The sequence below is a fragment of the Chenopodium album genome, chromosome 4 (assembly GCF_948465745.1).
Source record: "Chenopodium album chromosome 4, dcCheAlbu1.1, whole genome shotgun sequence".
Classification (NCBI taxonomy): Eukaryota; Viridiplantae; Streptophyta; class Magnoliopsida; order Caryophyllales; family Amaranthaceae; genus Chenopodium; species Chenopodium album.
In genome coordinates this window covers 26,727,107-26,799,195 of record NC_137837.1, presented here as the reverse complement: position 1 = coordinate 26,799,195, position 72,089 = coordinate 26,727,107, and the positions used below count along the sequence as shown (strand labels likewise).

At 34.7% G+C, this 72,089-nt stretch overlaps 2 protein-coding genes and 1 pseudogene across 4 annotated transcripts; 2 read left to right on the top strand and 1 right to left on the bottom strand.

Moving 5' to 3' along the window:
• Positions 1–11,010: 11,010 nt before the first annotated feature.
• On the top strand, positions 11,011–13,548 carry LOC145629070 (uncharacterized). Its single transcript, XM_081681546.1, has 4 exons — positions 11,011–11,572; positions 11,923–12,134; positions 12,452–12,719; positions 13,157–13,548. The coding sequence occupies exons 1-4, from the start codon at positions 11,309–11,311 to the stop codon at positions 13,448–13,450; spliced, it is 1,038 nt and encodes a 345-aa protein (XP_081537672.1). The 5' UTR covers positions 11,011–11,308; the 3' UTR covers positions 13,451–13,548.
• A 24,765-nt stretch (positions 13,549–38,313) lies between these two features.
• Positions 38,314–45,483, top strand: LOC145629069 (uncharacterized; annotated as a pseudogene). Its single transcript, XR_014111541.1, has 5 exons — positions 38,314–38,555; positions 39,270–39,535; positions 42,779–42,990; positions 44,297–44,561; positions 45,016–45,483. The product of XR_014111541.1 is annotated as an uncharacterized LOC145629069 (transcript).
• A 958-nt stretch (positions 45,484–46,441) lies between these two features.
• Positions 46,442–63,524, bottom strand: LOC145626882 (uncharacterized). Of its 2 annotated transcripts, XM_081679346.1 has the most exons (13): positions 63,178–63,524; positions 61,982–62,098; positions 60,482–60,549; positions 60,173–60,278; positions 57,029–57,100; positions 56,427–56,486; positions 56,211–56,340; positions 55,932–56,122; positions 55,583–55,767; positions 55,378–55,505; positions 50,499–50,764; positions 48,130–48,370; positions 46,442–47,300 (listed from the first exon to the last, which is right to left on the bottom strand). In XM_081679346.1, the coding sequence occupies exons 1-13, from the start codon at positions 63,442–63,444 to the stop codon at positions 46,627–46,629; spliced, it is 2,505 nt and encodes an 834-aa protein (XP_081535472.1). In that variant the 5' UTR covers positions 63,445–63,524; the 3' UTR covers positions 46,442–46,626. The 2 variants fall into 2 exon arrangements, with proteins under 2 accessions (XP_081535472.1, XP_081535473.1); XM_081679347.1 differs by lacking the exon at positions 63,178–63,524 and having other exon boundaries at positions 46,447–47,300; positions 60,173–60,315; positions 61,982–62,041.
• Between the last annotated feature and the right edge of the window lie 8,565 nt (positions 63,525–72,089).

Here is a 72,089-nt window from a genome sequence, read left to right as displayed (position 1 = left end):
TGGCACATGTTCCCAAATAATATAACAAGATCAACTCAATTCAAAAACATCTCAACTCTTAAGGAAATAATACTGGCACCCAAAAATAATTAACTCACAACCCAAAAATAATACTCTGTATTAGTAACCCTAAACCTCAAAATATAACAATACTCCTTATAGCAATAACATGAAAAACCCTAGAAATAATTGTACAATTAATTATCTACAACAAGAATAATATGATATTAAAATCAAATCAAATCATATAATGATAATATAAAATTATACAAACAAAAGTAAATCTGTGTGATTACCTTTCCGATCGATACCCAAACAATTGAAAAACTATTAAGAGTCGGACCATGAAATTACCATGCGTGCTAATGCTTCAAGTATAATTGAGCGTGAAATATTGATTGCGAATGACGATCGATCAACTAAATTAATATGACAATACATGTAGAGCTGTTAGGTGAAACTCTCGGCTACATCATAGAAGAATAAATTAAAGTAAAACAAAAGTAGTAAAAATAATAATGGGTATTAATCATCAAAACTTAGGCCAGGGCTGTAGGTTTATTAGTGGAGGTGTATTTATATCCTCACACGAAAAGAGATTAAGTTTCCAAAATTAATAAAGTTTTATAATTTTATCATATAAGAAAATATACACTTTAAAATATACGAAAGTCTAATCTTTATATTTTCAAAGGTAACAAAATATTCGAGTATTACAGTAACCTAACCTATCTGAAGCATTAAAAAAAAAATTACTATCTAGAAAAGGATTAATTTATATGATGACATGACATGATATGATTATAAAATTATAAATTTTTTTGGCCTTCTATTTATTTCCATGGTTTGGTTTTCTTAAAAACAATACAAAGTATAAACATAATTTTAAAATCTAATAAATAAAAGTGTTTTGTGGACCACTATGATAGATCATGAGATTTTATAAACTCAGCTATTGTGATTAAAAAAGAAGAATAGTGGTCCGCTGATCATAATAAGTAAATGAACAAATCATAATAACTTAAACTATGCATAACATCGCATGGACTTACGTCTAGTTACTTGTGTGAAAGTTTAAAAGTTTATTCGGTGGAGGTGTTCTGAAAAGAGCTGATAGTATTTGGTATGTGGGCTTTTCTTGCAAGTATGCGGCTGTGTCTCCTCTAGCTACTGAGCTCTATGCTTTAAATGATAAATTATCTATTGCGGATAATCTAAGGATGAAGAAGGTGGAGATAGAGACTGACGCAGAATCCATGAGGACTATGCTTCTTACAACAGGCCCTAATCCACATTATGAGTTGGCTGCTGCTGTATGTGATGTGGCAGCTATTCTACAACATTTTGAGGTTGCTATATCTCCCATGTACCTATGGAGAAGAATATTTTAGCTCACAAGTTGGATATCTATAGGAAGGAAATGGCAGTTTGTTACAAGACACACTACTTAGTCCTAGAATGTGTGCGTGCCATATATGAAACTGACCTTGTTCAAGTTAATGCTGGTGCTGCTGCTGCTGCAAGTTCTGTTGCTGCTAATGAGGTCACTGCTGCTATGTCTATGTAGCTTGTTCTCTGTTTTTCTTTGGATGGTATTAGCTTTTGGGGAATATCGGTTTAATAGGGATGTTTTACTAGGGGTTATGTACAGCGGTTTAGTAGTTTTAGCCTTGGTATTAGGCATTGGTTAGAATCCATTTTCCTTGTACAAATAATGTGGTGTTTGTTGTAATTAAAACTATGGCTTTAGCCTGTTAATATAATATCTTCAGCTTGTGTTAAAAAAAAAAAAAAAGTTTAAAAGTTTAAAAGTTTATCAAACATAAAATTTCAAAATAATTTTTGTATCCTAAAAATCTATTTAATATTGCTTAAATTACATGACTTGTAACATTTCATGTTTATGCTTAATTGTCGCCTATATGACGTGCAATGGCAGAGCTAGGATTTTAATAATTGCTTATGTGACCGAGGCATCGACTACTACTAATTGTGATATGAAATAACCAAGAAAACTCAAGAAAAAAGGGAAGAGAAATCAAGTAACAACAAGTTCAATCAACAAATAAGGATAAATCTATCTCAAAATCACAAAGATAAATGAAATAGGGGTCTTAATCAAAGCCAACACCAAGTAAAGCTAGGATTAGGTGTAACCACACATATTACAAGGTAGCAATCACAAAGAAAGCAAGATAATCACAAAGATTATGGTAGAGAGAGAAAGTCTCTTTGATTACAAAATCAAGCATAGTTCAACATTAAAAAATCATGCAAAACTTCTTAAAAACAACTTAAATAGTGCGCATAGACTGAAGAAAAAAACGGGAAAAGGTTCGGCCAAACTTAAGGTAAGTTCGGTCGAAATTGTGGGTAGGTTCGGTCGAACTTTTAGAGTTCAGCCACTCCTGCAAAGATGCAAAAAGCAGGTCTGAAACTGCCTGGAAGTTCGGGCGAACCGGCTTTGGTTCGGTCGAACTCCCCTGCTCCTGGACTTCTCAACTTCTAACGTTCATAACTTCTTCATTTCTTGCTCAAATTTGGCATGTGACCAGTCCTTGGAAATCTCTTGAACTCTACTTTCACCTCCAACTTGAATCACCTAAAAATTCCTTGTAACAAAGGAGATGTTGCTGAATGAAGTAGTTGCATCATATATTGATAAGCTTCTTGTCTTCAAGTGTGATGATGGTTAGCCCCGAAAGGTGACCTCCAAGGAGCTTGGCCCGACTTCGTGTCACGACACGTGGCACGTATTCCACTTCTTCCACTAAGTTCCATGCACCCGCGTCAAACCCCTCCTCTTCAAAAGGAATTGCCCTTAATTTCGGATCATCATCACCAATATCATCTTCAAAGAGAAAAGGAGCAAGATCACCAACATTAAAGGTAGCATGAACACCAAAGTCTCCCGGTAGTTTGAGCTTGTTCTTTCTCTTAGCAAGGAATCTTTCCTTCCGAAGATGGAGCCACACAAGATCACCTACATTGAATTCCCTTGGCTTCTTGAATTTGTTTGCCCTTGCCTTGTAACTCTCATTCGCCTTCTCAATTCTCTTCTTGACATCTTCATAAAGCTTTTTCATCATTTCAACTCTATCTTTTGCCTCAAAGCTCAACTCCTCTTGAGGGATACTAGGCAACAAGTCAAGTGGTAGGCGGGGATTGAAACCATACACTACTTTAAATGGTGTTTTCCCGATAGCTATGCAATGAGAGCGGTTGTAAGCAAATTTAACTTGAGGTATCTTAAGATCCGATTCTTTCATGTGTTTGCTAATGATAGCTCGGAGAACGGTGGACATGGTACAATTAGTCACCTCGGTTTGGCCATCGGTTTGAGGGTGACTAGAGGTACTAAACAAGAGCTTGGTTCCCACTAACTTCCACAAAGTCTTCCAAAAGTAGCTCAAGAACTTAGAATCACGGTCCGACACAATACTTTTTGGAATGCCATGAAGCTTCATCACTTCTCTAAAGAACAAGGTAGCCACATGAGAAGCGACATCGGTCTTGTGGCAAGGAATGAAGTGAGCCATCTTGCTAAAATGATCTACCACAACAAACACGGAATCATTTTGCCTTTGAGTGCGAGAGAGAGCAACCACAAAATCCATACTAAGATCATCCCAAGGGTGACTAGGGACCGGAAGAGGAGAGTAGAGTCCTTCACGGAATTGACTCTTAGCCTTGTGACAAGCCCCACAACGAGCTATCACATCTTGCACATCACCAATTATCTTGGGCCAATAAAAGTGCTCTCGAAGAATGTCATATGTTTTTGCAACCCCAAAGTGTCCGGCTAGTCCTCCTTGATGAGCTTCCTTAACAAGCAACCGTCGATGAGAGCATTTCGGAACACAAAGCTTGTTTCCCTTGAAAAGGAAACCCTCTTGCTCCATGAAAGAGCCATCGACCCCTTCCTCACACTTCTTCATCAACCCACCAAAATCCTCATCATCGCGATACAACTCTTTTAGAAACTCAAACCCTAAAAAATTTGCATCAAGAATAGTGATCATATAATGCCTCCTAGAAAGAGCATCGGCAACAACATTGCTCTTCCCTTCCTTGTACTTAGAAGAGAAAGTGAATGATTGGAGGAATTCAACCCATTTGGCATGCTTTGCATTGAGTTTATGAGAACCATTGATGTACTTGAGAGATTTATGATCGGAGTGTAGAACAAATGGTCTAGGCCTCAAGTAATGTGACCAATGATCAAGAGACCTCACCATAGCATAGAACTCCTTGTCATAGGTACTATACCTCATTCTTGATCCACCAAGATTCTCACTAAAATAGGCAACCGGACTCCCTCCTTGCACAAGAACCGCTCCAACTCCAACCCCACTAGCATCACATTCAACTTCAAATGGTTTATCAAAATTCGGAAGATCTAAGATTGGGGCCTCACATAATTTATTCTTGAGGGTCTCAAAAGCCCTTTGAGCCGATGGTGTCCACTCAAAAGTACCCTTATTCATGCATTCGGTCACCGGGGCCAAAATAGTGCTAAAATTCTTCACAAACCTTCGATAGAAGGAAGCTAGTCCATAGAAACTCCTAACCTGAGTGAGAGTAGTAGGAGTAGGCCAATATTGAATGGCCTCCACTTTACTAGGGTCCATTGAGATCCCTACATTCGAAATCACATAGCCAAGAAAAACAATACTATCCACCATAAAAGTACACTTTTCCAACTTGGCAAAAAGCCGCCTACTTCTCAATATTTCAAATAATTGCCTCAAATGTTTACCATGATCAAGTTCACATTTTCTATAAATAAGTATGTCATCAAAATAAATAACAACAAATTTACCAATGAAGGGGTGAAGTACCTCATTTATGAGCCTCATGAAAGTGCTAGGAGCATTAGAGAGCCCAAATGGCATAACTAGCCACTCATACAAGCCTTTCTTGGTTTTGAAAGCGGTCTTCCACTCATCTCCTTCACGCATGCGAATTTGATGGTACCCCATCCTCAAGTCAATCTTCGAAAACACCTTGGAACCATACAACTCATCAAGCATATCATCAAGTCGGGGAATAGGGAAGCGATACTTGATGGTGATGTTATTGATGGCCCTACTATCCACACACATCCTCCATGTACCATCCTTTTTAGGAACCAAAAGAGCCGGAACCGAACAAGGGCTAAGGGATTCCCTCACAAATCCTCTTTCAATCAACTCACCAAATTGTCTTTGAAGCTCTCTTGCTTCATCGGGGGTACACCTATAAGCCGGTCTATTAGGGAGTTGTGATCCGAGAATAAGATCGATTTGATGCTTAATTCCCCTAATAGGTGGCAAACCGGGGGGAGATCATCGGGAAAAACATCATGGTACTCAACCAATACTTCCTTGACAAGGGGGTGGATTGGGTTCTCTCGCTCACTCTCTTGTGCTTCCCTAAGAAGACAAATAAAGACAAGGTGTCCTTGATTTATCTCCTTTCCCATCTCATTTTCCCCAATGAGAAGGTTCTCTTTGATTGTGTTTCCCGTATCCAAGGGTTCTTTGTGTTTGATGGTGGGGGACAAGGGCTTGAGTACAATCTTCTTCTTATCCATCATGAATGAATAAGTGTTCTTTCTTCCATCATGCATTACATCTCTATCAAATTGCCAAGGTCTACCAAGCAATACATGACAAGCATCCATAGGCAATACTTCATAAAGTACCTCATCCTTATATAGTTTGCCAATTGAGAAAGAAAGAAGAGTTTGTTTCGTTACCTTCTCCTCATTGTGATTGTTAAGCCATTGAAGCTTGTAGGGAGTAGGATGATTGGTAGTTTCAAGATTGAGCTTGCTCACCAATGTTGTTGAAGCCACATTAGTGCAAGAGCCACTATCAATGATAAGGTTGCAAACTCGATCCTTGATGGTGCAACGAGTTTGGAAGATGTTTTCCCTTTGCTCTTCCGCCAAAGGGGTAGAAATGGAGTGAAGTGCCCTCCTCACAACAAGGATTTGACCCTAATCGGCTTTAACTAGAATCTCATCCTCTTCATCATATGTAGGGTCTCCGAAATCCCTCTTCTCATCTTCGTAATCATCATCATCCATTTCACGAATCATCATAGCTCTACTATTTGGACACTCATTAGAAAAATGTCCATAACCCCTACACTTATAGCAAGTCTTCCGATTGCTCATCTTGTTGTGATCATCTTTGCTAGAAGAGAGCATGGGAGCCTTGCCTTTGTCATCCTTGGCAATGGGCTTGCTTGTCTCCCCCTTTGGAGCAAAAGAACTCTTAAAGGTAGGCTTAGTATACCCACTAGCACTACTCACCTTGTCATACTTCTCAAACTTCAAAGCTTTTTACACCACTTGATCAAAACTTCCATGGGCATGCACATCAACCTTTTGCCCGAGCTTTCTTTCAAGACCACCAATATACCTAGCAATCTTATGCTCCGGTGCTTCTTCAATTCCACTCATGATAGAAAGTTTCTCAAACTCCCTTGTATACTTCTCTACTGACATAGTTCCTTGCTTAAGAAAGTTTAATTTAAGATAAGCATCTTGCAAATAATCTTTAGGCACAAAGGCCTTGTTCATATGTTTCTTCAATTTCTCCCAAGAATTGATTTTTTATTTTCCATCTTTCTTCCTACGATTCTTTAAGTTCTCATACCACAAAGAAGCATGTTTTTTGAGTTTAAGGATGGCCAATTTGAAACGTTTTTCATCATTATAACCCTTATATTCAAACACATTCTCCATACTCCTAACCCAATCAAGAAATTCATTAGGATCAAGATTACCTTCAAAGTCCGGAAATTCCAACTTGATGTCTCGGTCACGGTTGTCCTCATGGTGTCATTGGCGGTATTCCCTTCTCCGGCGAGGAGAGTGAGAGTCATCTTCTTCACTAGGGATCCTCCTCCTTCTAGGACTCCTTCTATTCTCCAAGACCTAAAGAAGTCTATCAAACTTCCTTTCTAGAGCATCCAATCTAGAGTTTTCATTTTAACCTTCATCATCTTCATAATAGTATCTATCATCCATATTTCAAGAAAGAAAGCTTGTATTTTTTAGAGAAATTTCAAATTTTTGTGGGAAAAGATGAGATCGTTTGAGAGGGGGAAAGAGAAATTCAAAAAGGTAGGATCTTTCTAGGCTAATAACCTAGGCTCTTGATACCAAATGATATGAAATAACCAAGAAAACTCAAGAAAAAGGGAGGAGAAATCAAGTAACAACAAGTTCAATCAACAAATAAGGATAAACTATCTCAAAATCACAAAGATAAATGAAATAGGGGTCTTAATTAATTAAAGCCAACACCAAGTAAAGCTAGGATTAAGGTGTAACCACAAAGATTACAAGGTAGAAATCACAAAGAAAGCAAGATAATCACAAAGATTATGGTAGAGAGAGAAAGTCTCTTTGATTACAAAATCAAGCAAAGTTCAACATTAAAAAATCTTGCAAAACGTCTTAAAAACAACTTAAATAGTGCGCATAAACTGAAAAAAAACGGGAAAAGGTTCGGCCAAACTTAGGGTAAGTTTGGTCGAACTTGTGGGTAGGTTCGGTCGAAATTTTGGAGTTCGGCCACTCCTGCAAAGATGCAAAAATCAGGTCTGAAACTGCCTGGAAGTTCGGGCGAACCAGCTTTGGTTCGGTCGAACTCCCCTGCTCCTGGACTGCTCAACTTCAAACGTTCATAACTTCTTCGTTTCTTGCTCAAATTTGGCATGTGACCAGTCGTTGGAAAGCTCTTGATTTCTAATTTCACCTCCAGCTTGAATCACCTAAAAATTTCTTGTAACGAAGGAGATATGGCTGAATGAAGTAGTTGCATCATATATTGATAAGCTTCTTGTCTTCAAGTGTGATGATGGTTAGCCCCGAAAGGTGACCTCCAAGGAGCTTGGCCCGACTTTGTGTCACGACACGTGGCACGTATTCCACTTCTTCCACTAAGTTCCATGCATCCGCGTCAAATTGAATCCAATATAATCACACATTATATAATGTAAAAAAAATAAAAAGGATAACCAATTTACATAGACTACCATTACATAAGAAATCTCATTGATCTATTAATTAACTGTAATAGAACAAAATATGAACCACCTAACCACTATTAAAAAGAACCAGAAGTGAGCACAAAATTAACAAGTAACAATACGGGGGAAATTTAAAGTTATCAACACTATCATTATTACTTTATATTGTTACAATCAAACCCTTGCCTTCTATCAAGGCCTTAAAATCTTTTACAAAAAACAAATAAGACATATTTACATGTAGCATAGCAATTGTGAAAAAAAGTTCTTAACATCAAGATTCAGAATAACTTAGCAATTCTATTTGTTAACTCTTTATTATTCAAAAATACATCAAATATCTACTCAAGGCTTTAAGCAATGACCCCGTAAATGTTTTTAAAAAATTTATAATAGATTCGGAATCACTTGAAAGATAATTCATATCAAATAGCATCATTTAAAATACCAATTATAAGGATTTATAACTAAACTATTCAAGTGTACTCATACATGTAAGAGGGAATATTACAATTAAACTTGACAACTCTTCAAGTTTTAGTAGCATATTATTGCATCATCAATTTTATTATCTTAAATAGAAGAGTCATTTTTTTCACAAACAAAAAAAAATAAAAAAAATAAAAAAATAAAAAAAAAATAGAGAAGAAGAAGAAGGTAAACTTGCTCGATGAGGTCTTTCATGATAAGTAAAAGTATTATTTGGGATAATGGATAAATATCACATTTAGCGAAAAAAAAAAGGGGGGGGGGGGAGGCATTAAAGAAGAATAAACATAGAGATAAATTTTATTTCAAAAAAAAAAAAAAAAAAAAAAAAAAAAAAAAAAAAAAAAAACCAAAGAGATAAATTAAAAAATGAATGTTGGACAAGAGATTATAACCCATGAACTTTGATAGATTATCAAAAAAGGTAATATTAATGCACTTTGTATCCTATTTAAACAAATTTTAACTATTTTTTTTCCTGGTATGGACCATGGCACGTGCTCTACCAAGACACAAGGTGGTTCCGCTACTAATAAACATGATTATAGATTATGTAGGAATATAAGATTAGCAATTGAAAAGGGTAAACAGACAATCAAATGCATATAAAGCTGAAGGCATAAGATTAATCACAATACTCATCCACAAATACATCTAAAGTTTACTCGTGAGTATATGGACTAAGATGGAAAATACTAGACCTGCTATCAAATTAGAGTTGTTAATTGCGTGTAGATCTTGTTAGGAATTATTTTTTAATTAAATTAAAAACACTGGTAGGGCGCACATGCCTTACCGCCTCATCAGGTCCCTTCGCCTCATTAGGTCCCTTCTCCCTTCTCCCCTCTGATGGCATGAGAATTGACATTAAATTAGAATGTCAAGTGTCGCTGTCTTGTGGTCGTTGTGAGATTTGACTTTATATATCAATGATATAATATGAAGTGTAAATGGAGTATGAGTGGAGACCTTGTGAGAAGAGAAATATAATTTTTTTTTAAAAAAAAAAAAGTAAATTGAAGAGTATTTCCATTTAAGAAAGTCTTGTAATTTAAAAATAAAGTTAAGAAGGTAAATGTTGTAATTTAAAATTAAAAAAAAAAAAAAAAAAAAAAAAAAAAAAAAAAAAAAAAAACATTCTAATAAAGTTGTAAGATTTTTTTATAGGCCGTGTTTGGTGAATAGCTTAAAGCTGAAGTTAATTTTGACTAGCTGATTGTATTAATTGATTTGACTAACTTATTTTATTAGCTTATTGTATAAAAGTGTTTTGTAAATAGCTGATAGTTTAAAGTTGTTTGAGTATGTGAAATGACCAATAAGCTAATTGTGGGATGAGTATAGTTTAGGTATGATTTTAAATTAAATGGGGATATAAGTGTCCTTTCACCATATATTAATGAATAAGCTAATTGAAAAAACATCTAAAAGGAGCTTTTTAAAAAAGCTTATTTAGTGGAAATTTAGGGTTGTCAAACGGGTCGTGTCGTGTCGATATTAAACGAGTTGAAAAATCCTTGACCAAAACCTAACCCGTTTATTAAACGGGTTACCCGTGTAACTTTTTACCCACATATTGTAATAAATTAATTAATATTCAACTCAAAAATAAAAAAGTTTGACATCATTAATTCATTAAAGATACTACAACAATTTAAAGCTAGTGTTTCAAAAAAAGATACCACAAGGGTTTAAAACTTTTTGCCAAATTATCTGCCAAAAAATTACCAAAATGTATAAATGGAGTCAACATAATTTACAAAATAATAAGTTTTAAATAAGAAAATTCAGCTTATTTTTTTTACTAATTAATTAATAGATTAAGCATGTCGGGTTCTGATTGACGAGTTGTCGTTCAACCCATTTATATAATCGGGTTATGCGTGTCAGTTTCGGGTTAAAAATTTCAACCTAAACCTAACCCGTATAATTTCGTGTCGTGTTAGTGTCGACCCAACTATGTAAACGGGTCGAGAATTTTTGACCCAAACCCCCTTATTTCGTGTCGGGTTATTGTGTCGTGTTAGTTTTTTATAGGCTGAAGTGGAATAAACCAAACACCTTGAATTAATTTATTTAATAGTCAATAAGCTAATGTTGGTAAAATAAGCTAATTTTCCTCAAATAGATGTTTACCAAAAACAACCTTAATCACCCCTCACCAGGGTAATAGATAATTAAATATTATCTCCGTTCCTTAATTAAATTCCTACTTCTCTCTATTACGTAAAGAATAAATGTTAGAAATAGGAATCTAATAAAAGAATAGAGAAATCTAATTATACATCAGACAAGTCACATGTAACTCCAAAAGTATTTAGAAAAGAATGTATCCGGATCCGTCGTTACATGTGAGCACGTAAGATACTGGTGCAGTGGTACACCCACCCCACGAGGCCTTCATCTATAAATTTGAAGTTTGGTGTTGACTTTCTTTCTTTCTCATATACCTCTATTTGCTCTATTCTACTATCTATCACAACAAATTTACAATCAAGTTCCAAGTCCTCGTTTAAATTTTTTATCTTTGAAGCTTTAAATATACATAAGGTAATCTTCTTTTTTTTCTTATCTACGAAGTTTTTTAATTAATGCTATAGTTAATCATTTTTCCATCCATTTTTTTGGGGCCAATCTAAGCTTATACTTATATTTGGCATTATATGATCCTGTGGTCATAAAGATGAACAAATTTTGTGTATAATGCTAAAATATTTATAATATGGCCGAACGTGTTTAACTAGAGACCAAGTGTGTGTCCAAACTTATTATTCGAAACGTTTTCTAAGGCATGTTGAAGAGTGTTGGAGTGATCCTAGTGATCTCCATTGCAGTGACATTTATATGTCAGTCAACCCTGCCTCCACCACCGCGAATATGTGGGCAACCTGGTGGACCACCCGTAACAGCACCAAGGGTGAAGCTGAGGGATGGTAGACATTTGGCCTACAAAGAGTTTGGTGTACCAAAGGAGAATGCCAAGTTTAAGATTGTATATGTTCATGGTTTTGCCAATTCTAGACATGATGTCATTATTGCATCTAATCTTCCTCAGGTAATTCTATAGTTTCCATTCTTATTAAGGATGCAATTGTATTTTGCTATTTCTATAGTTATTTGATTCTACTCAGAGCTAAAATTCAGGCTTTTGTGGATGGTGAGCTCAAATCTATCGGCTCTTGCAACTCAAGACATATCATATTCTGTTTTTCCTGCATATAAATTTCAGTATGATATCTAGTGAACATTAATAAACACGTATTAGTTACACTTTCGTAGACTAAGTTTTAGAAATTAACAATAAAATGTCCCTTATACAATTAGAGGAACAATGTTATATCCTTTTTGTGGTCTGAAATAAAAATTAACTATAAGCTTCATTTTAATTTTGTCCCCTTATCACAGGAAGTCGTCCAAGAGTTGGGATTGTATATAGTGTCATTTGATAGGGCAGGCTATGGAGAGAGTGATCCTGATCCGAAGAGAACAATTAAAAGCATGGCTTTGGATATTGAAGAGCTCGCTGACCAGTTAAAGCTCGGGGATAAAATTTATTTGGTTGGATTTTCCATGGGCGGCCAATCAGTCTGGGGTTCCCTCGAGTTCATTCCCCACAGGTACTGCCAGTTACTTTATATTAACATCAGCCACACAGTATGGTTCTTCTTATGAACAGACTTTTTATTACCATTTTTTAGAAGAATGAATAATAATAAAATGATTATAAGGTAAATGAAAATAGGTAAGGATGATGCATGCAATCTATGCATACAGAAAGACTATAACCCACATGATAATCACATAATTTTTATTCAATGAGCAAACAATTTGTTATATATACTAGTATAATGAAATATATACATAATGATGTAAGTTCATACGGAATATTGAAGGTAAAAATTTCATGGAATTCTTCATGGGCATGTTGTTGCAGGCTTGCAGGAGCAGCACTGATAGCACCAGTTGTAAATTACTGGTGGAGTGGATTCCCTAAGAGCTTATCTCATGAAGCCTTTCGACAGCAGCTGCCACAGGACCAATGGACTGTAAGGGTTGTTCACTACTTTCCTTGGCTTACTTACTGGTGGAACACACAAAAGCTCTTTCCTGCTTCTAGTGTTGCTGCTGGGAAAATTGTATTCAGTCGACAGGATTATGAAATCTTTTCAAAGATCACATTCTCTGACGGTACTAATCACAAGGTTAGTTATCTTAATCTATTAGTTTTGTTCTAACATTGTAAATCTTATGTTTTTACTGGATTCTATACATAATATGGCCCGACAATTCTCCAATCTGCCATTGCTAATAAACCTATAATATCTAAATCAGTCTCAACTATGATATTTTTCTTGGGACTTCTGTAGATAGGGAAAGCTATAAACTAAATACTATTCAAACTAGTTCATAGGCCAACTTATCTTTTTGTTCAAATCATAATTGTGTCATTCATGGTCAAGAATAATGAGCTTATATTTTCAAAGTCTATTTTGAAAGAGTAACAAGTAGTAATTTCCTAAATTTGTTAAAGAAAACTCTTAAAAGATGAAAATAAATACTGATGCATGTATTAAATATTTTTTGTCTGAATTTCAGGGATACTAATTGATATTCCATGGATGTGTGGATTTTTTTACAGGAACAAACGAAACAACAAGGAGAATTCGAGTCACTTCATCGAGACATGATGATTGGATTTGGAAACTGGGAATTTAGTCCAATGAACCTCACGAACCCCTCTGAAAGCAAGCGAGGATTGGTGCATCTATGGCAGGGTGACGAGGATACCCTTGTACCGGTCACATTGCAAAGATATATTGCCCAAAGACTTCCATGGATCAAGTACCATGAGTTGGCAGGGGCAGGGCATGTGTTTCCCTTAGCAGAAGGGAAGGCTGAAGCTATTCTTAGAGCATTGCTGTTGGGTGATTAGTAGATTGATCACTCCTTTGACACCAAGATTGGTTTTGTGCATTCTGGAAATTGAGCAATCCAGTTAACATCGTTATGAAAAAAATATAGTTAGTAAGATTATGGGCATTAGTATGTCTAGAACATCATTGAATATTTGAAATTATGTAATTGGAAACTACTGTCCTGTATTAAAATATCATTCAAAAGGCATTGCATAGGTACTGATGTGTTTCTTACATTACTGAGGTATTGCATAGAATTAGATAGACGGTATTTTAGCAGTCATACGCCTCTTATTTCAAATCTGTTGCTGACTAGTGACTAGCATCTAATTGGCATGCTAACCATGTTAATGACGAATTTTTCTATGACTCTTATGGCGGTCTACCCTATCCCTGCATAGAATTTATATTTATTCGTTTTAATTAGATTGTTTCCAAGCACCATCAATATTAGCCGCCAGGCAGGAATACCTTTGCTATCCTGTCTGAGGCAACCTGATTGCGGTTACTTGTTGGTGGAATGCTCCTGTGTTGGGAGCACGTTAAGCTATAATTCACCAATTCCTGGCTGATACAAATCCACACTTGCACCTAAGAGACGAAATTGTTAGTCTCAGGGTCTTCCCCTTGAGAAATCACATTGTTTTTATGTTTCCAAATTACCTACAATCCTGCAAATAACACAATAGTAAGTTGACAGAGAGTCTTGTCATCCTTTGAGAGAAGGTTGATCTAAGATTTGTTCCAATGATCAATTTGAATGGGATATTTTGGCCGAGAATTAATCCCCAACGACAATGCCAGCCACACTTTTAAAGGCCATTCAAAGTTCCTGAAAAGATGTTTTCAAGACTAGAGGGCTTGGCCACAGAGAACACACACAAGGCCAAAAATTAGTTTTCGACTGCTCTAAACAAAGCTTCCAAGGAAAGTTTTTCAAATCCCATTAGATTGGAATTTGTTATACATGGAAAGGTGTTCTCAAGTATTGTTGTGCATGCTGATTTACCAGTGTAGTAATCCGAAAAGATGCAGTTCTAGAAGATTTGTTCATCCTTTTGGTTGCTCCTTCTTATACAGGCTCCAAAATATCTATAGTGTCACACCTTTTGAAAATTTTCCAAATGATTTGAGTTTTCATGAGGTAGTATGACTATTAATGAGACTCGCGAGTCCAGCGAGTGTCTTTCCTTCATGGTGACCGAAAACTTAAGCTCAAATGTTCAAATGATAAGGGAGGAAGCTTGAAGCTCCTCTAATGGCGAAAAAATGGATTTAGTGAGAGAAATTAGAGAGAGAATTTGAGGAAGAAGCGAGTTTGTTATAAATTGCATAACTAACTCACAATTATTACATGACTCTTATAGTGGATTACACGTCATCATTCCACTAACCAACCAACACTCAACTAATAATAGCTAAAATTAACTAAAAATTCCCGCCAAAACAATTAACAAAACAATTAGCTAAAGTTTCCACATCATAGCTTTCCCCCTTTAAAAGACTTGTCCTCAAGTCTAAGCAATTACAAAGTCAGGAAACATCTTCTCATAATGTTCAGCAGGCTCCCAAGTAGCTTTAAAGCAGGAAAACCTTCCCATTGAACCAAATAGTGTACCTAAGCTTGATTATGAAACTTCACCATTTTCCTGTCCAAACTTGCAGCACGCTGAAATCTATCAGTCCCAATTTCAAACCCTTGAAACACAGGAGGGATATAAGAGACCAAAGGCAATTCCTTGAAAAATCTTGAGTTGAGATACATGAAACACATCATGTATCTTGGTTGATGCTGGCAAGTTTAGCTTGTAAGCCATTTTACCAATCACAACAGCTACCTGAAATGGCCCATAGAACTGATAAGATGGCTCCTGATTACTCCTATGTATTGAATGCTACCTATAGGATTGGAATTTTAACCAAACCCAATCACCTACTTGAAATGACCTTTCAGAACTATGCTTGTCAGCCTGACTCTTCATCCTGCTTTGAGCTCTCTCTAAATGGAACTTCAAATCTGCAATCATCCTTTCCCTTCTTTGCAAGCTCCTATCCAGCTCATCATTCTTAACCTCACCAGCCAAATATGGCAAGAGTAAAGGTGGGGGTTGGTTGTAAAAAACCTCATAGGGAGTCAATTGTATAGTAGTGTGAAAATGGGTATTGTACCACCACTCTGTTAGAGACAACCATTTATGACATTCCTGGGGTTGATCTCCTGTCATGCACCAGAGGTATGCTTCCAAGCACCTATTTACCACCTCTATCTGACCATTAGTCTGAGGATGATAGGCAGTACACAAAAGTAGCTTAATCCCATGTAGAGTGAATAACCCCTTCCAGAATTGACTCAAGAACACAGAGTCCCTATCACTGACTATGGACCTTGGCCACCCATGTAACTTAAAGACATTATCCAAGTAACATTGAGCTACTTGCAATGCTGTAAAAGGGTGAGATAATGCCATGAAATGAGCATATTTGCTCAACCTGTCCACCACCACAAATATCACCTCTTTCCCAACTGATTTAGGAAGCCCTGTGATAAAATCCACAGAATTGTCAAGCCAATCTCCTCATGAATAGGGAGAGGCTGTAAATGACCACGATATGCTAAAGTATCATACTTAGCAGCCTGACACACTATGCACTTCCTCACAAATGCACTGACTTCTCTTGTGAGTCCCCTCTAGTAGAACAACCTCTTAACCCTTCTCAAGGTTAACTCCCTTCCACCATGACCACTCTCTGGAGATTCATGATGCTAAGAAAAAATTTTATTCCCCGGTTGGTCATCAGGACCCACTACAATTTTGCCCTTTCTTCTTAAGAGAGTGTCATCCTACTGGAATCCTGCAACCAAGTTTCCAGATTGCAAAGCTTGTATGATTGCAGAATAATTGTCATCTAACTGGTAATTAGCAGCAATTAAGGTTCCCAAATTGGAATCCAATACTGTAACTTCCATACATAGAATCTCATAACCTTGACGCCTAGATAAGGCATCTGCTGCCACATTTTCCCTCCCACATTTGTACTGTATCTCATGGTCAAAGCCCATTAGCTTTGATAACCAAAACTGGTGAAATGGAGTAGAAATCTTCTGCGGCAATAGCCATTTTAAACTTTTCTAATCAGTCTTGATAACAAAATGCCCCTCTACCAGATATTGTTCCCATTTCTAGACAGCAAAGACTATAGCCAACAACTCCTTATTATACACAGAAAGCTTCTGCCACTTTGGACCCAATGCCCTGCTGATATATGCTAATGGATGCCCTTCCTGCATTAATACAAGCCCTATACCAGTCTTAGATGCATCAGTCTCCAAGATAAACTGCTTGCCAAAATCTGGAATGGCCGAAACTGGTGTTGAAATAAAGGCAGACTTAAGTAATTCAAAGGCTTGTTATGCTTCATCATTCTAATTATAACCATTCTTCTTCAGCTGGTGTGTCAAAGGTTTACTTATCACTACATATCCCTTCACAAACTTCCTAAAATAACCTGTCAAGCCCAGGAAGCTTCTATGTTCTTTCACATTAGATGGGACTGGACAACTACTGACTGCAGCAACCGTCTTGGGATCAGTCTCCACACCAAACTCAGTAATATAGTGACCCAAATACTCCACCTTATTTGTTGCAAAAATAAATTTGTTTTCCTTCACAAACATGCAGTTATCTTTCATCAGAGCAAACACCTCAGCTAGATGTTGCCAGTGATCCTTCAAGGATCTGCTGTAAACTAGTATGTCATAAAAAAATACTAACACACACTTCCTTAAAAGTGGCCTAAACACATGGTTCATCCACCCTTGAAAAGAAGCAGGGGCATTAGTCAGACCAAAAGGCATGACTAAGAACTCATAGTGTGAGTCTTGAATGTTGTTTTGAACACATCATTAGCATTTACTCTTATTTGATGGTATCAAGCCCTCTAATCCAACTTGCTGAAAACCTTAGCTCAAGCTAACTCATTAATTAATTCATCTATCATTGGAATTGGAAAATTATTTTTAACAGTCCTATTATTCAACTCCCTATAGTCCACACACAACCTCCAAGTACCATCCTTCTTCCCTACAAGAACCACAGGTGATACAAAAGGGCTAGAGCTATTTTTTATAATTCCTCTATCCAACATCTCCTGTACCAACTGCTCAATAACATCCCTTTGTTTCAGATGGTATCTATATGGCCTGATATTCACTGGAGTACTACCAGGAAGTAGGGGTATAGAGTGGTCAAAGACTCCTCTCTCAGGGGGTAAACCAGTTGGTTCCTCAAATACCATGTTGAATTGCTGCTTAAGAACATCTAATTCTGCGAAATGAGGCGGACTATGGTTGTCCTATTCCAAGGCACAGCTGTAGGGAATATTTCAAGCATTACCCCAAACTTGAACCCCACTGTGATCATACACTTAAGCATGGTGGGGTCCAAAGGGAAAGAAGCTAGAGCAAAAGAGTCGCCAACAAGTTTTAGGAACTTATAAACCGTTCACATGGTGAAGGTTACACCCCTTAACGATCCAGGAGATCGTTAAATCCAATAGGTCTTGAACCAAAACTGGAAGTTCGGGGATGAAGGTACAAATCCAATCTAAAAGAGAAAGAACCTGCCCTAATAATACGCCGCTACTTTATTCTTCTCGTATTCATGTGCGCTTTCTGACTAACATACAATCAATAGGTTTACCCTAAACCTGTTTAATCTATGTTGGTTGAATATTAATGCACAAATAAATCTATTATTGGCGATAACTTGAATTATAATCATATTACCCTAAACAAGATTATTAATTATCTTATTAAGCGTCATTTCAAGTGTCAATTCCCTTTAAACATGCATAAAAGGTGTGATCAGGCAATAACAATAAATAATATCAAGCAATATAATAATAAATAATAATCATAATAAAAATAATCATTATCACAATAATTATAACAATTATAATCATAAATCATAAAAATAATCATAATCATGTTAAAGCATAATAATAGCAAGATCCTAAGCATGATACTAACAAGATTAATAACAAACTCTAGCATGTTACTAAACATAAAAAGCAAGTCTTTAACCCTAACATGATATTAACATGCTATTAGGAAAGAAAATAAGAAGTATTCTTTTAATCATACTTGATATTAGAAATTTTAGTTAACCCTAAACATGATACTACGAAGCAATAAAACATTCTAACATGATACTAGGAATCAATAAAATAATCTAAGCATGATTTCTATACCAAAATATTAATAAAGTAATTAAATTACTTACTTGAATGTCTCGTATCTCTTGCTAATAACAAAATACACACGTTAGTAACTTCAAGGAAAATATAAAAACAAACAATTAAATTAAATAATTGAAATAGAGATTTGGGACCAAACCCTCAGAAATATCAAACCTTTCACGTCTAGGGCGAAGGCAACTTCGAACTTGGCTAGGTGTGTCTAGATCTTGTGAATGCGGAATTTTGTTTGTAAAAAGGGATGGTTTAGAAAGAGAGAGAAAATATCAAGAAATTCTTGATGAGAGTTGATGATTGAAAAAAAGGAGATATGACCTCTATTTATAGGAAAAAAGAGAGTCGAAAAATAAAGAAAAGAATCTGAATTCGAATCGAAATAAAACTCGATGGACAACAGTTTTTACGGATTTTTTTTTTTATCATATCTTTTGATCTAGAAGTCCAAATAAGGCATATGATATGTTGTTGGAAATATCTTGAAGTCTACTTTCTAACCCAATTAGAATCAGATTAAAATATTTTGTAGATAAAAAGATATGGCCGAAATAGTGGAAGGGTGTCAGTTTTGGATAGAGTTTCATATTCCATTCATATCTTTTTTGTTATAGCTCAAATTTAATATTATAATATATCATTGGAAAGATAATTTCAATACCTATCCAACCATATAAAATTTGGATAAAGATTATGAGGCACGAAAATAATATCTGACTGTCTTTGAACATCTTTAAATTCGAATAGAATTAGGATTTAAAAAAGGGAAAGTTTTTATAAAAGGAAAGTTTTCATTTAACTCAAATTCTTTAATCTTATCTTTTCAAAAAGGATAATTAAGATCTTTTAGAAACTTATAGAAGCTCCTAATTAATCCTAATTAGTTTAGGAATAGGATTAGACCTTTGGACCCTCCACATTATCATTGGGCCGTAGGTAAAAACCGATTTGGGCCCAGTTAGTATTTTGGCCATAACTTCCTCATATTCATCGGAATTGGGCTTATAATGTATCGTTGGAACGGTCTTTTCAAGCCCCATCCAACTGCACTATTATTAGACCCATATCATGGACCAAACTAAACTAGAATGCATGTTTTTCATAAATAGGGTAAGAAAAGAAATATTTTCAAAAACAGAAAGAAGAGATACTTTAATAAAAACATCCTCATCACTAGACTTTTCACACTTTCGCCTCGTTCGATAATCAAATGAAATGAAAGGTATTCATCACTGGTTTTGTTTTAGGAGACACATTTGGGTGTCTACAACAGCTCATTTCCAACACTTGCAAAAGGCATAACTGAACTGCTAAATCAAAAACTTTGTCTATAGGATTACCCTCCACCACTGAAAGCTTCTTAGAGGGAATACCCCTCAAAACAAACTTTTTACCCCCAAGGTTGAATTCCATATTCAACTTTTGAAAATCCCAATATATAGGACCTAATAGCCTTAACCATTGAATTCCTAGAACCATATCACAACTCCCCAAAGGAATTAACAAAACATCGGCATTAAATTGATGTCCCTGCATTTCCCAAGCAAAACCCGTACACATGGACTAACAAGGGATATGATTCCCATCAGCAACTGAAACAGCTTGAAAGTTAATTTGGTCCAACTTACACCCTAGCTTGGTTGCTATATTGACATCCACAAAATTATGGGAGCTACCAGAATCAATAAGGATATGAAATCCTTACCATTCACTACCCCTTTCACTCTCATAGTCTGGAAAGACTGACTCCGTGCCAGAGCATTGACAGAAATCTGAGGTTTAGATTGAACTTCCAATTTTGACACCATGTCATCCTTTTCTCCTGTATCACACTCACTAGGAATCTCAACTGAGAAAAGTTGTGGCTTCTTAAATTGACACCTATGTTCTCTATTATAAGGCAGATCACAATAATAACACAGGCCTTTGGCAGTCTTATCAACTCTAACATCTGCTGGAATGTGTTTGTAGTTTTAAGAGGTGTGAGAATATTGAGGTAAAGAAAAAGATGGTTTCATTTGTGGTGTGGGCAGCAAAGGTGGTAAAAAACTGGCAGGCAAAGATTGAGAAGTGAATTTTGAAGATTTATTGCTCAGAGCAACAAAAGTCAATGACTCCTCTTGTAGTCTAGCATATTCCAGAGCTTGAGCAATAGTTGAAGGCTTGAAAGCTTTAACAAAAGGCTTAACAACTAGTTTCAATCCCCCTACAAAGCTCTTTAATATGTATGCGGTAGAACATGATTATTCATTAACATGATATGCCTCAAATTTTCAAAAGCATCAATATATTCTTCAATTGAACCAAGCTGTTGAAGTCTATAAATTGTTCTACAACATCAATTCCAGAACTATCCTTAAACTGAGCATACAAATCAACAACAAAATCATTCCAATCTACAATCACAGTCTTCCTAACAGACAAATAATTCATCATCTAACTCTCAGCTTTATCAGTCATATTCAGAGAAGCCAAATCAACTTTCTGATCATCAGCAATTTTGCATAAACTGAAGTATTTGCAACAATTCTTGACCCAAATTCGTGGATTACTACCATTAAATTAAGGAAACTCCAATTTAGGGTTCATACCTAAGGTCCTCGGGGAATTGGACCTATTCAAACTTCCAGACGAAGTTGAGGTTGGGGACGAAGGCTTAGAAGGTGTAGACGAAGTAATCGAAACCTTCTCAACTTGAATCGCCTACAACTCTTCAACATTTCATCAAATTGAGAATCACTTACTAATAAAGAAAAGTAAGCAAATGGCTTTGATACCAATGATAAGGGAGGAAGCTTGAAGCTCCTCTAATGGCAGAAAAATGGGTTTAGTGAGAGAAATTAGAGAGAGAAAGATCAGAGAGAATTTGAGGAAGAAGAGAGATTGTTATTAATTGCATAAATAACTCACAATTATTACATGACTCTTATAGTGGATTACAAGTCATCATTCCACTAACTAACCAGCACTCAGCTAATAATAGCTAAAATTAACTAAATATCCCACCAAAACAATTAACAAAACAATTAGCTAAAGTTCCCACATCACCAACCTTTAACCATTGATCCTTTGTAGTCTTATTGTTCCTAGCATTCCCTAATCTCAAATGTAAGTGTATTACTATGAATCTGTAATCCCCCGTATTTTTAAATATTTTATAAATGAAAATTTATTTTATTTATAAGATTTATTTGCTTTTTTCCGGAATTTAATTTCAAAAGTTTCAAATTACTAATTTGGGTCGTAAATTATTTTGGTACAAATTATTTTATGCACTTTCATTCTACAATTTATGTCAAAACAAACAAAGCTTCGTCCATTGTCATTCACTTAATTGGCCCATTAATTTCATGAGGCCCAATCTTCCTACTTACTCTACAACTTTCTCTCCTATAAATACCCCATACATCCCCAAAATTTTCCCTACACAAAAAGGTTAGTCTTATTTTCTTTTCTCTTTATTTTATTTTATTTATTTATTTTTCTTTTATTTTCTTTTTCCTTTTTTTTTCTTTTCTTTTTTCCTTCTTTTCTTTCTACTTCACGTGAGAATTCACCTTGCTGCCCACCATTGTAGCTGCTGCTGCCACCACGGGCTGCCAAAGTTGACGTCGGCCACCAGTCCGTCGGCGCACCACCACCGACCAGCTATGGCCCAGCCGTGCTCCCCTTTTTCTTCCTCTTTTCTTTCTTTTGCTCAATATTTAATCTAATTGTTTTAGCTTTTGGTTTTAATTGTTTGAAATTGATTAATTTAGTATGAAAAATTATATTTTGATAGTATAAAGATTATAATTTCAGATTTATAATTGTTAATTTTTCAGATTTTATGAATTTTAAAACCTAGGGTTTTAATTTATTTAAATTGAGATTCTTGGGTTCTTATGATCAAATAAATTTGGGACTTTTGTGTACTTAGTGTTTTAATTGATGATTGAGTATAAAAGTGATATGTTGATGAAGTTTTGAAGGGTTTTTAATTAATCTAAAGTGCTGGAAATAGTTTTAAGTACTACTTTTGATGTTTTATAAAGAGGGTTTAATCACCCATTAAAAAGTGAGATTATTTAGGGGTTTTCAAATAATTTTTAGATTTTTAGTAAGCTTTAAACTTGCTGTAATTTCAAGTATAAGGGTGTATTTCAAGGTTTTTATGAAGGAAAATTAAAGAACTATATATAAGTTTTTGATTTTAATTAAAGGAAAGGTTTTAAAGTGTTATTTAATTGGATTTTGGAGGTTTTAAAGTAAGTTAGTATTGCTGTAAATTTGATTGCTCGGATATTGATTGATATTTTGTTGTTTGGTTTAGGAGAAAACTTTATAGAAGGTGTTTTTAGTTGGAAAAACGGTTTACCAATTTGTTTATTATTATCAAGAACTTAGTATCATGTATAGGGATGACTGGGTTAAATTGTTTAGTTATACATTGTGAATTTTCGTTTGACGTGCACTATTCTATATTGCAAGTATTGTTTATGCTCTAATTATGCAAGGTGCGCTTAGAGGCAAAGTATGTGATGGGTGTAATGATTAATTTATTACTCATTCATGATTATGCAAACAGGATGAGTAAAGGAAGAATTTAAGTCTTATGTGACGAGGTTAAGTTTGTGGGGTGCCTTATGCACTCAAGGTGTTTATACACCGAGGTAATTAAAGGATTAAATAATAAATGTTGTTTGTCACTAATAAATCAAGAATTGAAATTGGAAACTTGCCATGTTGATTGAATTATTATTGGAATGTATTGTTATGCATATGAGTCATCACCAAGTCTAAACCTGTAAACACGTAAAGTGCAAGATGGATGAGCAATAAAACTCTGGATTGGTGCACATCTGGAGTAATGACAATCAGGGGTTGGGGTACACGAGGTATTAGCCGTGCACTTTTCTCGAGGCCGTCTGGTCTACGAGTCTCCTATTTCAAATTTTTTTTAAACTAGGAGTTAAGTGAGATCTCATACTAACTACGATCACAGAGTCGCGCCCGTGGTTGTTTGATTTTTATTGATGTTTCCGAAAGGAGGCATGGGGTTTTTCTTTTATTGTTGTTCCAAATGGAGCATGGGTTGGACAACCTTGTCTAATGCGTAATCCAATGAATAAAAATAATGATTTACCTATTATTAATTAATGGAGTCTTAGTAATATAAATAGTTGGGTCATGTGTCTAGTCTATAAACTAATGATGCGTAATGATTGATTATTAGTAACATGTTAGGGATTTCTTTTATGTTTTGCAGCTTGTATGTACTCAGCTTTACTGATTGCGTGTTTTGTGTGTCTTTCTTTGGTCATGGCCTTCGCCTTTCAATGACCTTGTGACGATTCAATTTTTACACTTGTAATATTGGGGAGCAGATTAACCACAGGTTTTACATGTTCAGAACTTGCATCAAGGTAGTGGGATTTTGAGTGGAGTGTTGATTACCATTCACAGTTTACTTTATTTCTTTCTTTTGAATTAATTTAGACTCGGTTTCATTTACCTATTACTTTTATTATTTTGGGTTTTGAATAAGGGCCTTAATGGTTCCAAGTTGTAAGATTTAATTTGGTTTTGTTTATTGGTTTTGAAACTTATTTCTAACTGAGTTAGTTTTTCCGCTGCTATTTTCTGATAAAGCCTTAACATTTGAACACGTGGCGGTAGTACGCCAGTAATTCTCTTGAATATAGTTCAGGGTCCTCACAGGTTTAAAGAGAGAATTATTGGGGTGTTGCAGAATCTATGATGGGTTTACTTTGTTTGTAATTGTAGACACCCATTTGTGTCTCCCTAAAACCAAACCCGGTGATGAGTACCTTTCATGTCGAATCATAATCGAATGAAGTGAAAGTGTGGAAAGTCTAGTGTTGCGGATAGTTTTAATTTCTTTTCTTTTATCACTGTTTTTGAAAACCTATTTTTAGAAAATAGCCAATCCAATTTGGTTGGTCCATGATATGGGTCCAATAGTAGTGTAGTTGGATGGGGCTTGAAAAGAGCTTTCCAACGATATATTATAAGCCCAATTCCGATGAATATTGAGGAAGTTATGTACCTGGTCTATGGTAGACCCTGGTCCATCTAAAATAGGTGGACCACTAGCCCAAATACCACAATCTATCATCACAAACACATTACAAATAAAGCGGCCCAACCTCTCCTTTATTTCTTTCCACTCCAACAACACTCTGACATAATAAATTCAGAACTTATAGCCATCAACACAAACAATACGAAAAATTCTCGTTTCTCTCTCCTCTGAAAATTCAAGCATAGCCATGAATGAAAAGCAAGAAAACAATGCAGAAAGGTAAATAAAATTTCTGAACTTATACTTTCTTTAAATTTCTTTGAATTTGCAATTACTCGTTCCTAATTGTTATAATTTGTTAAAATTTCATTCGTAGTTTTTGTAAATTGGGTATAATATTTGAACAATTTTCACATTTTTTAGGGACCCAAATTCTTCTGATAGTGATGAAGATCAATTGTAAGTAAATTAAAACCCTATATAATAGTTGAATTTTTAAATTAAATGATGAATTGAAACCCTGAGTTATTTGAACAGGACAATTTCTCAAATCCGAAACAAAAGGAAGAAGAAATTGGATATAACAAGTCCAATTGTTGATCCAAAGATTTTAAAAGAGATAGACAAGCAACATTCAGAAAATGGAGAAACCGGGTAAATCATAGGCTCAAATATTTCGTGTTTTTAGTTCATATAATTCGTAATTGCTGTTCAAATGATTTGTGGTTTTAGTACATATAATCTGTGATTATCGTTCAAATATTTTGTGGTTTTAGTTCATATATTTCGTTATTACTGTTCAAAAATTGATATTGTTATTTTTTAAACTAAGAAGCATTTATTTTATAAGTTCAGATGTTTTGTGTTTTTAGTTCATATAATTCGTGATTACTCTTCAAATATATTGTGGTTCTAGTTCATATAATTTGTGATCAATGTTCAAATATTTTGTGGTTTTAGTTCATATAATTTGTTATTACTGTTCAAATGTTTTATGGTTTTATTTCATATAATTTGTGATTCCTGTTCAAATTTTGATATTGTTATTTTTTAATCCAAGAAGCATTTGTTTTGTTGCAGCAACCAATCTGAACTTCACCCAAATCCACCACCCAACACCAATCCAAGAAGCTGAGAATCAAGCTCAAAAGGAGGCTGAGAATCAAGCTAAAAAGGAAAGTCAAAAGGAGACTGAAAATCAAGCTAAAAAGGAAGCTCAAAAGAAGGCTAAGAAAGAGTCTCAAAAGAAGGAAGTTCAGAAGAAGCAAGAAAATGTTAAGAAGAAGAGAGAGGAAGTTCAGAAAAGTGAAATTAAGGAGAAAAAAAGAAAAAGAAGAGATAATGTTGATGATTTCTTTAATCTAGACAATGTTGTGGATCTAAATTATGATCGAAAAAGAAGTAAAAAAATCAGATTAAATAGGGAAGAGTGATCTTATAAAGAAGGGAAAAAAAAGTTAAGATGGCAGGATTTGAAGAATAAGGTGAAGTTGTGTTTAATTAAGAGAAGAGTGTGTTTAATGCCTGGTCCACATAAGATAGGTGGACTAGGGTCTATGTAAGAATTTGTAGAAGTTATGGTCAAATTACTAAATTAGGCCCGGTTTGAATATTATATGCGGCCCAATGATCTAGGGGAGGGCCTAATATGGATTTATCATTCCTAATGCAATTAGGAAGGGTTTTAGTCTTCTGGATTCATCTAGAAGGTTCTTTTCATTCCTAATTCAATTAGCATTGATAAATTGACTTTTGTTGACTTTTTAGAGTTTTAATCAGAATAAAAGAGTGTTTTTGAGGAAAATACGATTTTATCCTCCTGTACGGTTAATTTCTATCTGATTTTAGAAAACGCGTCAAAAATTTTGTTAGCACCTAACGCCAGCATTAGCGCTTGGCGCCTGGCGCTAGCATTAGCGGCTGGCGCTAATGTCAGCGTCTGGCGCTAACTCTGATTTTTCACGTCAGAACTCTGGTTCGATTTTTTATCTTTTTGGCTGATTTCTCTATAAATAGTCTCCTAAAAACTCCGTTTTCAATCATCTACAACCATCAATTCTTATTCTCTCTAATTCTTTTCTCTCTTAAAGCTAAAGCTTCTCTCTCTCTCTTCTAAACCTACACTCTTTCTTACAAAATTCCGCATTCACAAGACCTAGATACACCTAGCATAATTCAAAGTTGCCTTCGCCCTGGACGTGAAAGGTTTTAATTTCTGAGGGTTTGGTCCCAAATCTTTATTTCAATTATTTAATTTAATTGTTTGATTTTATTATTTTCCTTGATGTTACTAACGTGTGTATTTTGTTATTAGAAAGAGGTACGAGGTATCCAAGTAAGTGCTTTAATTGTTTTATTGATATTATGATATAGAAATCATGTTTAGGTTCCTATTTTGATTCCTAGTATCATGTTAGGATGCTTTTCTTAATTTTATGTTTAGGGTGACAACAATAAGTTCCTAGTATCATGTTTAGGGTAAGGAATATAATGTCAATTATGATTTCTATGATGCCTTTTATTGTCTTTCCTAATAGTATCATGTTAGGGTTAAAGCTTTGATTTTTGATGTTTAGTGACATGCTAGGGTTTGTTATTAATCTTGTTAGTATCATGCCTAGGATCTTGCTATTATTATGCTTTAAAATGATTATTTTAATTATTATGATTTTTATTATGATTATAATTATTGTTATTATAATAATTGTTATAATTATTATGATTATTTATGATTATTATGTTGCTTTATGCTTATATATTGTTATTGTTTGATCACACCTTTTATGTATGTTTAAAGGGAATTAGTACTTGTAATCACGCTTAATAAGATAATTAATAATCTTGTTTAGGGTTAATTTGATTATAATTCAAGTGATCGCCAATAATAGTTTTATTTGTGCATTAATATTCAACCAACATAGATAAACAGGTTTAGGGTTAATCCTATTGTTTGCATGTTAGTCGGAAAGCGCACATGAATACGATCAGAATAAAGTAGAGGCCTATTATTAGGGCATGTTCAATCTCTTTTAGGTTGGATTTGTACCTTCATCCCCGAACTACCAGTCATGGTTCCAGACCTATTGGAGTTGACGATCTCTTGGATCGTTAAAGGGTGTAACCTTCACCTCGTGAACGGTTTACAAGTTCCTAAAACTTGTTGGCGACTCTTTTGCTCTATCTTCCTTCCCTTTGGACGCCACCATACTTTGGTGTATGATCACAGTGGGGTTCAAGCTAGGGGTAATGCTTGAAATGTTCCCTACAGTTTTTGGCGACTCCACTGGGGAGGATTTCTATTTTAATTCCTGAAATTAATTTTGGCAATGATTTAGAATGAGTGGATGAGACTCGAAAAGTTCTAAGTAGTTCATGTGTGTAATTTTGATTAGCATTATTTTCATATGCATAAAAAAGATCTCATTGGAAAGACCATCTGTAATGAGTTAAAACATAGGATTTTTACACATAAGAAATTTGAGGAATATCTTTCACAACTAGGATCAAAATAATGTTGCGCGAAACTGGAAAATTTTATCGAGCACAGAAGTTGCTGAGGCATGTAGGAACTAGCATCAGCGAACAAAGACTAGCGCCAACATTTTGACGTTAGCGCCAGGCGACAGCTTCTGTAGCCAGGCGCTAAAGCCAAAAGGTGGCGCTGGACTCTGTTTGCTGGCGCCAAGTTCTTCCAATACCGAGCCAGAAATATGCGTTCTAATTTTGACCACTTTTTAGCACTGTTTGCTCGATCCTACTTCCTGATTGAGTTTTTTCTCACTTTTCTGAAACTCATATGTGTTCTACATATGGACATAATCCTCTGGGAATTCATGCTCCATCTACCTGATTGAACGCTCTGTGCAACAAAGGGTACATCCGAGGATGTTGAATTCACCAAACCATGGAAGCGAGTTTTTTTTTAACTCGCGGTGTCTCATCCACTTGCGCCAACCCTTCACGGTTAGGATTCCGCACGATGCATCCGGACAATTAACCATGGACCCTCTTTGACTAACCCATATCCCAAAATTTAGAGGACTAGAGCCATGGTTAGGTTGCAAACTCATTGCATCATGTTGTGACTACTTGTGCATCTCTTACTTGTGCATACTTATTATGTGACTAAACTAACCGTTTGGTTTAACTTGTGATAAGGCCTAAATAAACTAATTAATGACTAAAGGACTTTTTTTTAATTAATTAATTAATTTGAGCTAATAAATATGTCTAAAATCGAGTCATAGTTCCTTTAAGTCAACCCGGATTTTTATTCCCGTATACTGCACAAGCGTCAACCTGTTTTGGTCATAGCCGGAGTTCTAGGAAGAACTACAAGTTGTACAGAGTATGGATATGTAGCCCCGAGTTTTATCTTTAATTTGGAGTTGGTTTCATCTTAATCAGAGTCACAGACCAAAAGTTATGACTAAAGTACCACAGCCTGTCCAGTTTAATCCATATACATGAAGTCTTAACTTAGTCTCTGCTTGAGTCTAGTCACATAGTCTAGCCACATGGTCATGACAAGAGTCTTAACATGTCACCTACACTCACTAGTCTTAGCACACATTTTGTATATGTCACCATGACCATGTCTTAGGTTCATGCATGAGTCGGTTTTTTCCGTCATTTAAATTGGGGGTACAATCTATTCTTAATTTCTTCATATCCCCCCATCTACATCATCTTTCTTCACATCACAACTTTCATTCTTCTTGCCTTCTTCCATCTATGCATGTTTAATAGATCTTGAGTCAAATAATTAATAAAGAATATCCTTAATTTCCCTTTCCACAGTACTTGGTCAAGGAAAGAAGGGCGATTAATCAAGGACAACACCTTTGTTCAAGTCTTACTTTTTGATAAACTGATTCGTCAAAAAAGGAAAGCGAAGAAGATAATGGCAAGTCAAGAAGAAGTCAATGAACTTAGGAATCAATTGACTACCGTGAATGAATCATTGAAGGCTTAACCCTCAAAATCAATGACCCTGCGAAGCAACAACAAATGGAGTTTATGCAAGAAAGCTTGAGCAAGCTATCTAGTGACTACAAGTTCCAAGGCATTAGTTCACAAGGGGTCTCGCTGGATAAGGAACTTCTTCCGCATAAGTTCAAAGCCAACGACATCCCAAAATTCAAGGCAACTGACAACCCTTATTTTCATCTAAGAGCTTTTGAAACAATAATGAGTATTAAGGGTATTGATAAGAAAGTGTTTCCCTCTATATTTTCTCTATCTCTTGAAACCGTTTGCCAACAATGGTTCTTCTCCCTTGACAAAGAGAGAACCTCTACTTGGGAGTCTATAGTGAACGCTTTCATTGATAGGTACAAGTGCAATATTCAAGTTGAAACCGATTATAGACAACTTGAGATGCTAAGACAAAAAGAGAATGAAGGCTTTACTTAGCTTCTTTCTTCAATAAGTGGAGGGAAACTTCCGCTAAGATGATTGAGGTGCCCTCCGAAAAAGAATTTGTGAGGATGTTTATCAAGAATCTCCAAGAGAAATATTCGAAGCATTTAAAATATCAACATAATTTGAATACTTTCAAAGCCGTTTATGACATCGGAATTGAAATCGAAGATGACCTCGCAAAACAAAAAGCTACTAACAATAGTAACCACAGTGGCTAGAAAGGAAAGAAGAACGACAATCCTTCTTCTTCTTAAAACGCCCACTCTAGTAATATTGTTAGCACCTTTGACCATAACGGTGTCTTAGCCATGGACAATCAAGGATATAAAAGGAAACCCAGGAGAAAACTCACACCCATTGGAATGACCTACGATGCTGCTTTCGACCGTCTTTACGATCAAGGATTAATCAAACCTATTGGCCCTATCGAGGATCCAACGCCAGAAAATCGATCTTCGAGATGGAATCCCAACTCCTACTGCAAGTACCATCAAGGAAACGGTCATACCACTGATCAATGCTACAGGTTTCAAAATCTCATTCAAGATCTCATAGAAGCAAATAAGATCCCATTGCCTCTAGATAACGAGAAGACTGGGTGATGATGAAGCAAACAACACAAGACAGAGGCGACCTTCAACGACGAGATTTCATGACCTCTTTTTTCTATTTCTTTTTTTATTTTACCCTTTCCCCCAATAAGTCTAGCATAGGCACCTTTCTTTTCCCTAAGATTAATTTTGTAGAATCTTTCTTTTTCCTTTTTAATAAAATAAGTATTTATTTCCTTGCATATGATCATTTCAATTTTCATTACATTGTATTAAAAAAAATAATAATAATAAATAAATAAAAACATTGTCAAGCTAAGCACAAGGTATACCAATGATTTGAGGCACCCCTTGCAGCCACATCATATTGCCTTTCACCTCTCTAATTTACAATCCTTTCTTCATAAACTACTTTGAGCGTCGTCTAAAGATAGACCTGTCATTTTTCAACCTATATCTACCTAACCATGGGATGGGATAGTGTGCAAATAATGCAATTTTCAATATCATAAAAAGCTTGAGTGACTTCAAAATATTAAAATAGCAAATAATAAGCAAAAAATAAATAAATAAAAGTGTACAAAAGGGCAAGTGTTCCAATGTCTTTGACATGAACATGTCTTCGATATGAACACGTCTCAGATTGCGTCTCTTATCGAGTGCTCGGTACCGTGCCTGAGAAACATCAATGCCAAGTGAGTGATAGATCGCATGATCGGGATTGCCCACACTTATAAAAAACAAAAAAAAATGCTAAAGCAAAATAGAGAAAAAAAAAGCTAAAAAAGAGTAGAAAGTCTCAAGCATAAAAATACAAAGATTCAAAAGCAAGGTTGCACACCTTGGGGGCTTATCGAGGGTCTTGAGCCTTTTATCCCCTTCTTCTATAACCTTTAGCCTAACCACGTTACAACCCTTAAAAAAGACCTTTTTGAGGTATACACACACTTGTGCGAGGTTCGGCTAGAGCTACGTTCGGCCTGATTCCTAACGGATACGTAGGCAACCTCACATCGAGGTGCGGCCGTAATAAACATGCATTCATATTCACATTCACACACCATGATCATATCAAGGGATCTCCAATGCTCATCCCTTTTAATTTAGAGCTAGACTTGGGGGCTTGATCCTTACATTATTAGCTTACCTAGGCTAAGAGTCACCACCATTTGACTCTTTTAAAAAATAATATATTTCCACACACTTAGCCCTTGCGGCCTAACTTTAGAATCACTTTCACACACCGCACAGATACATGACCAAATATACTTTCCCTTAAGAACCCTTTGTCATGAAATCTTAACACAACGATGAAGCATGCCTTGTCATATCATCATCAATCATCATTGCATTACAAAGTATAAAGTGCTTAGCCTCCGTGCCTAAGTTACCCAAATACTTTCATCATTGAGTCAACAATTGAGATAGCCTAGGATAAATTAATCCTTGCACCTTGAGAGAGAGCATCAAACAACATTTGACTAAGCTCATTGAATATGCACCCTCAAAAACTTCGATTCTTTTTCGTGTCTTTCTTTTTCGGGAGAAAGTCGGTACCCTCCACAAAAATGACGGAAATTATTTTCTTTTTTGCATTTTCGAGTCGCACAATCATAATACAATGCACACACGGGTCATGAGTCACACGTGTCATTTCACTTCGAGTCAAGTCAACCTCGAGACAATCACAGCGAGTCAAGTTTATACCTTGAGTCGTGTCAAGTCAATGAGTCAAGCGACACTAAGCCTTAGGTTAACCCTATATAATTAAAGATATGAGCAAAGTCCTATAGTCAAAGATATAAATGCAGGTGCATCCTAGCAAGCGAGGACATTCCCGGATTTTTTTCGAAAAAAAAAACCGCGAATATGACACAGGAGATTCCTCCAAGATAAGAGGAAATACATAGATCAGTAAATTAGAGATGAAGAGCTTTAATTTACAAAAGATTTGAGCGTATTTTGTTGAAAGGAAACGACCAAGCTCAAAGTTCGGAGCAAAACCAAGCAACAGCGGCAGCAAGAGCAGAATAGGGAAGACCCGACTCCAGCACCAGACGACAAGGCTGTCGTCTGGCAACAACATATGGCGTCTGGCAACAGAGTTCAGCGCCTGGCGCTAGATCCCAGCGTCTGGCCACAGAGCCAATTCTTGGCGCCAGCGATATTTCAGCAGCGATAGAGCTCGAAGCCTCTCAGAATGGTTATTTCGACCTCATACAGCAATTTCGGGTTCCTTGGTACGCCAGTTAGCCCCTATAAGCAAATTGACATGATTAGTAGTCGGCTCGATTACAATCGTAGTAAGTGATTGACCTGACAAAAAATCGTCTCACTGAGCTTAAGCGCCTAAAACACTGGCTCATTACAAGCACCAACGTATCGGTTTAAAAACAAGCACTTAAACAACAATATTTCCAAATATGGATTGTCGTGCATCTTCTTCAAAGACAACTTTTCCAAGATTGGATTGTCATGTTCCTTCTCTGTTTGGCAAGTTTTTCCAAGTTCGGATTGTCATACATTCATGGATCTTTGGCAAGTTTTCCGAGATTGGATTGTCATACACCCAGTTCCCTATGGAAAAATTTCCCAAAGGATTGTTGTAGGTAATATTCATCATCGATCATAAATTTCGGCAAAGGTTCCTCAACGTGGATTGTCATTCATTTCAATAAGTGGCAAATTTTCCCAAAGTGGATTGTCGGTCGACTCTTTTTTGCAAATGTTCCAAGATGCGGATTGTCAATTGTGGCAATATTTTCCTAAAAGGATTGTCGCATAGCGTTGGCAAATTTCCAAGGTGGATTGCTTTCAAGAGTTATATTCCAAGATGTGGATTGTCGATCGTAGCAAAATTCTTATGAAAGATTGTTACGAAGCATTGGCAACTTTTCCCAAAAATTGGATTTTGGCAAATTTTCCAAGATACGGATTTTCGCTTCATCGTAGCAACATTTCCAAGGATGGATTGTTACGAAGCATTGAAAACTTTCCCTAAATCGGATTGTCATACATCATACAAGACTTGTGTTGGCAACTATTCCCAAAGAAAAGAGGATTGTCATCACAGCAAAAGCAACGACATACTGGTTCACAAGCAGCAAAGCGCCGACCTACTGGCATAGCAACATTAAGGATCAACAAGAAGTGATCTTTTCGAAGACTATCACAGCGGATATTAAAGGCAGTTACAGGCGTAGCAGTCTTCAGGCGGCATTCTCTAGCTTGCAGGTGGTCGTCAAAAATACAGAAATACAGCAATACGGGAATAAATCGGTTACTTTCAGAGACGTGTGCTCGACGGTGCAAGATAAGTGTTTCTTAACTCTCTTATCTGTTTAACTAATGCTAGTTTTGCAGGTATCGGCGTTGCAAGAATGATTTAGGATCGCAAAACGTTCTGAATCATTCTCCATCCCTATCGATACTTTGACTTTTGTTTTCGAAACTTGCGTTTCTCCAAACTCAGTAAAAGTGGGGGCTTCTGTAGACACCCATTTGTGTCTCCCCAAAACCAAACCCGGTGATGAGTACCTTTCACGTCGAATCATAATCGAATGAAGTGAAAGTGTGGAAAGTCTAGTGTTGCAAATAGTTTTAATTTCTTTTCTTTTATCTCTGTTTTTGAAAACCTATTTTTAGAAAATATCCAATCCAGTTTGGTTGGTCCATGATACGGGTCCAATAGTAGTGTAGTTGGATGGGGCTTGAAAGGAGCTTTCCAACGATATATTATAAGCCCAATTCCGATGAATATTGAGGAAGTTTGGTCAAATTACTAAAATGGGTCCGGTTTGAATATTATATGCGGCCCAATGATCTAGGGGAGGGCCTAATATGGATTAATCATTCCTAATGCAATTAGGAATGGTTTTAGTCTTCTAGATTCATCTAGAAGGTTCTTTTCATTCCTAATTCAATTAACATTGATAAATTGACTTTTGTTGACTTTTTAGAGTTTTAATCAGAATAAAAGAGTGTTTTTGAGGAAAATACGATTTTATCCTCCTGTACGGTTAATTTCTATCTGATTTTAGAAAACGCGTCAAAAACTTGGTTAGCGCCTAACGCCAGCATTAGCGCCTGGCGCTAAGCTTGGCGCCTGGCGTTAGCATAAGCGTCTGGCGCTAACTCTGTTTTTTCACGTCAGAATTGTGGTTCGATTTTTTTATCTTTTTGGCTGATTTTCTCTATAAATAGCCTCCTAAAAACTCCGTTTTCAACCATCTACAACCATCAATTCTTATTCTCTCTAATTTTTTTCTCTCTTAAAGCTAAAGCTTCTCCCTCTCTCTTCTAAACCTACACTCTTTTTTTACAAAATTCCGCATTCACAAGACCTAGATACACCTAGCATAATTCGAAGTTGCCTTCGCCCTAGACGTGAAATGTTTTAATTTCTGAGGGTTTGGTCCTAAATCTTTATTTCAATTATTTAATTTAAGGATTTTTTGTAATTTACCACCCCAAAATGTACCATGTATTGAAAATACCACCCAAATTTTTTAAAATTAAAAATAATACAAAACATATAGGTTTTACCACCCCAACCTATACTCCGACCAGTTTTCCGATCATGGGCCCCACATAACGATTGTTTTTTGGTTTTTTATAAAAGTTGTTTCTCGTATTTCCTCCCTTGTTTCACAAACTACTCCCAAACTTAAAATTTTGCATTTTTTCCACAAATTCTACCAATTTTTACACCAAGTTTTTCAAAATAACAAGCGAATCCTTTGAAGAACGCACTTAATTTTTGTACACCAATTTGTAAAACAAAGTAATTGAAGAACGCACTTAATTTTATTTTATTTTTATTTTTTTGTTGATTTGCAATTCTTATAAAGTGAGTAGAATTCAAGTTATACGATATTTATTGTTTGGAATGTGTTTTTTAGGAATTTAATGATGTATGTAATTGTTGTTTGATTCATTCAATTTGATTTGAATAGGAGAAATTAGGGTTCTTCGTAATTAAGTTGTGGGGCCCATGCTCGAAAAACTGGCCGGAGTATAGGTTGGGTGGTAAAACCTACAGTTTTGTAAAATATGGGTGGTTATTTATAATTTCAACAAAAATGGGTGGTTATTTCAACACATGGTACATTTCGAGGTGGTAATTTACAAAAAATCCATAATTTAATTGTTTGATTTTATTATTTTCCTTGAAGTTACTAACGTGCGTATTTTGTTATTAGAAAGAGGTACGAGGCATCCAAGTAAGTGCTTTAATTGTTTTATTGATATTATGATATAGAAATCATGTTTAGGTTCCTATTTTGGTTCCTAGTATCATGTTAGGATGCTTTTCTTAATTTTATGTTTAGGGTGACAACAATAAGTTCCTAGTATCATGTTTAGGGTAAAGAATATAATGTCAATTATGATTTCTATGATGCCTTTTATTGTCTTTCCTAATAGTATCATGTTAGGGTTAAAACTTTGATTTTTTATGTTTAGTGACATGCTAGGGTTTGTTATTAATCTTGTTAGTATCATGCCTAGGATCTTGCTATTATTATGTTTTAACATGATTATTTTAATTATTATGATTGTTATTATGATTATAATTATTGTTATTATAATAATTGTTATAATTATTATGATTATTTATGATTATTATGTTGCTTGATGCTTATTTATTGTTATTGCTTGATCACATCTTTTATGTATGTTTAAAGGGAATTAGTACTTGTAATCACGCTTAATAAGATAATTAATAATCTTGTTTAGGGTTAATTTGATTATAATTCAAGTGATCGCCAATAATAGTTTTATTTCTGCATTAATATTCAACCAACATAGATAAACAGGTTTAGGGTTAATCCTATTGATTGCATGTTAGTCAGAAAGCGCACATGAATATGATCAGAATAAAGTAGAGGCCTATTATTAGGGCATGTTCAATCTCTTTTAGGTTGGATTTGTACCTTCATCCCCGAACTACCAGTCATGTTCAATCTCTTTTAGGTTGGATTTGTACCTTCATCCCCGAACTACCAGTCATGGTTCCAGACCTATTGGACTTGACGATCTCTTGGATCGTTAAGGGGTGTAACCTTCACCTCGTGAACGGTTTACAAGTTCCTAAAACTTGTTGGCGACTCTTTTGCTCTATCTTCCTTCCCTTTGGACGCCACCATACTTTAGTGTATGATCACAGTGGGGTTCAAGCTAGGGGTAATACTTGAAATATTCCCTACAGTAACATTAATAAAATTGGCAGAAGTTCAATTCGTTTAAGCTCTGTAGAAACTCTAACTATGGTACTATGCCCTTTATAACCTCTTGACCACGCCAGTGAAGTTTATTTGTCCCTATCTTCTTCGTCGGATTAAGATGTTATTTTGATTTAACTAAATTAACGAGTCACTATTTTTTAGCCATGAAAATTGATCGGGTAAGGTTTTAGAGGTTATTTTAATCCTTTATTAGGCATAAAATTAACGGAAATGCTCAGTTTTGCAACTTTTACGATAAAAAAATTACGATCTTTAACATGCAAAACTAAGACTTTTACATTAACTTTTTGCCAATTCCGAGCTTATTTTGGACCCATAAATGCCCCAAATGACCGCCAGAACCTAACTTGGAAAACATATATAGTTAAAAAAAAAACCGATATGCAAATTGAGATATTTCTCGACACATAAAACGAGGTATTTATGTTTTTTTTTTTTGCCAATTTTAAGCTTAATTTGACTTCTTAAAGATTCAAAATGACATTCAAAACCTTACTTGATCAATTCTAATGGGTAAAAAAGTAATGACTTGCTAATCGAGATATTTTTCGACACACAAAATGGGACATTTACAGTTTTTTTTTTTTTAGCTTAAAAATCAAGAAAATAACCCATAAAACTTTACCCAAACAATTTTCGTCACAAAAATCAAGAAAATTATGCCTAAATCAATGACATTATGACATGTGTCATGATTTAATCCTAATGACTAACGGAGTTAATGACCGTTAATCATTAATGGCACTCGGTGAATTTTTTAAAAACTTAGTAGCATTTGGTCAAGTTTGAAAACCTTCATTTTTTTGGTGAATTATTAAAATGTCCAGTGACATTTGGTGAAATAGCCGTAAAATATAGCCATAATATATGGAGTAATAAAAAATGGAGTACTCCCTTCGTTTTTAAATACTTGCTCTACTTTCCTTTTTCGACTGTTTTTAAATACTTGTTTTATTTTCTTATTTGGGAAGCTTTTACAATGTTTGTTTAATTTCTCTAACTAAGTAAACCCAACAATATTAATTCCATACTCTCTCTCCTTCAATTTTCTCCACTACTTTTGGTTTTTCATGAGGGTGCCCCAATTTATCATGGTCACATGGCATTTTCGTAAATAAATAATAACTTTATTCAACGGTGGAGCCCATAATAATGAAAAAGTTGTTGATTTATTCACGAAAATGCCCCCATTAGAAACAAATTTCGCTTCTCACCATGAGAAACAGGGATTTTCCTATTTTTTATAACATTTTATTCTTCCACCATCCCACTACTCTATATTTTATTACTTTCTCCAATTTCTCCTAAAATTCCGTGCATGGAGAAATGGAACAAGTATTTAAAATACGAACAAAGTGAGAATAGAAACTTCGTCTTTATGTGTCATACGTGTGGGCGTGTGCCTGGATTAGATACCGGTTCACCCACCAACAACAGCATTGAAATCCCTGCCAAATTCACTTGTTTATCTTTTTCTCCCATTTTCTGCCATATTCAAACTTCAGAGTTATACTCTTCTTGTATGATTTGTATCACTGCAATCATACCAAGTTTAGAGCAAGTCTTCAGCTGCGCTACTTTGGGTTTCAAATTGTCACCAACTTTCATCTTCCCAGCTTCTGAGAAGGTTTCTTCTTTTCTTCATCAACTCATGCAAATTTTGATTATTTTCTCATTCAATGAAAATGTACTCTTACTGTTTTTCAATTTTATGGGTATATTTTGATATTAATTGTTTGTGTGTTCATTTGGCTCCAATATTGAGTAAATTAAGTTACTACCCTGATAGCAGATTAGGAGTATTTATTGTTGAATCTCATTATTTATTGTACTTTATAAACTAAAATAAAAACATAAATAAATGCTTTTGTTAAATGAATCATGTCATCAAATTCATTCATTCATCCACCTAATGGAATAGTACTAATCTTTGTGATGTAGGCGAGATTTGATCCCGAGTCTTTGTTGTGTGTGTGTGTGTGTGTGTGTGTGTGTGTGTGTTATGTTAACTGATATTGGCAATTATATGTTTTATATACTTGAGTAGAAGAATGCAAGAGATGAAGAGAGTGTATAATTTACACCCGCGTGTAGAATGGAAATTATGTAAATAATCCTGTTGAATATGATCTTTAAATTGTATGATTCACTGAATTGCAATCTACTGATATCCTATATGATGAATATTCATGTCTTTCTTTGGTTATTGTGTAAATTGCTGATATTTGTTTACATAGTTTGTGCCATTTATCTACATTAAAAGTTGATCAATCTAATATAATATCATTAAGTAAAGATTGTTGTTCGTGTTTCCAACTTATAATTCAAAATATATTCTTAGGTATGTTGAAGAGTGTTGGAATAATCTTGCTTATTGCCTTAGTGGCAACATGTATTTATCAATCTAACCTGCCACCATCACCGAGGATCTGTGGGTTTCCTGGTGGACCGCCCATAACAGCACCAAGAGTGAAGCTGAGGGATGGTAGATATTTGGCCTACAATGAGATTGGTGTACCAAAGGAGAATGCCAAGTTTAAAATTGTATTTGTTCATGGTTTTGGCAATTCCAGGCATGATGTGGTTGTTGCAGCTAACCTTTGTAAGGTAATTGATTTTGTTTTTTTTCTACCTAAGGATGTATTCTTTTTTTCTTGCTTTTAAATTTATTGAAAACTTGTAATTGCAAAATGAAAAAAAATTCATTGAGGAATATAAGTTGGGGCTACTTACATGAATCGATATGCTCTTGTGATGTGATCTGAATTGGTGCTACATGAATAATATTTTATTTTTTTTGGCAATGGTCCTTTATCTATAACTATATACTAAAGGCGAATCAGGAATGACACGTGTCATCTCCTTATAAAATATCTTCCCGCCTTTTTTTTTTCTTTCTTTTTTTGATTTTTCTTTTGGTCAAACCTCGATAATAATAAGATATTCTTTCCATATTTAAGGTACTATATAATAGAATATTATTTTTAGCTAATGACTATATATAATCACTCTTTTTTTTTTCTCCAACTTTATTACTTTTGCCAATAAAGTCTATTTCAATTAGAGAAGAAAATAATTTGCTAACATATAAAAATATATATTCTTTACTTTTGTACTCTTCCTATTAATAATACCGTGTGTCAACATTTTGTGCAAAAATAATTTCAACTAAGAAATTTATAGTACATCAATGTAATATATGGACAATCTTAACTAATCATTTAAAAAACATATAATTTGTGGTGAATACAATTTTTCCTTCCCTACATCAACATAATAATGTTAATAATAACCTATAAAAAAAGTAATTAAACAAAATTTATTATATTAATAAAAAATTTACATATACTACTCATATGTTATGTAAAAATCCCTAACAACTCGATCAATAACTCTAAATTAAAAGAAAAACATTATTAATTATCACGAAATAAATATAAAATCAAATGATTTTGCATAAACATTAAACATTGTGTCGAACAAAGTATGTTAACAAAATTAGGACGAATGGTATATCTATGTATGTGTGTATGTATAGTTTGGGTACTAATATGAAGTTTTTATTTTTTATACGGCGTAGTATAAAACGTCATAGTCCATAAATTTATTTCATTTCATTTTATTTGTTAAGTCTTTTGCATCAATAATCTTGACATCTTTGACATGAGTATATATTAAAATTATAGCTATTTTGTTTCCTTAAGAAATATACTTGGGAATTCTTTTTTTAGTACATATATAATTTACAATAAATTTTAGTAAAACCGTGCATGGCACGGGACTTAAGCTAGTAAAAAAATAAAAATAAATAGTTTTTTCAACTGCAAGTTTGCAACATTTGGATTTCAGCAATATTCATATACTCCCTCCATCTTTGAAAGGTGTTTATTCTCGTCTTTGCACCGCGTTTTAGGTGATAAATGGTTGTCTAGTTACCGATTGTTGTTTTATTGAAAATTAGATGAGGCAAGAGTTAGTGGGGTTTCTACCAACTGAATGAAAGAGATTTCTAGGTGTAGGAAGAGAGATGATAAAATATTAGTAAATTCATTCACAAAATGAAAGTGTAGAGACTAGAGAGCATATGAGAATGAAAGTGCTAATATACTCTAGGGAGTACTATCTTTTATCTTTTTTCTTCAAACATACCTAAGAAAAACTTTTAATTAGTTTATGTTTCCAATGTATCAATATTCATTTTTTTTCCTTATAGGTAATCACAAAATTAATTGCCAAAGCTATGTATTGAAAAAGTAGAAATCAAATTGTCGCTATTAAAAACTCGAGATAGATGCAAGATTCTTTCTCCTTTTCCAAATATGATGTAATATGGGATTTCCAAAGAATATCATCTTTATACCAAAAGCATGATGTCGTCTTTTTCTCCAAAAATCCATAATGAAACAATAGAATATCATATCTTGCATCACTATTATTAGTTTCAACATGAATCATCTTTGTCATCAATACATTTTTTTTTTTTTTGTTTTTGGACAAGGTCATCAATACAGTGTTATCTTTTTCTTAAGCACACTTAATTCTTTTTTGCATTGAACGATACATTCGGGAACTGCCTATATCTTTTTGGTATGCACAACACTGTTGCAAACTAATAACATAAAATTTACTGTATGCTTTATCAAGTCTTCAGGATAATTGGAGATTCAGGGGCTTCAAGTTTGGTTGATTTTAAGGTGACGTTTAAGCCACATGTCATGTATAGTGGGAACCTTTCTAGATTAGGTAGGGTAGGTGGATGTTTAGGGGTTCAACTCTCAGGTTTGACTAGCTTAAAACATTAAAATATTACTTAGAAGATACCCTTAAAATTGCCTTAAAAGGTCTAAAAGGTGAGTTATCGGAGATCAAGGAAGAAGAGAATTAGCTGGAATTTGCTTATTTAAGTTTGAGCAACAGATGGTAAGCTCCAGAAAGCTTGGAGTGGTCTCTTAGTTGGCTTTCATAACTGTGAGCATCAGTTTGAGTAGTGTACCCAGTAGGCTAGATCAGAAGTGAGGGTTTAATTTGATTTCCATTCATAGTCTCCGTTTGTTTTGACGGAAACATTTTCAGGAACATTTTCCATTATTTGGTTTATAAAGGTGGGAACAATTTTCTCAGAGATGGAAATTATTTTTTCCAAGAGTGAAAAACAAAAAGAGAGCCTAGTCTAATCTCAGCGTAATAAAGCCAAAATAATTTATTTCCTACCTTGGTTATCAATAAATTACTTATACAAAGTAGGTCATGCTTAGAAAAAAGACTAGCTTTTGATGACACGGAATTGGAGAACTCTCTCAACTTGGTCCTTTTGTGAACATTTGTGATAAACTCTAGTCCTCTATCATTTTCTCCATTGTGCATCACTATGTGATATGATTGATAAGTTTCTAATAATTGAATTACTTCCTCCGCTTTATTTTGCTTGCTACATACCTTTTTTGGAATCCACAAGTAAAAATTAGAGAAGGTGATCGGACAGCCCAGTAAAAATATTTAAACCTTAATATCTCAACTCCAAAGTCTCTACCCTTGCCTATTATTGATGTTTTGTTAATTTCTACCTTTAATCTCTCATTTTTCTTTTTAACCATGTGACAAATAGATACTTCCTCTGAAATTTTTTAGCTGAAACTTTTTTACTATGAACACTATTCACAAGTTACTGTAACTTCTTTTTGTGATTTATTTGCATATTATGTTATTAACTTTCCTTGTCATTAATACATTCCATAAAATGCACTCTTTACATTCCATAAAGAAATGCTATTTCATTCTATTGATTGACATATTAGACATTCAGAAGCTTTATTCTTTTTTTTTTTTTTTTTTTCTTTTTTTTTTTCACAGGAAGTCATTGAACAGTTGGGATTGTATTTAGTGTCATTTGATAGGCCAGGTTATGGAGAAAGTGATCCTGATCCAAAGAGAACAGTGAAAAGCTTTGCTTTGGATATTGAAGATCTTGCCGACCAGTTAAAGCTTGGGGATAAATTTTATCTGATTGGTTTCTCCATGGGCGGCCAAACAGTTTGGGGTTCCCTCAAATACATTCCTCACAGGTATTGTCTTATATCTAGCCATTCCATACATCTTAACACAGGTAGCGAGTATGGTTCTTTCTATGACCAGGCATTCTGTATTGATCGCTTATGAATATTATAAGTTTACAAGGTTCATAATATTGACTATTGAGTGAAAATATTATAAGAATTGTTTGGTTCATTGGTGAGTTAGCAGTACTCAAAATTGGGTTTAAGATCCTTAAAAAATAATTTACTCGTAGTATTTTAGTGTGATAGCATCTTGTCAGAGTCTACAGGTTACCCATCAACAACTTTTTGAATCATTTCTGTTCCTATACATTGTGTAAAGTATTTATTATTGGTATTAGAATTTGACTTTTTTGAAGACGTTAGCAGTAGGCTTGCTCCCCTCTGGAAAATTTGAAGAGTGAGAGTGTGAGAATGACTTCCTTGAAAGTAAACAATGCAATGTACAAGACAAGAAGTCTATTCATAAAATACTTACCTCTATAAGGATCATATTTTCAATTGCACTCATAGGTATAGGTCCTTGATAAGTCTGATATTACATTCAATTATTGGCCGTATTCTGATGGATCGGACCCTCACCCACATTGAGCGAGCTTATAATGGCTTGGAAAATATTAGGTTTTTGAAATTTCCTACTATTTGACAGTGAAAATCCTGAGTTCCTAACAATATGAACGCAGGAAAATTACCTTGGGGTAATTCAACTCTACTAAGTATATTGGAATAGCTTTTCAGCATCATTATTATTATCATCATGCCTTCATAGTGGCTCACTCTGATGTAGGGCTGGCAATCCCTGACCCGACTCAATAACACGACCCAAACCGACCCGAATCAAACCCAAACAACCTAAATTCGACCCGATTTGACCCAAATTTCATATTCCATAATAATATTAAGTTTAACACTATTTTTAATAGGTTCTCTGCATAACCCGAAATCGACCCGAACCCGACCTGTTGACCCGAATTGCCACCCCTACTCTGATGTAATGGAGGGTGATGTACATTACTTAATTATGAAATGAATTAGAGGCTATTTGCAATTGACTATGGATTGACACATAAATTTCACAACATAACTTTTTTTTAAAAAAATAAATAAATAATAATAATAAGAAAGAACAACAAAACAAGGCTTTTGATGTTTGTAAGAGCTACTTTAATTTAATCCGTTGTATACTGTAAATGCCAGAGTATATTATTTTAAAGCCATTGATAATGGTTGAATGTTCATATGTTCGTTTTAGTATGTAAGATAATAATATAATTAAAAATGCTTTTTGGTTTTGTTTGCTGATATGCTGTTGAAGGTTAGCAGGAGCAGCACTATTAGCTCCAGTCGTGAATTACTGGTGGAGTGGCTTGCCTAACAACTTAGCTAATGAAGCCTTTCAGCGACAACCACCACAGGACCAATGGGCACAAAGGGTTGTCTACTACTTTCCCTGGCTTACTTACTGGTGGAACACTCAAAGACTCTTTCCTGGTTCCAGTGTCGCTGCAGGAAAAGCTCTACTAAGTAGACAGGATTATGAACTTATCCCGAAGATTATTTCACTCGGAACTGGTCATATGGTAAGTTAGCTTATTCCATCAGCTTTGACTTTATTTCATAATGCTTATCGTTCTTTTGTTTTTGGGTACACAATGTAGCTCAAATTTTAATATGGAACTGCTGCATGATTTTTCATCAGTCTTAACCAAGTAGCATTTGTCTTCCTTAGAACTTTTGCAGGAAGAGAAATTATAGACTATATGCTAATTTGCTACATCTGTTTCAAACTGGTAAGCCAACTTACGTATCTGATCAACTGAATCTGACAATTGTATTTTGACATCATAGCTTAATTTGAGGGACTAGTAGCTATTTTCCGAGTTAGATGAAATGTTGTTTGTAAGAAGGTCAAGTAATTGATGGCTTGATGTGTAAATAGATTTTTTTATTTTTTTATTTTTAATTTGGATTTCAGAGCAACTGCTTGAAATAGTAGGATAATTATTCTAATAAAGAAAATTTGTGGCTTTTCAGGGACAGGTGAAGCAACAAGGAGAATTCGAGTCAATATACCGGGACATGATGATTGGATTTGGGAGCTGGGATTTTAGTCCGCTGAATCTGACAAACCCCTTTGAATCCAAGCAAGGATCAGTGCATCTATGGCAGGGTAATGAAGATACACTTGTACCTGTCACGTTGCAGAGATACATTGCTCAAAGACATCCATGGATTCAGTACCATGAGGTGTCCGGGCAGGGCATTTGTTTCCCTTTGCAGACGGGATGAATGAAGCTATTCTCAAAGCACTACTTCTTGGCGAGAACTCCTAAGACACCAGTTTAGGTTTCATGCAACCTTAAAAATGGTCATATTCCGAGTGCATCAATATTAGTGGCAATGTTTGTGCATGTTTGGTAGTTTATAAAAATATTTCTGTACAATAATACGATGTTACAAGTTCTGATTTACAGCTGAATACAGTGCCAATTTTACACTAAACTTGGACAAAGCAGTGTGCTACTAATTTCACAGCCTGCAGAAAGCTAGATGACGGTCAATGGAGCTCGCAGTGAATCAGTCAAATGGTCTTATGCTATAGTAAATTAATTAATTTATGAAATAACTTTTATAGGTTCTTAATTTTGCAAACCAATTATTATTTTGTTATAGTTTATGGAAATCAATCACTAAGATAATTAAGAAATTGCTTACCCACAATCCAGAGTGAACCAGAGAACCTACCTGGCTACCTCCACCTAGTTCGTCAGACTCCCAAATCTATCTCTATCCACTTGATAGGTTTGCAAGTACAAAAGATGGAAGTGCAAAGCACAAGAGGCTTTGGGTTTCAGATATAAGAATCATGTCTAGAACAAGCGAGTGCAAATGGAAGTGTTAACTAAGAAACGACGTGTAAAGTTGCACGTCATAGGCTGCCATGGCGTAGGAACGCCTCAAAAGATGAAACTAACGTAGGTCAATTCCAATCTAAACAACTATGGGCATTACCTATTACACTTATGGTGAATTACCTTACATGATAGACACAATACTTATGGTAAAAAGCTCAAACGTAGCTTACAAACATTTGATTAATTTACAATCAAATAATCCTATACTTGATTGTAAAATAATCCTATATTGGGTCATAACTTTATTTAACATTTACAATCCTATACATGCCAAATTCCAGGTTTGATTGTGTGAAAGCAGAAAACAAGCACAAATGTTACCTCCTCTGTTTAACTAAAATAACAATAGGTAAAGTATATTTTAAGAAGAATACAAGTTAATCTTTATGATTGACAAATTTTGTCAATAAAGTTTTGTCAATATTGAAAATAAATGATAATCCCAAGCATCACCTGGGCCTAAAATCTAGAAGAAGGGTTGTAATTATCAGTTGAATCAACCATAAACACATTATATTATGACTTGTATTGTTCAATTAAAAAATATATGTGTTAATCTAGATCGATCTAGTAAAGGAATATTCAAGACTAAATAAAATAGGGCCTTAAAACAAATAAAGGTACATGCATACATCTAATTGTTCTCACCAAAAATATATATTTCTATTTTTTCAAAAAATTCATTGAGTGTTCTACAAGGAAAATGAGTTTCATAGTTACTAAGAATTTTCTACTCATAATCTGAATCTGAATCTGGATCTGCATCAATGATATCTGGAAATGAATCAGATAAATCATCATCCTTCTCTATCATTGGCATCTCTATCATTGGCATCTTCAATTTGTTATCCGGAGCAGCAGCAACTACATATTCTACTTCTGTTGTAGAAGTTATAGTAACATGAGAACTGCTCACTGGTAAGACAACAGGGTTGTTATCACAGATAGATGCTAGAGATGATTTATTACTCTCTTCACGATGTTGCACATCTACCATTTTTCTGTCAAAAGAAAATTTTACTTTACTGGCAAGGTTTGCTGGTTTTGAACCGTCATCTCTCTCCATTGGCATCACGTTATCAGGTAAACCAATAACAACATTGGACTCTTCATGATTCTGATATCTGGTAACATCTAGTGAATTCTCATCGAATTGCATATCTTTGTGAACTCCACGAGCAGGAACGCCTGATTCAAGATTTTCTTCCTTGTACATTTCATACAGAAAGTTTTGAGGTTGCTTGTCTGTAGGAACACCAAAATCTGTCCTCCCAAAAGAATAGCTACTGCCATTTGACAATGGCACATCTATTAGAGGAAGTGCCCTAGGATGTATAAGCACTTCTAAGGCAACAAGAGCTTGAGAACAAAATTCAGCAACCTTGGTTCCAGAATTTTGCTTACCTGTTGAAACAAATTACAACCAAAAAACAATTACATGTATTTAAATTTATGACATTCAGACCCTTGCTCATGTTGGCTATGCAGGCAAATCCAAAACATGTTAGACTAGTGATGAAATTTACAGAAATAAAGAATTTTAAGAGCAAAATATTGAGACGGACACCAGACATGGAAGAGTACTGCACATTAAAGGCAAACATACAGAAGATGGAGATCAATGTTTAAAGACAATAGATACTACTTCCTCCGTTAATTGTTAATTGCAATAAAGGGGTGTGCACGGAACCCAACGTAAAATTTCTTAATCATGATTATTGAAAAGTAAGGGCATGTACTTGATATTAATCCACAAAAACAACCACCACAATTGATCCACCACCCACGCAAACCACCACCACGAACCACCAACCCACAAAACCACCTCTGATCCCAAGAAGCACTTGCACACCCCCCCCCCCCACAACCCAGATCTGAAATTGAATAATTAAAAGGTCGTCTTCTTCTACAATTGATGCGAATGGTTGAAGGAGGAGAGAAATATAATAAGGAAATGAGAGAGAAAGATAATGGGGAATGGGGATGAATCTGATTTTAATTATGTTAAATTAGGATTATAATGATTCGTAATTATGTATAGTATTATGTGTTAATAATTTTTAAGTGAGGATATTTTGGTCATTTCGATAAAGAAAACTTGCCAAAAAATGAAAGAATTTTTTTTGTTGCAATTAAAGCTTAGCATTCAAATATAGTAATTGTTGCAATTAACAATTAACGGAGGAAGTATCCTGAGATATATGCACAAGACATGCACACCTACATGAATTACCTTTATGGAATATCTCAAGACCCTTAGATAGATACGGTGGTCGATAACCGGCAGGGGAAAGAATAGAAGCCAAAAGTGCATGCAATGCCACAAGCTGGAAATCCTCCCAGACTGCCCTTGTTTCCTTACAATGGAAAGGCTTTTCATCATGGATCCATCCCCCTTTACAAGCATTTGTCGCAACTTCTATCATAAGATCATCAATTCTCCTGCGCCAGCTATCACAACTCAAAGCACCACCCTGCAAGACAAACAACACTTCATGTAATTTAGATGAGATATAATCAATTTCCAGCAAATACATTTCAGGAAACAAAATTCTCAAGATAGTATTAGAGCATCAGTGCACACAATTCAAGAAACAAAAGTCACAAGATCGAGCATGACCGAGAGCCAACCTTACACTGCAGAAACAGCTGACCATTTTTCTCCACCACACAAATTTTTTATCATACACATTATATAGAACAATTAACTAGCATGATTTGTTGTGGCCTAATAAATTAAATTTCACCTAAAGGAACTTTTTTTCATATCCATGTAAAAGTGGCAATCAGAATGTATTGGCATGTACCATTTTGCAAGTTGCTATTTAGAAAGAACTTCAATGACAAGAACAGGACCTAGAAATCTCATCAAGAAGGTTAGAAGAAAGTCACAATGTCCAACTTACATCTTGCAGGCTTTTTGTAATAAGGAATATAAAACAGCCTAAAATAAAGGATGGAAAGAGGCTGAATTGCAATCATTTGAAGGATAGTTCTGTTGGCAACTTGTAGAGCACAGAGAAAGAAAGAAACCAGTTAATTTGTCAGAGCAGAGCTTGCTGATGTGATACATGTCGAATTCAAATTCCATTGTTAAGGGAAAAGTAGAAAAGGCATCTAAATAAAATTCCAAATGCATTTAATTTTGTAAATAAACCTGCTACATTACAGCCTCAGCCTATGTCCTTAAGTGCATTAGTGACACTCCCTTAGTGTCCTTTTAATACCCTTCCATGCCAAAAGATGGCCCCATTTCCTTGCTTGCTAACAAGACAAAAGTACCAACCCACTCAATTCAAGCCTTCAAATTTTGAAAGGAGAGGAATGTGCCAAATAAAAAGGGACAAAGGGTAAACACATCTTCATAAAGCATCCAGATAATCATTACTACACAAAACACTATAAATAGATAAATCATGCAGGGAAAGAGAGAAGGCAAAGGGAAAAATGGGCAATGGGCAAACACATCTTTATAAAACATTTAAATAAACATTACTGCACAGAAAATACCACAAATAGATACATCATGCAGCAAAAGGACGAAGGCAAGGAGAAAAAATGGAGAAAGGATGGTCCTGCCAAATTATCCATGAAACCAATGTCACTCCTATTGCCTACTCTGCACTTGATGGGGAGAAGGAAAAGCAATGCTATTTTCATGAACTTCACGAAAAAGAAAATAAGCATAGAGACTCAAGTAATCACTAACATAGTAACACCATTTACCATGCTGCCTTGTCTAAAACCTCCTCAAGTTCTTATGGACAGGGTCTTGGTTGTTCCTATTCTTCCTACTTTATGTTGGCCACTATTTACCTCTTACATAAAGATAAGCTTCTAATTATAGGAATCCAAAATGTTTAGGCCTAAGTTAGCTTCTCTCTCCAGCCCTCCTCCGTCTTCAGTCAGATGGAAGTACCATCTCTAAGGTAAGGACTTATGGTCAGTTAAAGCATCACCTTCAGACACATGGACCAAGAGGTTACATGTAAATTGGTAACAGAGAGGCTAATATTTTGCTTCCTCAAATTTTGCTATTTTGCTTGAATTCTCTTCATGCAGTTCTTCCAAAAATATAGCCTCTATTGGAAGATATAATCACCAGCGAAAAACCAAAAATACTGATTTTTTGGCACGCCTATTAATTTGAAAAATTACCCCTCCCCGCTTGGAACCATGTGTAATGGAGATTTACCACATAATTCTTTACTACATGGCAATCTTTATCTTTCCATTACATTCAACATCAGGCTAGATTTAAGATATGCATCCTCTTATTCTCCATGATCAGCTTGGAATGAAAAAAAACCCTCTCGTACAAGATTCAAGTGCACACCATAATCATCCCGCCATCCATTCTACATAGCTAAAGGTATATCATTTAGGTATCTGAAAAGAGATTTTTGAAAATAATTGTTTTAAAAAAAAAAATAATAATTAGAAAAAAAAAAAAAAAAATTACCCCAAGGACAAATCATCATTGTAATTAATTAAAACTACACTGTATTTGGCAGAAACGACCAGAGGACCATCAATTACACCAACAACTACCAATTAGCGAGGGGAGAAAAGAAAACCACACAATTTGGTAGCAGCACATACCATCACTACAAGAGCCTCTAGTGTTTCTAATGCAGCTTTTTTCAAAGCAATTGATGCTTGGCGGTCTTTTGGTTCTGAACATAACAAAGGCTGCTGTTCTACCAATGGCCCAGTTAAAGCTCCATGCTTTCTCTTCTTCTGGAGAGGCTGTGATACTTTAACATGTGACTGCTCATCCAAGGATCCAACATCATCGATAGTATCAGCAAACTTCAAATCAATAAATATATTGTCGATCACTTCCTCAGAGATGTACAGTGCCATTCCTGATTATTAAATAAAATTTAGTCAAACAATAATCAATACTCATCAGAAATATAAAAACGTATTTAAGAGGTAAACAGCTTAAGAAGCAGCAGCAAGATCAACATCAACATAATCCTAATATCACTTAAAATGGATCTCACCCATACAGTGTATTGGAGGTTAAATGCATACAGTCTTAGCCTTGCAAAACAGAGAGGTTGTTTAGGGTATATCCTCTTCTGCTACTTCACACTAGAAAAGACATGATGACAGTTTATAAAGCCATTTTGATTAAGTCCATTATAATCCATAGCCCATTGTAAATAACACTAAAAATCAATAAGAAATACCAGCCTAACAAACATGATATTATCCAAATTCTACCTTGATTCCACTCCCCAAAGAGGTTGACTAAGAAATCCTCTACAAAGTCAGCATGGAAAGAAAATGGATAAAGAAAAACTCAGCATATTGAGTGTACCTCATTCTACAATAAGTAGTATAAGCAAGGTTATTAAAATCGGGATTCTAATTTGAATCGGAAGGGCCTCTCAGAATCAAATCGTAATATTGAACCGTAGAATCTACGAACATGTATAATCAAGACGTCATATCCAAATTTAATTGAAAATATTCAAATTTTAAGTTTAAAACCTAATTATTAATAGAAATAGTTGTTTTTAACTAAGCAACCAATAATTGACAATATATACTTATAAATAATGTTGTAGGCATGTTTTAAACTTGTAAGGTTTTCGCTAGTTAAGAGAAATATGTAGAATTGGGTAGAATCGTAAATCGAATCGTATGACATACGTAAATCGTAAAATCGTAAGATTCTAAGATTTAAATCGGGATTTTAATAACAATTAGTATAACTTTGAATGTCCCCATAGCTAGACTTAAAAATTTGTTCCTCATCCACATAAGATACATTATTGGAAATAAAACTAAAACAAGTAAAATTGAAAAATAAAGACAAAAAAGCTTCTGCAAATTTAAAGTTCCAAACTGCTTTATAACCAAATATTAATACAAAATTTGACATTCAACATCAATAAGCTCAAGAGAAGCCTACCAAGTCAACTTCGGTTGGCATATATGCCATTAACCAGTGGTATTAGGCGAGGTAACACATAAAACAGGTTTCAGAGGAACAGAGATTAAATAGTAGAATCTCCAAGTTTATAAGCTGACACTGGCTCAAGGATGCAATAAATTATTAACGTCTTCTTTGGTAATATTACTGGGATGAAACCCACACATTTTGCTTTGATATTAGACTGACAAACATATACACAGCCACCCCGATTGGCTAACTCTTTGTGGGACTAAAATAGTGTTGAAGCTAATCCATTCATTATAAATTTATAATTAGAACTCAAAAAGTCAACGAAATATCCACAACACTCGCTAAAATGCAGTTATGGCAACACACCTCTTCCTTATTAAAGATAACATAAGGTATCGTAATAATAAAAAACCACATCAATAAAATTTAAGCAATCATTTCGGATAACCAATTTGGTTTTATGCCCGGTACATCTACTATGGAAGCAATCCGTTTGATAAGAGAAATGATGGAGTTTTATAGGGTAAAGAAGGACCTTCATATGGTTTTTATTGATTTAGAGAAGGCATATGACAAGGTGCCAAGAGGGTGGCAATGTTGAAGAAAGGTATCCCACGAGGTACGTGGATCTAGTAAAGGCATGGTAAAGGTATGTATTGGGATGTGTCAACAAATGTGATGACATGTGGAGGGTTGACAGAAGATTTTCCTATTACCACTGGATAGCACCAAGGGTCAACATTAAGCCCATTTCTTTTTGCAATGGTTCTAGATTAAGTAACAAGGCCAATTATAGATGAGGTTCCATGGTGTATATTATTTGCGGATGATATCGTTTTGGTGGATGAAACTACAAATAAGGTTAACGTCAAATTAGAGAAATGGAGGTAAAGGTTGGAATCTAGATGGTTTAAGCTAAGTCGGATAAGCTGAATATTTGGTATGCCGCTTAGGTGCACAAAGGGGGACAAGTGATGATGTAGTAAGTTTGGACGCAAAGAATTTGACCATGAGTTAGTGTTACAGTGTTTCAGAATCTTGGGTGAAGAATGGTGACATTAATCAAGATGTGGCCCACGGGATTAAGTCGAGGTGGCTGAAATGGAGAGCGGCCAAAGAGTGTTATACGACTGAAGCATTCCTTAACAGTTGAAGGGGAAATTCTATAGGACTACCATAAGTCCAATGTTCTTTATGGTACAGAATGTTTGGCTTCTTACAAGGAGCACATAAAAAAGATAAAGGTTACAGAAATTCGCATTTTAAGATGGATGCGCATGAACACTCTAAGAGATAAAATCAAAAATGAAGTTATTCGCAAGAAAGTGAGTGTTGCAAGCATAGTAGATAAACTACTACGCGTTGGTTTGGGCATGTAAGATAGAGACATCAAGATGCACCGATACAAGAGTGGAAGAGTGGGATCATAAAAAGGTTACACGAGGTATAAGGAAACCGAAAAGGAGTTGGTTGGAAGGATTTAAGAAGTATGTAAAGCATATGGATTTGCATGAGAATGAGGTATTTAATCGTAAGAGATGAAGAGGAAGACTTTTGTGGATGACTATATGGAGTAACCATTTTTGGTTCACGTAACCGACCCCGCATATGGGATTAAGGCTTTGATTGATTGAATAAAATTTAAGCAAGGATTGGTTGAGGGCTAATCAAACAAAATAGGCCAAAATTCCAAACATGTGTCACAAACAACTAGCTAAGAGTAAAATGCCAAACTAAAGCATCAATCTCCTCATTTTTTGGCATTAAAACTTTGATTAAATGATAAATTGAAGCATAAATCTAAGAGTTATTTTGTTAATGGCTAATCAAGCAAAATAGGTCAAAATTCCAAACATGTGTCACAAACAACTAGCTAAGAGTAAAATGCCAAACTAAAGCATCAATCTCCTCATTTTTTGGCATTAAGACTTTGATTAGATGATTGATTGAAGCATAAATCTAAGAGTTATTTTGTTGCTCAATAGCAACTGGAAAGTGCCTAAGGAGAAACAAAAGAAGCAATTGAGGCTTTACGGCCATGGTAACTTTGGTTATATAACTTTGTGGTCCATATCAATCTGAGTGCACTAAAGCACTTCCGTGCGGAACTGTAGTCGTACCCGACTCTTGTTTTCTCCGTCTTTTTTTTATTTGGGGGTCTTTATAAATAACCCCTTGAGCTCATTTGTACGGCAGCCAAGTTTTTAGAGCTTTCTCTTAGTTTGTAATTGTAGAAACACAAATATTCTCAAATCATTAGTTAGATTTTAATTAACAGCTTGGAAATTTTAATCTCAATCATTGTAGAAGACAAGTTCCACCATTGTTATTCAAGTTAAAGCTTCTAGTAACTTTTTCTCACTCTACTCTTCCATTTTAATTGCTTTGATTGTTAATTATCTTGCTTAATTCTTGTATGCTTAGATTGTTATTTAGCTTAATCCTTAGTTTGAATCTTGTTCATGAGTTACTTGAAATTTTTAATTGCTTTAATCATGGATTGTGAGTAGTCTAATTTTCTAGGGTTTGAGTAAAACCCTCTAGTCACTAATTACTTGTTGCATGTGTTAATTTGGTAATTGTTGGGTGTTAATTAGTTGAGCTTAAGTGGTTTAATTGCTTAGTTCTTGTATATGGCCATTGCTATAACTATTATCCAAGCTTTCTCAACGAAGGATTGAGAGATGAACTTGAGTTAGCTCCCTTATGCTTAATTGGTTATGAGAATAGGAATTTCCAGTCAAGGGAATGTTTTTGTCATCGTGATTATGCTTTAATACTGGTTTTATGCTTTGTAACCACGAGAGTAGGTTGTATTCATGATTCAAGTAATCCATCTAGCTTGAGAGAGTAGTTGGGTGCTTTAGATGACTTCCCCTATATTATTCCCTTAATTTATCATTGTTTGCTACATGCTATTTGTGATTTGTGACGAACTTGAGTGGTATATCCCGAGCCCTAGAACCCTCTAAATATTGTTAATCGCCCCCTAGTATTAGTTGATTTGAATTAGTGCATGTTACATAAAACTAACCCAATATTGACTTCATTTAGCTTATTTAAACGGTAGTATCTCGGTGGTTGATTCAACGCCTCTCTTGGGTTCGACCCTTTCTTACCCTTGTTATTAGCGGGTGAGACCAAGATAGGACTATATCTTTGGTAGGCTCGACGACGGCCTATCAAATTTTGGCGCCGTTTGATTTAGCCCCTCGCTTCATGCTTTCTCGTGAGACCTATCTCCTTCATTCCCTAAAATTATACTGATACTATAATTGATTAAGAATTTAATGATGTGCAAAAAGCATCAACCTTCAAAGTGGCATAGCTTTCATGTATTATCTAAGGATGACAATTGACAAACTAACAGAAACAAAACAGGACTATGATCCAATTCCAGGTCAGCATAGAATGTTTCGAAGTGTAAACATGCTAAGACATTATAAGCATCTCCACCTATATACACTGCATACTTCAACTTAATAGAAGAGGGGGTATGAAAATACTTGCATAAGAAATTAGACAATAATAATATTCAGATTCCAGATACAGAGAACCTACCAGCACCCATGGAGACTAATAAAGCTCTGATTATGGAGTAGACTTTAGTTCTCAGCTCTGGCATGCAGCATGTTTTGAGATATTTCATTAGTAACCAAATAATGTCTGCTGCATGAGGTAAAAGTTGACTGAAAAACAAAATGGCATGAATGAGCAATAACTCCAGCAAAACAAGCATCATAGTGGAACTAACAGCATGTTCTACCTGCGTAACCCCTTAATAACTGCTGCAAGAACCTCCAACATATTTAGGTGTAGAACAGGAAGTTGCAAACATACAAACTCTTGTTGCATTGCAGTTGTAAATGGCTGTAAGGCTTCAGGCAAAGACCCATTGACCATCAACACCCTTCTAATTATGGCCAATAATGGGCATATAGGGACTGTTACCTGTGTTTGATAAAAGAAAAAGGTATTAAAAGTAGTTATTAATAGTCATCCACAATTCTTAGACGAAGTCATTGAAAGTCCTAATCCTTAATGTCTACTGCCACAGAGAGTATATGTTATGTATCTACCAATTTAATTTAAGAAAATAATGACTGCAGAATTACCTGAACAGGATAAGAATTTGTCAGCATCATGCAGCAACACTGCATCAGTGATGTAACAGATGAGATTAGCATTTTTTGAGACCTCTCTCCAGTATTAAATGCTTCTCCTGTCATCATTTTTCCCCCCAAGGTTGGTGGAGGGTCTTTCCCTGGTGGAACCAATAATGTAACAGCCTCCACACGTCTTCTTTCTGCCAGTAACAATGAAGCCGTGATTTAATAAATAAATAAAACAAGTTTTATTTTTTCAAAAAAAAAAAATGCAACTGCTTTTTATACCTTCTTCAAGGCCTTCTAAGCTGTTATTTAGAAGAGCACTCAGAGATAGCAAAACCTTTTGCATCATCAAAGACCAGCTATCCTCGTCTCCTTTTGATTTTGGAAGTGAAGCTAAGCAACAAGATAACTTCTGAATACATGGAAAAAGAAGATAACTGTAACTTAAACCCATACAGGCAAAACTACATTATAATGTTACTGCAGAAAGCCCCACACCTTCAGCACATTGGCATTGCAGTTAGCAGACATGATTTTTGACACAATAATTTCTTCAGCCTGCAAAAGTAGCTAAGATCAGTTACATGTAGCCTACACATAGATCCCAAATATTGTAGATTAATCTGCCAAGTTTATCCAAAGTAGTAAAAACTTGTGTTGAACAATTGCCTATAAATAAAGAGATTATATTCTTCAAAAAAATATTTGTTACAAGAGACATGTCCTTTAATATAAGCAGAGGAGTTGGCAGCCAAACTAAGTTGACTGAACCATCATATCAAGCCAAGCAATAGGTTCCTGCTCTAATATACAGTTCCCCAGCATACTAAAACGACTTTTAAGATAAGGCACAAAGTGCATTAACATGAAGGCTGGCAACTCTTTCATTGAATCTATATGTGTGAATCAATACTTCTCTTCAGATTAAGGGTACTATAAATCTTAACACTTCACAAATCTATGGTGAAGAACGTATTCTATTTCAGGTAGATTCCTGTTAGTGTAGTTGCATAGATTCTAAATGATAGAATTGATGTATGTTTTGGCAGTTAAATATGATATCACTATGAAAAGTAGAATCTCAGAAAAAGTAAGCTCACATTGTCATGATGACGATGAACTGAAGGAGGGAAATAATTTAAGATGGTCAGTAGCAAATGAGCCGCTACATCCTGCAAACAATCATCAAAGAGTTGGAAGTGATTAAATAAGATATAAAGCATAGGCCAAATATTTGACTGACCCACCATCCCAGCCACACAAGCCACTGTTTGTTATAAACTACCTCCATTTTTTACATGTTCTAATTCCTTGGGGATATCTTAGCTTAAGGTATATTACTTTTACTACTTTTTTGGTTCTATATACTTCCTCCGTTTCTTTTTAATTGACACGTTTCTTTAGTCACGTTTGCCAATGCACAACTTCAATTGTTAATATCTTTAATTACCAGAAAAGCAATTATTATAAAGAGTTGATATTTTGAAAAAATATCCCGCGACGAATCTAACAAGACCCCACATGATTATATTTTTCATTGCGTATAAATCACAAAACACGGTCAAAGAGAGGTGTATGAATAGTGTTAAAGTCAAAACGTGTCAACTAAAAAAACGAAGGTAAAAATTATTAAAAAGAAGTTTTAAAAAAAATATATGTATTCAAAAGGAAGGGGGGGGGGGATGTGACTAGTCTACAACTGCAACTAAAACCAAAACAAAAGTCAGCTGATGTCTTCTAACCTCAATATTGGACACATGTCAATAATTCCTTAACTCCTTTCCCTCCAAAAATGCATTCATACCCTTCTTAAAAATAGCTTTACTATTCATAATTAATTACCAAAGTTTAACACTACTCCCTAGAATCAATTACTAGAGATCAGATTAACTACTCCTTATAATTAATTATTATAGTTTCCTACTCCCTAAAAAAAAGGTGTACATTAGCTGTCTTGGATATTAAAGATTATAATCGAACATTAAAACATGGAATTAGAATGAGTCGTATGACAACTTCTATTCCTAATGATCTTAACTAAACTCTTGCCATTTTTTAGCTGCCCAATTGTCTAAAGTTTTCATTTCTAAGTCATATAATACGAAGTATAAGTTTATCATTTAAATTATCTTAACAAATTAAGCAACTTTATTTATTTTTATTTTAACTTCATTTTGTTTTTGTGAAAACCATGCATTGCATGGGGCTTACCTAGTTAATTACATAAACTGAAGGGTATTATCAATAATACATAGAAACAATAGGGGGGAAATAAAAAAAATAACTTCAAAAACTTGGTTGAGGAAGCGAAAGAATTGAGGGTTCTAGTTTCTGGATCAAAAAAGAATAGAGAAGAATAAAAACTAGGAGATAAAAATGAAAAACGTGATAGAGAAAGATAGGAGAAGAGCAGATCAAACTGAAATGAGAGCAGATGGAAATGAAAGGAGAAAACTGACTAGGAAATTTTGACCAAGGACCGGCAATATCTGTCACAGCCATCAACTCGGCCAGTGTTATTACTAACTGATTTGCAGTTCAAATTTTGTTATCAAATTGATGATTATGATTTACTTCCTCCGTTTTCTTTTACTTGCAACACTTCCCTAAAAAGGAAATGTCACAATACTTGCAACACACTATAAAAGGAAAGTTATTTTAGGGAAAAACTATATTATTTCCCTTATTTAAAGCACATGGCCCACTAAATTACACTCCTAAAAACCACTCATCCTATTTTAAAGTTTATTATATCATGTAAACCCCACCTTTCTTAATTACCGTGCTAAAGGGTGAGTTGCATCAAAAGAAAAACGGAGGAAGTACTTCTTCCGTTCCACAAATATTGCAACAATTACCGTTGTAGGAAGTTTCACAAATATTAAAACATTTACCTATTTGCACATGTTTTCTCTCTCTCTCTTTTCATCATATGGGTCCTTATCTTTATTCCTCTCTATCTCTCTGATCTTCGTAAAATATCAACTCCATGTTGCAATATTTACGGAATAGAGGAAGTATAATTGAAATCGATAAGGAACTTTTATTCAAATTGCATTTGAAAAGCATTGGTAAGATGGCAACATTCAGTTTCACATAAATATTCTCTCTTTGAATTTATCTCAGATCAACGCCTTCATGCGCAATCCGACAAAAGACAGCCAAGCATATCACCTTGTGCCTCAACAAAGGTGCATCAAGGCGCACACCTTGGTGTGTTTTGGAAAGCGATTTGTCTTTCACATTGGCAATTTTCTCTAACTGGCACACTATAAAATTACACTTGGTCTGGATTAGCAATCTAAGATAAAATTGAAAAGATGGATAGGTGTTAAAAAAAAAGGTATTTTACCCATTTTGGCTTTTACTATTCACATGTTTCACTTTGATCAATGTTAGTGATCTATACATCAAGAAACACAATCATGTAGAATTTTGTTAGAATTGTCTCAATGCTCTCAAATCTCGACGTATAATTTCTGAAAATCAAGTTCTTTGGGTAAGACTTTTAAAAACAGAGGAAATACATATACTCTCCACAGTAATTAAGAACATTTTGTCAATGAAACTAGTGAGAGACTAATGAATCACATTTCTTCACAAAAGCATAAAAACATATTATTAAAAAAATAATAATAATAATATATAAAAATAAAATAAAAATAAAAAAAAAGACTTGCTAACAAAAATATGCCAAAGGACCGGAGGAAAGGGAAGGGTGATCAAAGGTTTATGAAAGAAACAATCATATCAACCAAACTTCTAAGGTAGTCAGAAATTTTAATTTAGTCTTAGTCTTTGTGCAAGAGTTTAAAAAAAAATAATAAAAAAATAAAAAAAATAAAAATAAAAACTAATTGTCACAAAGGGAATAGTGAATTTTTAGCCCGCTTAAAACATGGCATGAATTATTCTTTAACCTAAAAATCCCCACCCAGTTTACATAAACTTAACCTAAGTAGCTTTCTCCTGCCCTCTTAAGTTATTGTAGGCTGAAGCTCAATTTCTTTAAAAGGAACAATAATGACATTGTCTATAATTCATACTCGACTTCAAAACACGTTTTTAGGCTAATGCAAACACTATACACTCATGGGATTCTAAAGTGACTGATAATACTGTGCTGCCACATTAATTGAGATTGAAATTCTAACATGACAAGTATTACTTCTAATATAACTAGATAAATAAACAAAAAAGGCTGAAGCAACAAAAAAATTAATAGCAGAGGTATAAATACTAACTGACACAGCCTCAGTTACATCCTCACTGAGCATCTTGAGAATTGGCTGGACGAGTTTTCCTGCATAAGAGTTTCCATCCTTCTTTAGGTTTGAGAATCTACCGAGCCTGGTTCAGGACATATAATGGAAGTGTCGTAAGCACACTGCAATTAGAAATTACAAGAAACATTTTTAGATAAAGTAATTAAGCTACTACGAGTTTCTGTTATCAAAATTCAGAAAATTGAATATAAACATATACAATTTTTTTAGAATTATCATGGACAGACAAGCAACAGCACTGATTGGATTAGAACAAGAAATGCCAACCTTGTTAGAAGATCTGACACAGCAGCACAGGAAGATACCTTGACAAATTGCGAAGCTCCGCTAGATGGCTGCTTAAGACATGAGATATAGACATTATGCATTGTATGCAACTGTTTGTCAAATCTACTAAAACGTTAACAGGATAAAGTAAGATAGCTTCATAATGGAACTATCCAACACTAAGTGGCATATCTGTTACTGTGATTAGTTCTTTAACTGTAGACCTGGAATCTTTCAACAACATTGCAGAGCCTTCTGCAGACTATTTGCAAGTTTGAAGCTACAGGAGTACTGGTAGCAAAGATTAAGTCAAATATGGAGGAGATTTTATAAAATTCAAAAATTAACTTTAACCCTTTCAAAGCTATATTTAAAAAAAAAATAAAAAAAAAAAAAAAAAAAAAAGGGGGTCATCTATGGATGGTAATTCACTAGTGATTTTGTCATTTTGAGTTGAGTTAATAATTAAATTTATATTAGGTAGTTCTTTTTCGAGAGACAATTTAGGGGGGTACTCTATACATTCCAAAATACTTGCCTTGCCTTTTTCATCTGTTTACTAATTCGCGCAACACTTTCTATTTTGGCATATGACCAGTAATATTTTCTTGTTTCTCCCTTCCAATAACTCAATTGCATAGATAATTAATTGTTTCACTCTCCCATTAACCTTATGCATTGTTTTCAATTGTTTCTCTCTCTCAACCCAAAAAAAAAAAAAAAAAAAAAAAAAAAAAAAAAAAAGAGAAACACACAGCATTTATTTATTTCCATGCACTACCACAACCCTTCCTAAACCTACGTGCAAGCTCAAGTGTCACAAATATTCAAAATTGGAGGGATTACTTGAAAACTTTCTCAGGCAATACCTAAAAACAGTTCAATTTTTGAGGTCTTTTTTACAAGAAATATTCACATTTCACAAGGAATAACTGTTAGAAAGTGTATGCTTCCTTCATTTTTATATAAAATTGGAGGGATTACTTGAAACCTTTCTTAGGCAATACCTAAAAACAGTTCAATTTTTGAGGTATTTTTACAAGAAATATTCACATTTCACATGGAATAACTGTTAGAAAGTGTATGCTTCCTTCATTTTTATATAAGTACAGCGTTTTAACACTATTCACTTATTAAACCTTGACCATCATTTGTGACTGTTAAGTAAGATAAAACATAGTCATGTGGAGTCTTGTTAGAATCATCTTGATATATAAGTTCAAAATATCAAATTTTAAGAATATTTCCTTGATGACATTTAAAGATATTAATGTTTGAAGTTGTACATTAGCAAGTGTGAAAGTCCAAAACTTGCACTCATTACAAAAACAGAGGAAAAAAATACTATTACTACAGTGGAAATAACGTAGAGGAATACAATGCCTTCAAGATTCATAAAGAAGAAATGCAACAAATTCCTCTCTTATCATCAAAAGGAAGCATGGCCTTAACATCTTTTTGCATATCCTCGTAGATATTATGATAAATTAATTTGTTCACCTGAACATGAGATAGAAGCACATTAAACCAATCTGAGTGTGATTTTAAGAAGCGTGCAGAACTGCATTCCATTGAAGTCACTCCAAGTAAGCACACTCCAGCCCAACATTTATCTGGCTAGAAAAGGAATCTTCAGTCATTCATATGCATTTACTCTCCAAAAAAATTAATAATAATAACAATAAATCAACTCTGGAAGAAAAGTGCATTGGACTGCACATAAAACATCCTAGCATTAACATCAGTGAACCAAGACTACAAGACAAATTATTTTGACAGTGCATAACATTCATATAGAGTAATGCAACACAAACATCAAAAGTTCAAAAGTGTTTGGAAACATTGTTCATGATTCAAGTCTACAGCAGTAAAGTTCTTGATTATGTGTAACTAAACCATTTGTACATGAATAACTAGAACAAAATCAACGATCTTGTTGAATTTTTCTTTTAAAAAAACTGCGAAGCAAAGTCAGGTTTGGCACTTGACAATAACCCTCAACTGATCCAATATCATGTTTTTGCACCGTGATTATGAAAAAAAACCTCATTAGAATATAGACAGGCTACACTTTATACATTGGAGCTCCTCCAATAAAGTACACAAACAGATTTCCTTGAAAGAAAATGGAAATCCATGGAACAAAAAATAATCAACTCGTATTCAAATTCAACAAAACACAATGGAAACCAACTCCGTTGTAGCCCAAATCTTCAAAGCTTTACTTGCGTTAAAACATTCTCTCATTTCTACCAATACAATTTCCTTTACACTCATAGTCAACCAAGCTAATACTCCTCTAATATAAAACTGAAAAAGGTGCAACCCCCACGAACTTCGACTCAAGCAAAATCAGCCGTTAACAGCTCCTTTTCAGAGGTTTCAATTCATTTCAAATGCGCTATGAAAATGCAGAAGAAAAAAAAACAGTCAATTAACTTAGTTTCAACCCAATGAGCTAATTCTCAACATAGAAACACTCAAACAAACCAAGATAATTATAAAATCAAGATTTCAATTTTCACATTATATTTTTAAAAGGTCCCAACATTCAACAACCATAACCAATCCCACTAAACCACTAGCATACGCCGAAAACGTCGTACAAACTACTACTGAAAATATCAATATCAATAACGAATTTTAAACTTTAATCATTGAAATTGAAAAACATTCAAAGTGGGTTATAAATTTACCAAATCACTTCGACAAAGAATCAATATTCGACGAACCCAAGCATCAACAGCAGAGCTCCAGTCAGAAACATGCTTCTGATGAGCAGAAGGAGGAATATCTTCGGAAAGAAGGCTATGGATTTTGAGAGTGGAAATAATGGTAGAGATTTCAGAAGGGTTACGAAGTGGGTGTGTTTCATCGGGAAGTTGGTCTTTGAGGAGAATGCGTAGCAAACGAGGTTTCAAGGCAACGTCGTTGAGGTCTTTGCTGTGGTCGAAGGCCGCCATTAGAGAGTGTGGTGGTTTCACAATGAGGTGAGAGATGAAGGAAATTGGGGTTTTAGGTGGTTTGTTCTTAAACCCTAATCCTTGAGCAAATACAAGTTCATGTTCATCTATTAGATTAACGAAATTTATCAATCATAAGGGTAATGTCGTCTTTCTGATCAATAAACCTAGGGACTAGGGTATTAGGGGTCGTTGCCTCGCACAAGGTAAACAGAATGGAGTAAACAATGGAAATAAAAAATGGGAATGAGGGTCTGTTCTCTTCAGATTATTTTCAGTTTAGTTTAATTCAGTTCAATTCTTAATTTTCAGTCAATCAGAACAGACCCAGAAGAGAATGGAATAAAAAACCATTTGTAATCCCCCGTATTTATAAATGAAATTTTATTTTATTTATAATATCTATTTATATTTTTCGAAATTTAATTTCAAAAGTTTCAAATTATTAATTTGGGTCGAAAATTATTTGAGTACAAATCTATTAACCAGTACTAAAACAAAATATTGCTGATATTTGTGATACTTTTAATTTTGATATTTTTTTTTTTTGTGATATTTCATAAAGAAGCTAAGTAAATTCTTTCAGCAACTTCTTTCAAACAAAAAAAAAATTATTTCAACAACTTTAATCTAGAAAATCGGAGTATAGTAAATTAGCAACTTTATACCTTTTTTTTATTTAAAGATCTATTCCGTATTATTTCCTCTCCTCAATTCCTTATCACTAATATTCAAACGTTCAAAAAAATCACTAAATATTTAAACTACTATGTATAGTCGTATATTCATTTCAAGAAATCTCCTTCCAATGAGTTTATATCAAAATTGAAAAAGATTAATTGTATATATAAGTGTTACACTACAATTTTTTTTTTTTTGTTAAAACTGTGCATTGCACGGGGATAATCTAGTTATTTATAAACCTTCATTTTATAATTCATGTCAATACAAATAAAGCCTATTCCATTTCATTCATTTGGCCCATCAATTAACCTATACTAAAAGCAAATCTAAAATGACACTTGTCATGATGTCATTAATAATTTTCCCGCCTTTTTTTTCTTTCCGTTTTTTTTTTTTTGCTAAATGTTAATGACTTCCATTTTATAACCGACCATAATACTTATTTCTATTTTGATAACATAATTAATCTAATCATACTCAATTAAATTTTTTTTACATATATTATATATACTAGGTGTCTTTTAGTTACAAATATACTAACATAGATATTAAAAAAAAAAAGGTATTAAAATATATCATTATCCAAGATTATTATAATAATCATTTTTTTTTCCTCCAACTTTTATCAGTAGACAATAAAATTATTTTAATTAAAAATAGAAAAATCATTTTGGTAGCAAACTTTGTATAAATCTTAATATTTTACGTAACGTTTATAACTGAACAAAATCATTTTATAAGATTATACTCCCTCCGTTTTTTTATAAGCTAGAGTTGAATTTGCACATTTATCGAGACACAACTTTGACCATCAATATCTTTAATTAGAGATTATTAAAAATTATGATATTTTTTTTGTATAAAAGAAGACATTATGACAAATCCAACTATATGATCATATTTATATATTGTATATTGGTTAAAAAAAAAAATTAAGTCAACGATGACATATGAATATATACTGTAAAATTCAAACTCTTGATTAAATTATTGAAAAAAAGAGAGAGAGAAAGTGAGTACATAACATACATTGAAAAATTCAATCTAATTACTCTACGCATTTATGCAATGTGATTATTAAAATTAAAATAAAAACCCCTACTACTCACTAAATATATATTTTTAAAAAGTTGATTACGGAATACTAATCATTCTAAAGTAATATAAAATCAACTAAAATTTTATATTATGCCAGTCAAAATGTGTCAACAAAATAAAAACAAATGTATATGAATTCGTATACACGGGTACTAACCTAAGCTAATATTTTCATTTTCTTATATAAAACCTTATAGTTTCTAAATTTCTATTTCTACTCCCTCCGTTACATATTACTCGCAACAAAGGAGTATTATTTGTTGAATAAGACCCCTTTGTTGCGAGTAATATGTAACAGAGGGGGTATATATTTTTATAAAATTCAATTCAATAACCTTTACGCACGCATTTGGTATTGGTATAAATTAATATTCAAGTTATTTTGTTACAAATATGTTTTTTGGATAAATTATTGTTGAATTAACAACATTCATTATAATTTTGTTGTAAAATTTAATTATGACCGTGCATGGCACGGGACTTAACCTAGTTATTTTATAAGGCTCAATCTTCCTACTTACCCTACAACTCTCTCCTATAAATATCTCATACATCCCCAAAATTTTCCCCACACAAAAGGTTAGTCTTATTTTCATTCTCCTTTATTTTCATTCTTTTATTTTTCCTTTATTTTCTTTTCCTTTTCTTCTTTTTTTTTTATTTCCTTTCTTTCTTTTCCTCTTTACGTGAGTTTCACTCACCACCATTTCTGCCCCCCACCAACTACCGCCTGCTGCCACACCACCGCCGGTCTCCGGCTGCCGTCCCTGACCGTTGGCGCACCACCAGCAGCCACGTGGTTGTTGTTCTCTCTTCCCTAATTTCTTCCTCCTTTATTTTCTTTTTATTTTTGCTTAGCATTAATTTAATTGTTTTGGGTTTTATTTTATTGTTTGAAATTAGTTTTATTAGTATGAAAATTTATATTTTTTTTGTTTAAATTTATAATTTCAGATTATATACATGTTATAACTTTTCAGGTTTTGTGATTTTAAAACCTAGGGTTTTAATTTATTTAATTTGGGATTTTAGGGTTCTAATGAGTAATTAAATTGGGGCTTTTGTTTCTATTAAATTTCTATTGATTAATTAAGCATAAAAACATGTTTTTAAGGAAGTTTTAATGAGTTTTAAATCAAGTTATATTACTGTAAATTTGGTTGTTAGGGTATTGATTGAGATTTTGTTGTTTGGTTTAGAAGATGACTTCATAGAAGGTGTTTTTAGTTGGAAAAGCGGTTTACCAATTTTTTTATTCAAGGTACGTACGAGTTACGAAACCTTGCCTTTAGATGCATGTTTAGGGATGTATCGAGAACTTAGTATCATGTATAGAGAAGACTGGGATAAATTGTTTGGTTATACATTGTGATTTCCGTATTATAGACACCCAAATGTGTCTCCCCAAAACCAAACCCAGTGATGAATATCTTTCACGTCATTTGATTATCGAACGAAGAAAAAGTGTGAAAAGTCTAGTGATGTGGTTGTTTTTATTAAAATTTCTTTCTTTCTTTTTTTGAAAATATTTCTTGTTACACTCTATTTATGAAAATAGCCATTCCAATTTAGTTTGGTCCACAATAAGGGTCCAATAATAGTGTAGTTAGATTGGAGATTATTATACTGGTTAGAATATCCCCTAGCTTCCTCTAAACCTATAGACAGGAGGGCGGTCGTAGATCAGAGCACTCACCTTGGACTTGAAAAGAGCTTTCCAATGATATATTATAAGCCCAATTTCGATGAATAATGAGAAAGCTATGGCCAAAATACTAAATTGGGCTCGAAATGAATTTTATATGCGGGCCAATGATCTAGAGAAGGGCCTATTAATTATTATTCCTAAAGTTATTTGGATTGATTTTAAAATAAGAAAATAATCTAGAAGGTTCTTTTAAATTCTAATGGAATTAGAATTGATAATTATTATTTTAAAGAGTTTTATTTGGAATAAAATAAGTATTTTATGATAAATCTGATCTTAAAACTGTTTAACGCGGGTTCTAATTACTTAATCATATTAAGAAGTTTTCCCGTTTTCATCTTTTTCTTTTGGGGAAGTTCAAAAACTTTTTCAAAAATTTTTAATCAAGGGAAGTTCGAAAACAAAGCTTCATTTTTCACGTCTTTCTTTTTCGGGAGAAAGTCGGTACCTCCCACTCGTCTCATGACAAAAATAACGGAAAATTTTTGCTTTTGCATTTTCTGTTGCTTGCGTTTGCGCACACACACACCATATACACACACAACCACATGTTATACACATGTCATGTCGTGTCAAGTCAAGCTTGGTCAAGTCAGTTGATCAAGTCAATCATAGTCTATACGAGTCCCTTGGCAATTTTTATTTTGCAAGTCTCATCTACAGCCCACGCTCGGGGATAAGTGATATGTCCATTTTATAAAGTATTTTACCCCCGTCCTTTGGTCATAATTAGTAGTGATTTTGGCTCTTTAGAGCCACTTTTATTACTAATTGGTGTTTTATAGTGTTTTCGTAGTTTTGGTTGACTTTTGTAGGGATTTGCACTTTTGGAGCATTTTCCCGAGATATTATGGAGTGACTACGAGCATTGGAATAGCACAGCCAGTTCTTATAGCCCAGGGCCGGTTAGAGTCACCGAACCGGTGATTAAGGGCTTAGCATTTGAGATTCCGAGGCATTTGGACCGAGTATTAAAGACCCGAAGAGGAAATCCGGATTGGGCCGAAGAATCGGAGCCCAATCGAAGTCCATAGCTTTCCCAAGTGTCCGGGCCCGGCCAAGTAGGCTCCCGCCCGAAGGCGCGCCTGGCCGGGCGGGGAAGAGTAGGTCGCGCCCGGCCGGGCACGAGTAGGGCTGTTCACCGGTCCAAAATTAAACCGGATCGAAACCTTGAATCGAATTTTTTTGGGATCGAGACCGGACCGAATCAACCGATCCTGGTTCCGGTCTAGACCTATTTATTCCGGTCCGATCCGGTTTTTGACCGGAATGGACAGATTACATTATTATTATTTTTTTCATTTTAGTATCTTAATATATACATACATTTTAAACGTCTTGTTTTTGTTTGCGTGTTTTCCTATTTTGCACCTAGAATTTATAAATTACAAGTTTTATACCAAAATTTCTTAGAACTTTAAACATAAAATTTAAAATTTTCACCCAATAAATTACGAAAATACACTTTCTAGTCCTGACCGGAATATTCTGGTTTTTACCTGGACCGAAAACCCGGAATCCCCAATTTGTGAGGTGATATGTCCAATTTATATAGTGTTTTACCCCCGTCCCGTGGTCATTATTAGTAGTGTTTTTGGCTCTTTAGGGCTACTTTTATTACTAATTTGTGTTTTCTAGTGTTTTCGTAGTTTTAGTTGAGTTTTACAGGAAATTGCACTTTTGGAGCATTTTCCCGGGTTTTCATGGATCAACTACAGAAGCTAGAAGGACACGACCATTCTTGAAGCCCAGGATCGGTGAGAGCCGGTGATTAAGGGCTCGGTATGAGATACCGGGGCTATTGGATCAATTAATCAAGACCCGATGAGGAAATCCAGATTGGGCCGAGGAATCGAGCCCAATCGAAATCCAAGCCTCGAAGAAGAAGCCGGGCCCGATCGGGCAAGCATACGCCCGATCGGGCGGATGGGCGCAAAGGCACCCTTAAGGAAGAAGTGCGCCCGATCGGGTGAGCGTAAGCTCGATCGGGCGCGGCATGCCAGCAGTGGCCGTTGTAAAAAGGCGGGCCCGATCGGGCGGCCCTTCGCCCGATCGGGCGCGTGTTTTTCTTTGCAGATGATTAGTCTTGTTTTAATTTTTGTTTGAGGAATGTTTAAGTACGAATTATGTACGTAAATTCTGATTACCTTCTCTTTTAGATTTTCTCTCACTACTTAGGATATTTTCTCTCTCTTAAATTCTCTCTCAAATTTGTTCTTAATTACTTTCATTAATCCAGATTTCTTTTGGTAACAATTTCTTCTCTTTTAATTTCAGTTATTTTATTTACTTTTTTGATTATGTCTTGCTTTATTTATTTGATTAGTTTAGTTATGATGATTCTTGAGTAGTTTTATTTCTAGGATTTATGGGGATCTAATAAATATTATGAAGGGGTAAATTTGTGATTGTTAATTATCAATGCTTGGTTAATTTCCTATTGATTGATTTAATGCTATGCAATTAGGTTTGGCCAGATTTAATTGTATGAGTTTAGCAATATTAATTCGAGATTCGTCAGATGAGAATTGATGTTTAGGCTTAGTTTCAATAGGCGGACTAATTTATAAATGGTTAAGTCGAGATTCGACAGATGAGATTTAATACCGGTAAATTAACTCTGTGATTATAATACGTAGCGAAAGCCCTTTATAATCTGATTAATCAATGCTTGATGATTGCTTATTATGATTTGCCCTGGATTATTGTTTATTAGTGAACCTATGCCCTAGGTCTTTTAATAATTAATTTCTCTCTATTTTATTTCTTCCGACCTTATTCTTCGTAGTATAGACTTTATTTACAACAATATTGGTTACCTCGATAATGATTATAATAATTAATTAGGAGTAGAAAGACTTGTTTCCCTGTGGATTCGACCCTACTTCCCTATCTACTTTAGTTAGAGGACTTAGGTAATTACTTTTGATTAGGGGATACGACTTTACCCTGTCAAAATTTGGCGCTGTTGCCGGGGAAACGGTTTTATTTTTATTTTCTGATTATTTTTTGTAGTCTAGATTATCCCCTTTTGTCTTAGAGAACGTTAGTTCTTTGAGGCAATTCTCATATTTGTCTTTTAGTTCCTTGTTTATGCCCAGGTGTTCCAGATCAGGTTACATCCCATTCGATCCTGAGATCGAGCGCTCTTTTAATAGGCAAAGGAAAATCTATAGACAAATTCTGGCGGGTTCCGAGGAGGAAAACAGTCAAAGAGATCCTCCCTCTGATTCTAGTGACACAGAAATTCCTTCAGATTCAGAATCAGAGATGATGGCCCAGAAGAAACTCAGTGACTACTCGCAACCAAAGCTCACAGATTTCCCACACCTTACTCCCACTCCGGCACTAGATGGAGTTCAGTTTGAAATCAAGCCCCAATTTATCACTATGATAGAGAGGAAGCAATTCAGTGGAGCTAAGGGTGAAGATCCTAATCTTCACATCGCAGATTTCTGCCAGTATTGTAACACCATTAGACAAGCCGGGGTCACGCAGGACCAAATCAGGGAGATTCTTTTTCCTTTTTCATTATGTGGCAAAGCTAAATTATGGTTTAATGGTTTGAATAGAACTGCACTTGGTATTACTGACTGGGAAACTCTTGCTTTGAATTTCTATAATAAATACTATCCTGCAGAGAGAACAACGGTACTAAGGAGTGCTATTCAGAACTTCGCTCAAGAGGCCAACAAAACGCTATATGAGGCTTGGGAGAGGTTCAAGGACCTACAGAGAGAATGCCCCCACCACAATCTAGCACAATGGCAATTGATCCAAGCATTCTACAATGGACTTGGAAATTCTTCCAGATCAGTTCTAGATTCTGCAGCTAGTGTGAGGTTCATGAATTTAAATGTGGACGATGCAGGACAGGTTATCGAAGACATGACAATACACAATTCCCAATATGGGAATCCGATAGGGTTTGCAAATAAAGGAAAACATAATGTCGATTCCGTATCCTTTTTGCAAGCTCAATTAACGTCTATTTGTCAAAAATTAGATAATCTTACTGTTACTCCTAACTCTGTAGCTAATGTTTCTGCTGTTGCTAACAATGAAGCTTTTTGTGAAAATTGTGGAATTGTAGGGCATTGGGAGCAAGATTGTAGGAGCTCTATGGAACAAGTTAATGCCTTTCAAACCTATAGGCAAAATAACCCATATTCCAATTCTTACAATGCCGGTTATCGGAACTACCCATATCTTTCGTACCGGAGCACCAATGTACAAAACCCTCCACCTCCACAACAACCACAACAGCAAACCCCACCACAGCAAAAATACTACCACCCTAATTTCAGCCAGAAAAGCCATGCATCACCCTCATCATCTTCTGACCCAGCCATGACAGAAATTAGAGCAATGCTTGCCAATATGCAAAAGCATATGGAGAGTAGGGATGTGCAAATTGATTCCATTTTAGCCCATAATAAAATCATGGACAATCAAATTGCACAACTTTCATCTACCCTACAATCCCGTCAGCAGGGAGCTCTACCATCACAACCTATCCATCCTACAGATCATGCCAATGCAATCACTCTAAGGAGTGGTTCACATTATGATGGACCTCCTATGCCAAAGGAAGATAGACCAGTTCCTGATCTAGATTCCTCTATACCAAACGCTAATCCTGCTAACCCTGCAAGGTTACAAATAGATACTAACTCTACTAATGTTTCTGTGCAGGGTAAATCTCGGGATAAGGGAGGAGATGTGCAGAGCCCGGTTATCAAACTTCCATTCCCTAATAGACAACTGAAGAGTAAGTTTGATAAACAATTTGGTAAGTGAAAGGAATGGTGTCCTTCGAACAAGTGTACTATTCCGTTAGTGGGTTCAGAATTATTAGAAAGCTAATATATTCAGTGAGGTCAAGTGATCGGAATGCCTGGGTGGAGGCCGCTTCCGATCAGTAATATTAATGAATAATTAATATTACAGCTTAATCTTGACTGAACCCTTCGGGTCACACCCAAGCATTCAACAAACCGAAACGACGAATTAATTCGGAAGGAATTAATGTGTAATCCCCCATATTTTAATTTAATTATAATTTATTTATATATTATTCTTACAATTATATTTATGGCAATTTCATTAAATAAATTATTTTTATGAAAGGATTTAAAATAAACTAGTGTGTTTT

Coding starts and splice junctions, on each gene's coding strand:
- LOC145629070 (XM_081681546.1), top strand. CDS start 11,309: ATGTTGAAGAGTGTTGGAGTGATCCTAGTGATCTCCATTGCAGTGACA. Junction 11,573..11,922: donor TTGCATCTAATCTTCCTCAG/GTAATTCTATAG, acceptor CCCTTATCACAG/GAAGTCGTCCAAGAGTTGGG. Junction 12,135..12,451: donor CTCGAGTTCATTCCCCACAG/GTACTGCCAGTT, acceptor ATGTTGTTGCAG/GCTTGCAGGAGCAGCACTGA.
- LOC145626882 (XM_081679346.1), bottom strand. CDS start 63,444: ATGGCGGCCTTCGACCACAGCAAAGACCTCAACGACGTTGCCTTGAAA. Junction 55,506..55,582: donor GTTATTAAGGGGTTACGCAG/GTAGAACATGCT, acceptor TTTGTTTTTCAG/TCAACTTTTACCTCATGCAG. Junction 50,765..55,377: donor ATTAGTCTCCATGGGTGCTG/GTAGGTTCTCTG, acceptor TTTAATAATCAG/GAATGGCACTGTACATCTCT.